A 72,089-nucleotide genomic window follows, 5' to 3' on the forward strand; every position below is an offset into this window, starting at 1 on the left:
AAGAACAACCGGTGACAGAATCATGGACACTCAAGACTCATTAATGTCCATGGGGAGTGAAGGCTAGCTCGTCTGGTCCGATTCCACAGAAGACCTACTGTAGCACCAATTGCTGAAAAAGTGACTGCTGGCTCTGGTAGAAAGGAATCAGAACTCCCCTGCTTGCTGCGTATGGAGTTGTGCAACTGCAGAGCAGTCAGAGTGACCATGCTGACCCCTGAACACCACTGAAAGCACATACAAAGAGCATTAGATCTGGACCATGGAACAGGAAGAAGGAGGCCTGGTCTGATGAATTACATTTTCTTTAGCATCATATGGACGGCCAGGTGCGTGTGCGTCACTTACCAGAGGAAGAGATGGCACCACTATGGGGAAAAAAGGCAAGCTGGGAGAGGCAGTGTGGGGCTTTTATCAAGGTGAAGGCAATCATAGCTACAAATACCAGTCAATTTTAGTGCAAAATCTTCTGCAGTGTCGGCTATTAAAGTAATGATGAATAGGAATTTCACCTTTCAGCATGACAGTGACCCAAATCAACAAAGGAATGGTTTAATCAAAAGATCAAGGTTTTTGAATGACTCAGCCCAAGCCTAGATCGAAAAATCTGTGAGGTGATCTGAAGCAGGTTTTCATTCTAACCCAGCAGAAGCCATACCAGAGGCTGTTAAAAACCAAGATCAACTGATTAAGCAGGTCGAATCAGGTGTATCTCCTGCTTGATTGTAAAGAAACCCTGTCCCCACTCTGGCCTTTTGTGGAAAAGATTGGACACCATGAACTAGAAAATTTTGCAAAAAAGAGTGGGAGAATATCGCCAAGACAGGATGTGCCACATTAATACACTTACCCAGAAAGACTGAGTGATGTAATAAAATCAAAAAGGTTTAATTACAGGTTTATTAGGTTTTAATACAAAGTTTAGGGCTTTGCATACCTATACAATCAGGTTATTCTATTTTTTGTTTTTTTTTCATAAACAATATCAGATTGTTTTTCACTTAGCCTTTTCACAGAAATGATCCACCTTGGTTTTATTTATTTATACAGAACATACTGTATAAGCTGAAATGCTGAGCTATCATTTATTACTCATCTTTTGATCTCAAACCCAAATGTCTTCCAATGGGGACTGTATGCTGTATAGTGAAATGCAGAATCTTTTTTTGCTTAACTACAATTACAATAAAGCTCTGTATCTATAACCATTGTTCTCTTTTTTAGGTACAGTATGAGCAGATCCGAATGCTTGATACTTTTTAGAAGCTTTATGTATTCTCATCTCGCATGTATAAACCAGCAATGAAAAGAGACCTTAAATGTACTGTTTTCACATGGATCAAGACTGTCATCTAGTGGTCCAACAATCCAGACACTTTTACACCAAATGTAAGTAAAATCAGACATATTGAGAGCCATTTTCAGTTGCTTCTAATAAATTTCCAAATGTTACCGTTGTGGGTGATAAACAAAGACCAACCTTCAGCCAGTTTTATATGGTGTAGTCATTTTGACCTGTCTAGAACAGGGTCTGACTGCCATGGTTGTTTTAGTTTAAGAGAACCATGACATCCACTTGAATTGATTACGCTAAGCCGTACTTCAACAATGATATGAAATCTTAAATTGGATTTTTATAAACCAATATACAATCACTGACCGATTTATTACCTTTTGGCTTCGGAATGGCCCATGTTCTTTGGGACACGGATTCAACCAGGTGTTGGAAACCTTCCATTTAGACCATGTTGATCGTATCATATAATTGCTGCAGATTTGTCAGCTATAAAATTCAGATCTGGGGAGGCCATTGAAGCACACTGAACGTTTTGTGATATGGCACATTATCATGTTGGGAAAAGCCATTATATGATGCATACACACATGGCCAGCTACAATCTTCTGACTGGCTGTGGCTTTCAAATGATGCTAGATTAATATCAAGTGACCCAATGTTTGCCTGGAATACATTTCCCATGCTATTACACCAACACCAGAAGCAGCAGCAGTCCGAACTGTTGGCACAAAACAGTTCAGTTCCATGGATTCAGGCTGCCGATGCCAAATTCTGATCCAACCATCTGCAGACTCCTGTGTTTGGCTAACAGGAGAGGAACCAGATAATATCACATCCTTTCTGAAGTCCACAAATTTGTACTGGAATGTTGAGCCCACCCCTTAGACCACATTCAGAATGCTGAACAGGAATAAGTCTCTCAGTTAACCAGTGATGCATACCTTGCCTTCTCTGCATGTGCCAGATGACTCTGGAGTGACCTTGTTGTTGAACCAGGTTGATTTCTGCCCAAAATCTAATGCCTTCATAAAATTGCAGATACAGGAACCAACTGAATATTATGCCCAGTACTCTCCCTATCATAATATTTGGACCACATGGCAGCATTTTGAACATCAGGTCAACTTTTCATCTGACTTGGAGAAAAGACCAGTGGGTGGTGGATGTTATCACCATGGCTGGACTCCTGGCCCCTATTGCAAAATTTCACTCTATGAGGAATATCTCCTCATGGAGACTTGGAGCTCCAGGAAGTATAACATTTCATAAAAATATCAATTTTTTAGGTTATTTATGACTGAATCCACATTAAAACCTGATCTTAATTGGGAACCTTAAAATATCCAGCCACGTGGCATGAAATAAAAACAGAAGTTAAAACAGCAGGCAAGAATGTTTAAAATAATTTATTTCCAGAAACATCTACATTGAATATTGATGAACATGGCCACTATATAAAATATGTACATAAAGCTGTGTCTGAAAAATAATTGCATTGGCAGACCCAGTGTTTTGTGTGCTGGGTTAAAGAATAGTCCATTCAGATTACTGGTGTTTGTGTGTTTGTTTAAAATGAGGCAGATTGCTTTGGGTCAGCATGATCTGATCTTAAGACAGACTACAGTTGGACTGCTTGGAATCCCTTCCCTGTTGATTAGAAAGATAAAAATGAGTAAGTTAGTCAGTGTTCATTAATGCTTACAAGTCATCTATTCCAATAAACATGCTTTTTGTGTGTAGTTTTTTGACCTTGAACATGCTTTGAACCAGAATGACTTTATTTAAATTGTCTGCTCAGATGCTGCAAAGATGCAAGATGTAGTTGGAAAAATAAACCCATTATAATTATCGCTATAAGACAAGACCCACATGTTGCAAACCGCCAGCCCAGATCATCATGCACCCAATTATATAAGATGAGGCCATGTACCTAATTCAGGTCCTGCTTAGCATAGCATGCTACTGACTGCTAAGGGTTCTTGATACCTGTTGTCTCTGCTGCTGTCGTTGGTACTCTTCCTCACTAGCAGCGAGGGCCTGAGCCAGGGCCAGATCCTCCTGCTCTTGAGGACTGATCACACACACACAATCATTCTTTATAACAGCTAAACTTTCACATAAGGAATTGTAAAATTAAGGCATGTCAGCTAAGCTACCTGAGAGTTGCTGGCGTTTGTCGGGATGTTTCTGCCAGTGACATCTCTAATGCACGCTGGAGAGCCTGCTCTTCTGTCTAAATCCCAGGAAAGACAAATGTGCTTCATTATTTATGGCCATTTCCAATTCACTAGCATAGTGGACATTAAATATTTAAAGTCAGAATGAATGAATATACTACCAGCCCAGCCTGATAGGATGCTGATGAAGGTATTACATTCTGCGCCACAGGGGGAACCACAGAAGGGGCTGAATTCCTTTGTGCACTGTAGAGAGAAGAATATTATTCTAACAGCAACTAAAGGCCGGTATTACAATTAAATGAAGTTTAACAAGAGATTTAAGCAATATGTCTGACAAATCTCACAATTATTCACAGAATATTTACTCACCTACTATTCTGAGCACGAGTTGTTCGGCCCGCTCCGGTCGAGCTCCCTTTAACAGACGATCCTGCAGCGTTACTGCTGGAAGCACCCTGAGCTCTCATTAAAGCAGCATGTCTGTAAATAAATAAAACAGATAGATGAATGTATACATACACTATAAAAAAGATTGTATGTGGACAACTAACTATGTGGTTCTTCCTCAAACTTTAAATCACAAATGCCTTTGTATGATGTAGCATTACAATTTCCCATCACTGGAACTAAGAAGCCCTGAACCTGTGCACAAAGAAAGCTCCATAAAGGCATGGTTTGCCAAGGTTGTTGTGGAAGAACACGAGCATCCTGCACATGAGCCCCGCCCTCAACTGCACACGTTTGAAATAAACTGGGACATTAATGTCACCCTTTGCCACGCCATCTGACCTAATGCCGTTGGGGTAAATGCCCAAAGCCATGTTTCAAAATCTAGTAGAAAGTCTTCCCAGAAGAGAAAAGCAAACCAACTCCATGTTAATGCCTGTGGATTTGGACCAAGATGTTCAACAAACATGTAGGGGTGTGCTGGTGAAATGTCCACATACTTTTGGACATGAAGATTTAAAATGAGCCCAAAAGGGTCAGGTCAAGAGAGATAAGCCGAATTACTTGACAAGACTTTCCAGTAGGAATCAAGACAATACTTACCCTGATTTGGAGACTGGCTTGCCGTCAGTCTTACAATCATGGTCCAGTGGATGTCTGTGCTTAAGACAGTAGTTCAAGTGGCATTGGTCACATGTTACACGGATCATCTCTTTCTGCTTGCAGCCTCCCTTAGAGCACTTATTTGTAAAAATCTTCACCAAACGAGAAAAACAAGGTTTAGTTAGAAGTTCAAGTCTGAGATATGAGCATGTACTTTTAAGGTTAAATGGTAATACCTTTCTTTTCCTCTGTGCAGGATCTGACTTGCAGTCACGGTCTATGTGCTCTCCAACTTTAATGTCTGGCATTTCCCCTCTTTTAATTGGAATGGGGGTATTGCACAGTGGACACACAGGGACCTGGACATCCTGAGCAAGGAAATAATCATAAAATTGAGTATAAGGCCCTTGTTAAATTGCGACACATGCAATGGAGCAGTTTTATCATATTTATAATCAGTGATAGGCACAAGTAGAAGATTAATTAACACGTTTGTTATGTAACCATCTAGTCTGGCTATTTTCCATAGCTGTGCAACTGCAGGGGCAAAATAATCATAGCACCCTGGCTCAATTAGCACTCAATTATTCAGTTCTCCCAGCTGGTGGCTAATCAAAGCTAATTAGCTGTGAAATATTTCTTTAAATAAGCAGCTCTTCTGTTTTAAGGCTTGGTCGTACAAAGACAACAGAGTGTAATTACAGTAAAAGACTCGGTCACACAAAGTCAACCTGAGGGAGTCCACCCCTGAAGCACAACCTTCTGTCCATTTACTGTTTTTTTTTTGTAACAACCAGCTATTTCTAGTGTAACTCATGTGCTTCTGGAGGATTCTTGTCCTTATGTTTTGTTACAGGTGGTGCTCTCCATGCTAATGTGACCTCACCCATCTTATCCATCCACCCAGATCTGCAGGCCTCAGGAACTGGCAGCCAACTGTGCACAAAGCTCACTTCATCCCAGCTTATACTGGTAGTCTTTCAAGTCACTGCTTGGAACTCCCAGAGATTTGGTTCAACAATGAGAACACTACACTCTCTACCACTGTCTCTGTTTTTCCTTTGTCTCTCTTCCCCTTCTTACTTCTGGATGTGGCAGAGCTGAAGTTATACAGAATTATTGAAGAGTTTGAGTCTTTTTTCTCTGTATTTCTGGTGGCCTGCACCCTTCTGATATTGATTTGTTAGACTTCAAATCAGCAAACTCTTGGCACCATGTCCGATCACCATCTCTCTAACCTGAACCACTTGCAGTAACCGTAAACCCACACACCTAACACTAACACCGTATCACAAAAACCTCCACTGTGTCAAATCTCTCAGTAACTCCTCTTCTCAGATCAGACATTATTTTGTGTCATTTTCTGTTCTATTTTTTCCCCTCACAGGGAAGTGGCTTGTGGGAAGGCCACAAGCTGCCACCGTCCTTAAGCAAGGCTTTCAAGCTTACGCCTGTATCATGGTCGACCCTGTGCCCTAACCCCGTCACAGTCTAGGATATGCAAAGAAAAGAATTTCACGGCACTGTAAGGAAATCCTTGCACAAAGATCCATACAGATTGTATACTGGTTTTATGTATCTGTCCTGTAGTGCATCGTATTATCTGTCTGCACTGTCCTTTGCCTTGCACTGTTTGCACTATGTTGCACACTATGCACTTTAAGTGGCTAGGCTATCTTTACATTTTTTTAGCCCATAGCTCTGTGTTGTATTATGTAGCTCTGTGTTGTTTTTATGTAGCACCAGCGTACTGAGGAAACCTTCTTTCATTTCACTCTGTAGTGCATCAGCTATATATAGTTAAAATGAAAATAAAATCTTGACTTGAGTCCTTAATATGTGACACTCCACCTCGCTAAAAATGTTAAACCCACATCCTCATCCTCTCTCTCTATGTTCTCTCATCCATACCTCTAATGGCATCTTTTCAGGCAGACCTGCCTGCTGAGGATGCTGCGTCTACCTTCTGCACATGCCTCCTAATGTCTTTGAAATTAGTCTGGCCTGACCGTCTCCCCTCCGACAGAACAGTGCTTCACCATGCCAACAGAAAATGGAGGAAAGCTCACCCACAGATCTTGCAATTACTGCGCAATGTTTGCATCATTCAGCTCTTCCTCGCTTCCACCAAGGCTGCCTTCTTTAACTCTAAAATTAACACATGCATCCCTGATCCAAGTAAATTATTCTCTACCTTCTCAGCTGACCATGAATTGTCTGCCCTGTCTGCTTGATTCAATACCATACACACTTTTCCAGAGAGTTAAATGACCTCTAGTGTGCCATGTAACCAGTCAGGTTATAAGGCCGTGCGCTTTACAGAAAGGTCCCTGCTGCTAGTCACTGACCAGAAAAAGTCAAACCCATAGAAAACTCCATATCTTCCATCTTCAGACCAACAGGATCGATCTTACAATGTAGTTCAAACTCACAGCAGTACTGCTGGGGTCCTTCATGGGTCAGTTTCTGGTCTTCTCTTGCTCTCCATGTACACTCCACTTGGTCTTTTTTGCAGTAAGAAACAAATTTAAATCTTGTCTTTACTGATTAAACTGCTGTAACACAAGAATTTCTCTCATGAGATCATTAACATCTATCTATCTATCTATCCATCCATCCATCCATCCATCCATCCATCCATCCATCCATCCATCCATCTTCCAGGAATTAAAAAGATCTGCACCAAATCTATACCCCTGGGTTCAAAGTTACACACAGCTCAGGTCTTCAGCCTCAGAGCTCTTGGTGTGTACATTTGCAAAGGTCTAGAAATATTTGCAATACAAGGTCTTGCTTCTTCATTGTTCTTGCTTGTCAGTGATCAGGCACATGATTTTATCTACACTTAATATTAAAATTAAAGACATTAAATATTTCCACAAAGCTCTAAAGCCCTCCTTGTAATATTTATGTCTTTGATTACTTGTATTATCACTTATGCACTTAGTCTAGAAGTGAACCCTTTTAGTCTTGTTGTTCAAGGATTCAAGGATTCAAGAAGCTTTTATTGTCATTTCAACCACATACAGCTGGCGCAGTACATAGTGAAATGAAACAACGTTTCTCCAGGACCTGGTGCTACATAAACATACAACTACTAGTACAATACAAAACAACAAACAACACCACAGAGCTAGGACAGAAGTTTGTCTTAGCCACGTAAAGTGCACAGTGTGCAGCTAGGTGCAAACAGAGCATAGACAAGACAGTGCAAAAAAGACAATAAATACAATAAAGACAACACAAAAGAACACAGGACACTTAGCGCTGAAAGGAAATAAAAGAACGTGTACTGGAATGTAAGTGAAATAAAATAGATAAAGTGAAATGATGTAGGAAGAAAAAAAAAAAAAAAAAAAAAAAAAAAAAAAGGGGCTTGCATAGAATGCCAGGAGATTTAAATCGCTATTTGCACAGAAAGTCACTTCAGATAAACGTAAATACTACTAACTACTAGCTCCTAATTAAGTGTTTTTTTATTTTGCGCAAATCATCTGGAAGTGATGCGCCAAAATTATATAAAACACAGTCTAAGCTGTGGCTTCAGCATCAGTGCATTAAGTGGCTGAGAAAACTCAGTTTGTTTGCATCTGGAGGTACTTCCTGTCAGTCACTGTATACACGCTTTACTTTACAGACCAAAGCCAAGTTAAAGGAAGGTGTGACATGAGGATGGTGTGTACTAATCTGCCCTAATGCATCTTTAAGCTTTAAAGGTAAATGTTAAGCAGGCTATTAAATCGTTGTCGTTTCATGCTTGTGTCTCTCTATTTGTTTTATTTAATAAATCAGTCATTTGTGATGTTGTGTTTGTTGGTTTACAGATTTAAAAACGCCAGGCCATGTTACCTTTTTATAAGAGGAAGTACACTTGTGACTTGCATAAGTTATGTGGTCTTTACAGAAAATTGCTTCACAGGCGTCACATCTCATCGGCAGGAAATCTGCGAAATAAAATTGAATAGATGAATTATTTTTCCATCATGGTAAAGTAAGCAGCTATTTTAGAGTTTTATCATTTAGAGGAGAAGCAGGGAGATACATCCAGTGAAAAGCTCTCACTCACCCAGGCGCTTGCAGGATTTCTCTGAACAGTGTTCTCCCAGGTCTGGAAACTCCATGGCACTGTGGTGAAAAGGATCCTCGTTCCCACTGTATTCACATCAACACACGACATTCATCTCATTCACTTTTAGGACAAACAGCACGCTTAACAATGGGCTTATATCTGGAAAACACAGTGAGATGAAGTACAGACACTACATTTACATTTCTGGCATTTAGCAGACACCCTTATCCAGAGGTACTTACACTTCATCTCATTTTATGAGCATTTGATGGTTAAGAGCCTTGCTCAGGGGCCCAGCAATGGCAGCCTGATGGACCTGGGATTCAAATTCACAACCTTCTGATCAGTATTCCAACACCTTATCCACTAACCTACCACATCCACAAATTGTAATTTTAATATGAACTCATATGAGCAGTATGTATTCTGCAGAATAAACAGAGAGGTGTTTACAGAATTAAAAAGACCTTGCTGACTTGATTTCCACTGAACATGTATGGAGCATTCTTAAAAATTCCTTCAGAAAGACTCTGAGGAAATGTAGATGTTTTGCCAGGAGGAATGGAACAAAACTGAACCACAATACAGCAAAACTGAATTACTTTCTACTGTAGATATCTCAAAGTTCCAGCAATAGTTTTTACATTAATGAATGTTGCTTGTTTATTTTTCCAGACTTTCCTGATCGATGCGTGTCACTCTGACATCAACAGCATCACTGGTCAGGAAAACAAAGCCGATTGTTAAGAGTTAAATCACCTGTAGGGGACTATGTACAGACAAACAACTTTACTTGAACCCTGCAACCCTGAACTCAGAGCTGGCTGCTTTGAGAATGTCTATAGTTAAAAGCTCTACACAAATAAATTGATATAAATATTACAGGCATGACGATTTCATGACCTGTCGAACAGACACTTGTATCCACCGACATCCATGATCTCAGCAGCTCAGACCACATCTCTGTTACCCTAATCCCAGCATAAACTTTCTGATGCTTCTGAAACAAGTCAGAACCTGGACTGATGGAGCCATCACAGCCACAACACAGACCTGCAGGGATACACAGCATCAGTGAGTGGCTACATCAGCAAAGTGCATAGATGATGTGACGTCCTTCAAGAACATCATCAACCATGTAAAGCAGAAACTGTGGATGAATGCTGAAGTGTGTTTGCTACTGAAAAAAACATGAGACACAGCCTTCATCTAACAACAAGGAAGCCCTCAACACAGCACAACTAGGAGGCAAAGCACTTCCTAAACATCAAGGATGCGTAACATAAGTGACCAGACCATCATGGACTACAAAGCTCCTCACATTCCTCGCTCTCAGACACACGAGATGATTTCTACACACAGTTTCATTCACAGAACAACAAAACCATCTCAGATACCCAGATCATCCAACTGCCTCTAACCACAACTGGGTAATCTGGGCCTCACTTATCCATCGAGCTGGATACAAACACGTTTATCGTTTCTATAACCATTTAATTCATAAAAATCCTGTAAAGTTTTTATCCTCCTCCTGTTCCTGAGGGTGTGTAAATGTAAACACATCAGACGTCTAACGTCAACAGCTGACAGAAAACACAGCACTCTCTTAGCATTAACATTATATCTTATTGGCAAAATACCTCCCTGTTTTCCAGCCTTTACCCTGAGCTCTCATTTCATTTCATACTCCCAGCTCTGTCTTCTCGATCTTTTTGTGGAGTTTTGTAGGCGTCGCTACATGCAAAAGAGCTGAGTCAGGGCCACGCCTTTCACTTTATAGATGATCAACACACAGCTTTATGACTGAAACATTCATAAAACGAGGCTGATGATGTGTGCAAAGCTGAAGGAGATTTATGCAAGCAGATTTAATTACAGATAAAAGCGTCTGAATACTAATTTCTCCTCCCTGTAGCATGTTATTATTTATTATTCTTATTTACCTAAAGACACCAACATCCCATAAAATACAAGTAGGTGGACAGACTGTGATAAAATTGTGAAATTACCCTGAAGTCTGAAGGAGTGTGTAAATCTGTGTGTGTGTGTGTGTGGATGGTGTCCTGAGACAGACTACATCACATCTAAGGCCATGTCTTTTCGTCTAAAAACTCTCTGTGTCCACATTATCACTTTCAATCGTTTCCCAGAAGTTGGTCATCCACACTGGAACTAATGAATCGGTCACATGACTAAAAATGCGTCATCGTTTTCGAAGTCCTCACTTTGGAGAGTGTTTTCAAAAAGATCCATTTTCGTTGACTAAAAACGCCACCTCAGTGTGGACGGAAGGCCAGAACGTATTAGCGTGGACATCAGGCGCTTTCCTTCCTTGCCCACAGCATTCCCGGGAAAATCTCCAAATCTGTCACTGACCAGGACGAAGCAGGTTCACAGGCAACTAAATAATCTGTTATTAATCTGATCGAAACGCCTTCATGTGAACACCTCCATCGATCCGAATGGAATTTTAAATCAGATTTAAAAGGACGGTGTGAATCTGAAATAAACTGGTTAACTAGGAAAAATTCAGACATGTAAACGCTCGAATCTGAATCATTCTGATTTGGATTAGTGTGGTGTGAACGTGACCACTGTGACAAGTTTCGTTCACAAACATTTCTGATCCGAGTGTTTTAAAATAAGTATTTAAATAAGATTGCAGATTTTAGGGGACAATATAAACAATCCGGATTAATGAAAATCGGCGCGTGCAAACAAACCTGCCGTTAAACTGCCTCTTAGACCGGATTTCAGGTAAGTAACTAACTAACTAACTAACTAACTAACCTGTTAACTAATGCTGAATCATGCTAGATGCAAACACACAACCTCAGACGTGAATCTGAATCCATTAAAAGATCATAACATTAAATTAAGGGCCAAACAAATCCCGAGAACCTTCTCAGCTACTGATTGTTTACATTTTCTCAGAAATGAGGAGTTCACACACAAACACAAGCGTTTCTGAGAGACAGGATCTGTTTATTGTGTCAATTCTGAACTTCTGAGAACCCGAGGCCTGTCAGTAAAACCTGATAAGATCAATAACACTCTTAAACATAAATATAACTTAAAATAGCTGAGAGTTTATACGAGACCTTGTCGTTTATCCCAACAACAATTTTAATCACCTCGAATAAATGGAGGCCGCTAATAAACAGCTAGCAGCTAACTAGCCGGATAACATAGGCTGGTTTAATAGAAGCAGTTTTTATATAAACACTTATAAATCCCTGTAGAAACGCGATAAGGAGTTTCTTACCGATGTCGTCCACCAAATCTCAGTCGTTGGTCCCCGGAGTCTGTGTGTAAACACCGATATCGTCGTCAAGCCGCCGCTGGAACTCTAACACCGTCTTATGTACGATACCTCTGTTATTTCCTCCCAGCCTCATACCGCTGAACGCAGTGAAGCAACCAACGATGGACCGCACTAAAGCTTTTCAGTATAAAAGTACCATACTTGCGCACATATTTAGTCAAAAGTTATACACCACATATACAGTGAGAGGTGAAGTGAATAACACTGATGATCTCCTCATCATGGCACCTGTTAGTGGGTGGGATATATTAGGCAGCAAGTGAATATTATGTTGATGTGTTAGAAGCAGGAAAAATGGCAAGCGTAAATTTATTTGAGTAAATTTGACGAAGGGCCAAATTGTGATGGCTGGACCACTGGATCAGAGCATCTCCAAAACTGCAGCTCTTGTGGGGTGTTCCCGGTCTGCAGTGGTCAGTATCTATCAAAAGTGGTCCAAGGAATTGGAACAGTGGTGAACCGGCGACAGGGTCATGGGCAGCCAAGGGTCATTGATGCACGTGGGGAGAGAAGGCTGGCCCGTGTGATCCGATCCAACAGACGAGCTACTGTTGATGAAATGGCTGAAGAAGTTAATGCTGGTTCTGATAGAAAGGGATCAGAATACACAGTGCATCACAGTTTGTTGTGTTTTGGCAGCAAAAGAGGGACCAACACAATATTAGGTAGGTGATTATAATGTTATGCCTAGTTGGTGTAATAATATGTGTGTTTTTTTCCATACTGATTCCACAAAGATAAAAGCAAATGAGCAAATGATAAAATTCCCCTTCACTTGAGCTAAGAGATCCAAATACTGTTCCAACATGACAATGCCCCTGTGCACAAAGTACAACGCTTCATGAAGCTGATTCACATTCTAAATAGAGTATTGCGCACTTGCACTGGAATTTTAGTACATTAGTATCCGGTCAAATGGAACTCTAACTTGATTTCAAACATGTAATGCGATGCTGTTGGCTTTATCAGTTTGTTAAATTGTTTTAAAAAATGATTCACCCAATATGGCTTAATTTAAAAGTCATTTGTAGGATATCTTGAGTGTTATTATCCATCTTGAATATTTTTTAAAAATATTTAGAAACATTGCAGTAACAGTAATAAATTTGTTACTTGTTGTAAATAAAGACATAAATATCGTTGATTGGTTGCTGAGCCACTACTTAATTACGACCGCGCTGTACGACTTTTATTTTGGAAAATAGTCATCAACTTCATAGTAGCTGGCTTCCTAAATGTTGACTCCGTTGATGAGACACTGAGTCACTCTGAGTCACATTGAGTACATGCTGGAGCTTTCCAGAAACTACCGTGGGAGGCAATGATACAGCGTTTTCTTACTTTGTTTTGTTTACTACTACTACTATTATTACTATTACTGCTACTAATAATAATACTGAAAATAATAAAACCACAACTAATAATATATAATATTTTATACTACTTTATTTTATACTACTACTACTACTGCTACTACTACTAATAATAATATTAATAATAATAAAACTTTATTTTTTAAACTTTTAAACTTTAAAATTATATTATTTATAATACTTCTATCATGCTGCTACTATTACTACTACTACCACTACAACTACTAGTAATACTATTACTACTACTATTACTTCTACTACTACTACTACTTCTACTATTACTACTTCTACTACTACTACTCTTACTACTACTACTACTATTACTAGTTCTACTACTACTATTACTACTTCTACTATTACTACTACTACTATTACTAGTTCTACTACTACTATTACTATTACTAGTTCTACTACTATTACTAGTTCTACTACTACTATTACTATTACTACTACTACTATTACTAGTTCTACTACTACTATACTACTATACTATTACTACTACTACTACTACTACTTCAACTACTAGTACTAGTTCTACTACTACTATTACTACTACTACTATTACTAGTTCTACTACTACTATTACTATTACTACTACTACTATTACTACTACTACTATTACTACTACAACTACAACTACTATTACTACTACTATTACTTCTACTACTATTACTACTACTACTACTACTATTACTTCTACTACTACTACTACTATTACTACTACAACTACTATTACTACTACTATTACTAGTTGTACTACTACTACTACTACTACTACTACTATTACTAGTTCTACTACTACTATTACTACTACTTCTACTACTACTATTACTAGTTCTACTACTACTATTACTACTACTACTACTAGTACTACTACTATTACTAGTTCTACTACTACTATTACTACTACTACTATTACTAGTTCTACTACTACTATTACTACTACTTCTACTACTACTACTATTACTAGTTCTACTACTACTATTACTACTACTATTACTAGTTCTACTACTACTATTACTACTACTACTATTACTAGTTCTACTACTACTATTACTACTACTACTACTACTATTACTAGTTCTACTACTACTATTACTACTACTACTACTACTACTACTACTATTACGTCTACTACTATTACTAGTTCTACTACTACTATTACTAGTTCTACTACTACTATTACTACTACTATTACTACTACTACTACTACTAGTTCTACTACTACTATTACTACTACTTCTACTACTACTACTACTATTACTAGTTCTACTACTACTATTACTACTACTACTACTACTAGTACTACTACTATTACTTCTACTACTATTACTAGTTCTACTACTACTATTACTAGTTCTACTACTACTATTACTACTACTACTACTAGTTCTACTACTACTATTACTATTACTACTACTATTACTACTTCTACTACTACTATACTATTACTACTACTACTACTTCAACTACTAGTACTACTATTACTACTACTACTACTACTACTACTACTATTACTAGTTCTACTACTACTATTACTACTACTACTACTATTACTAGTTCTACTACTACTATTACTATTACTACTACTACTATTACTACTTCTACTACTACTATACTACTATACTATTACTACTACTACTACTTCAACTACTGGTACTACTATTACTACTACTACTACTACTATTACTAGTTCTACTACTACTATTACTACTACTACTACTATTACTAGTTCTACTACTACTATTACTATTACTACTACTACTATTACTACTTCTACTACTACTATACTACTATACTATTACTACTACTACTACTTCAACTACTGGTACTACTATTACTACTACTACTATTATTACCAAGGGTGTAACTTTGGTTAGAGAAGTGGGAGGTACACCAAATGGGGGAAAATATTTACGTGAATCCCATTTCCTGCATTTACATACATTTAGGGACTATGGTGATACAAAATCCAGGAAATAATTAAGTTGATTATAATGATAAATTCTGTCAAAAAGAAAAGTAGGCTACTAAACTGTTTATATAGAAAAGATATCTTACATTCTTTATTGTTTAATAGGGGCCAATCGCCAAGAGAATAATTTTATAAAGTCAGAAATGTTCACCATGAATGTTTTGTGTGTGAATACAATATAAATAACGTAAGACTCAATTTCCACTGTTAAAGAAACTTTTATTTTAAACTGACCGCTGTACCTGAAAATGTAAAATAAATCCCCTGTTGTACAGGACGTGTGTCAGAGACACATCCACCAAACCGCAGGGGTTTAGAATAGAAAAAGCAAAAAGCTTTTTATGAACTGTGTTTGTTACATCGCTATATTCGCAAAATTAATATTTAATATAATTTTATAATTTTTATAACAATTATATGAAAATGTTGATCATTACTTTAATAATTGTCTCTCATGCATAAACAACCAGTTTTAGTTAATGAACAAATTAAAATATTTACATTCCTGGTGCTAATTTTCTGTGCATCACAAATAACTAAAGTAGATCATTTTTATGCCTCCAACACTGTATTATAGCAGGGTAGGAATAACCATCTGTAATCCTTACTTCTGTAATCCAAAAGGATGGGAAATTGATAACACAGTAGATACACTACACAGGGTGCAAGATTCTCACACAATCTCACAAACCGTGAGTATAAAGTGATGACTAGCTAGCACAATTAGTCTCAGTGAAACAGTGTTTTGATACTATAGTTAACAAACAAGCTTGATATTAACTAGCTGCGCTACACTTGTAACCCATTATCTTCCTGACTTCTCTCTGAGGCAGATAGCATGGTCATATCACACTTATAACACTTGTGTGGATGATGGATGCTTTTGACTTTTTATTAGTGCCGGTGCTGGTACTTTCTGAAATTGGAGCACCAACACTATGTGAAGAAATCTAATGTCAAACCCTATGATCAAGTGTCTTCCTATCAAAAAGGGTTCAAAGTAGAGGCTTTTAGGAAGCTAAGAACCCTTAGTTTTTTAATCAAACCTTAAAATAATTCTTCTTTCTTCCCCAAAACTGTTGTATTAGAGAATGTTACTAAATAAATGATTTACATTTTCATGTACCACTTAAAATAGCATGAAATTGTCCAAAATGTCGTAGAATGCTGAAGCATTAAGAGTTCCTATCACTGGAACTAAGGGGCTGAGCCCAACCCCTGAAAAACAACACCTGAATTCAATAATTTGGACGGGAGTCCCAAAACTTGGCAATATAGTGTAGCTCTGGTATAAATAATTCCCCAAAATACCCTATTCGAATACCCCCTCAGTGATAAGATGCTGTATTCAGAGTTGAGTAAATCTTACACAAACAAATAAATGTCACTTTTGAGCACTGTGCTGGTTTAGAATCCATTTTTATGGATGGTTATTGGATTCGGTATTAATTTTGGGCTTGGTAAGCGGATTTACCTCAATGTCCAAAGTACCTCAAGGATGTCTACTAACGCAATTTTGAGAGGAAAAAATTGACAAAGTTTATTATCTGTACCTAGTGTATATGATACGATATTCACCACAAGATGGCAGCAGATATGTTTAGAATATCTGAAGAACATATTTAGTGGTTTTATTTAAATAGAAATCCAGAAAGAAAGCAGTCATTACATTTAAACACATTTACATCATATAGAACTGATGCGAGGCAAATATGTGTACAGCAAACTACACACAGTGCCGTATTTTATGATGTATTACCACTGGCATTAGACAAATTATTTATACAGAATGTTTACTGAGGACAAAATAGTTTATAGATATCGAATAACGACTGGTTAGCAATAGCACACGCAAGCTATGAAGTAAATTCTTCCTAGCTAGCATGTAGTAAAAAAGTAAAGAAAGAAAAAAGTAAAGCACAAAGCTCAGACACTTGTAAATGTGTGCTGATCAATATAAAATAAAATAAAATAAAACAATGTGTTAAATAAATATGGATTATGATATTGTTGTTTCTGGGTTCACAGAGTTGAACTGCCACATGGTGATAAAGGATGGACTAGATTTGAACAATTATGCTAGCCAACCAAGTAAACACAATTATCAAAATTATATATAAAAAAAGAAAAGTTAATTGGATAAATAACTTGCTGCTGGGATTTCAGTAGCTTGCTAGCTCACATTAATTTATATTTGTTTGCAGCTCCCTAAGCGCTAATATCTCCACACGTTTTGTCTTGTATAATTTACAGATCATCGTCATCACCACCACCACATTGTTTCTTTTGTAGCAGTTAACAGTAAAGCCATATTATAAATTGGGCCAGAGATGTTTAGCTATCTCCTTTGTTTAACAGATCGACTAATCATTTGGTGTCTGAAGTGTATTAGTGTATTTTTGGTAAGAAACTGCTTCATTTTAATTGGCTTTGGGGGCAATTAATTAATTAATTAGTGGTTAGCATGTTCGCCTCACACCTCCAGGGTTGATTTGTGATTTGGGGCTTTCCTCTCCCAGTCCAAAGATGTGTTGTAGACTGATTGGCATCTCAAAATTTTCTAAAGAGTGTGTGTGCCCTGCAATGAGCTGGTACCCTGTCCAGGGTGCCCTCTGCCTTGTACCCCGAGTCCCGTGGGATAGACTTCTTATGAGCCTGTGTAGGATAAACGCAGGAATGAATGACTGTCTGCTGAAACAGTCTTCTGGGATTAAATCCATTTATCTTACTCATCTATGATTATCGAAAATAAATGTATTGAAAAAAAAAACCTCAGAAAAGTACTATTACAATGAACTTAAGTACAGCAGTGATAGAATATGTAGTTTGCCAGTAAGTTTAAAGTTAAAACTTATGGTAAAACATGATTCCATGTAACTCGAGGTTGTTGCATATCATTTGGCCACAACATTCAGAATGAACAATGTGCACTTGTATGTCAAAATGATATATATTAAAAATTTATATATAAAGTTTTCCTAATTTTTTTTTTTTACTCTGAAATCATTGTTGCAATATCTCTGTTGCAGATCAAATCACACACACACACACACATTATTTAGAACAAAGCACATTCTTTAGCCTGTATCAGCGCAAAGTCATGTTCCTGGAGGCCATGAGGGGAAAAGATCACATTAGAGTTCATTTCTGATTCCTCTCTGCTGCACGAGCACCTGGCTCATAAGCTCCTAATTCTGCTGCCAGATGGCACCTCTCACCGAACACCTGCTTCATCATTGGAATTCCTTTACATTGCTCACACTGCTTGAATGGTAAAATTATTGTAATAATTTCATATCTCCCATTACACACTGCCAATTCACCCTCCCCCTGACACACACACACACACACCATCACCACTGACAAAGCACACATTTATGCCTACAAATTTGCCGTGGCTTGGTGCCAAAGTCTATACCTAAGCCACTCTTCATTTCTGCTCTTTGAAAGCGTTTTTTGTTGTTGTTGTTGTTGTTGTTTAGAGACCACTCATCGCCGATTCTCACTTTGCCACTGTGGCTTGGCTTCCCCAGGGTGACCAGCATCAACATATTTTCTCACCATTTTTATATTGTAACCTGTGTGGATCTTGTGAAAAACAAATGTACATTCATTTCACACCATCTAAACTACTGGGGTTTGCCACTAAATCCTAAGCACTATTTGACTCAGCTGAACGCGCACACCACTGTGAATTCACATACAGGCGTGAGTGTAGAATATTTGGTGCTTCAGGGAACTGTATAAGACTAAACTGATAACAGCACATACAACTGGTTGCACCTAGCCTTTGCTGTATTCCTGTGGACTTTTCATGAACATTCCAACTTCTTAGTTTTCTAGTTGCCTCGCGCCTCGGAGTTTCCACCTCTATCCTGTGTGCACAGAGTTTGCATATGCTCCGTGTACTTCAGGAAATTCTTCCAATTTCTACCCCCACAGTCAAAAGACATGCACTGTAGACTTATTGGCATCTCTAAATTGCCTGAGTGTGTGTCTGATTGTGCCCTGAAATATCACCCCCGGCCTCACCCCCCTTGTACCCCTGTGATCAGCTCCAGGTTCTCTATGACCCTGCGTACTCTAGGGGGGTACGGGTACTCAGTTTCACTCTTCCACCCGCTGTGATACTTCTGCCTATAGGGATGTAACGATTTAGCGAAAGCCCAAGTGTGTTTTTGCAATAAAAATGCTGTGAAATATTTCATCAGGTTTTTTTAATGCCTACTGTTAATGTCAGAGTTAATTAAGAAATTGATGTTTGAGTATTCCATCATTAATTGTTAAATATGCAATATTAAATTAATTATCTTTGTAATTAACCCTCCAGATATAGAGTAGACTCCTGAGAGTTGGATTTTTTTTTTTTTTCACATTATCCAGAATATTTTTGTACCCTACATAGGATACAAGCCAAAATAACTAAAAATGACTGAAACATTTAAACCTCTCGTATCCATCCAAACCTTAACAAACAAATATTAACGCCATCACATGGCTAGTGTGAACACTTCTTTGATGATGGAGGTCATGTCTGTATCATGTGGCTCTGAATGTTTTTAGCTGAAAAGTCATTTCGAAATCTAGGATACACTCCAACTTTTGTTGTTTAACAATGTTATTGAAATATATTTTTTTCTGTGGTCTTCATAACCTCCTGACCAATAGCTTAGGGTCTTAACAGACCAAAATGTGCCCCTTTTCAACCTAAAGATTTACCACCATAAAATTTTATACTGGAAACACTAGCTAGCATGAATCCTAAGATAGATATCTTGATTATGATGTAATTTAGATTTACAAACACCTGCAAGTATAAATCCATACAGCAGCCAGCTCACCAAGACCAGGCAGAATTCCACAGGAATTTCTTTCCTTTGTTTGCTCTGCTTTTCCATTTAGCAAGGCGGATACAGGAATGTTACACATGGTGCGTCTGAACTGGATGGTAATTACAGCCTCGACAAATTGGAGGGAGGAAATCCAACTATTTCTATTATGAGATAGTATTATTCTTGGTTAATAATTCCTTTATGCATGACTGAATTTTGATAGGCTGTGTGCATGATAATTGTACCTAATAAACCACTGCATCTGAAGGCGTTTTTTGATTTTGTGCATATCGGTCATTTTGATTCAGAGTGTGACAGAAACGTTGGTCACTGATTTGGCATATTTGGCAAACGTACAGGGGAGATGCTACATCTGTGTGTTGGACAGGGCGATCAGGCACGTGAGATACCGCAAGATGGCGCACGTGCATTCGGTTTTAAATTGTGTCCTGTAAGGTTACAAATGCATGCACACGATAGTTGTTGTTGCTTTTTTTTAAATTATTATTATTGTTAAGAATGTAAAGTCAATTAGCCGACAGTGACATATAGTGATTTTGAAACAGGTAAACCTGTAGTAAATAGTTAGGCTGAAAATAGCCTGAATACACGAGAGTGAAAGACACTGCAATTTACTTGACAAAGACAAACCAGCGCGTATAATTCATTAAGGAAAATAGCTTGTTAATTAGCGCTAAGTTAACCTGATTTCTCTTAATTAAAACATCTTTCTCCGTTTACGAGGTGGATCTAAGCAGATCTCCAGGGTGTTGAAATGTCTGCAGCAGCAGATGGTCAGGCTGTAATGGTTAACGCTCTCCTTCTTGCAGATCCTTCCGACCCACGAAGAGATTAACGGACAGCCATTACTTCTTATCAAAAGCAACATTTAACCGTTTTTGATCCACGTCGGATGTGCGTGAACGTGAAACCTGACTCTCCTGCTGTGGATACCTTAAATACATTCAGGGCCGTGTCTGTGTCAGGCGCACAAGCAGTGGGACCAGGCCTGTTCGTCAGGCCATGCGCAACCTATCATCACCTGTAAGGAATACTGTTAAACAAGCGGGCCCAACTTTACACACACACACACACACACAGGAGTTTATATCAACGCTCAGATACAAAAGTGATGAACGTGACCCTTGCTTTCTCACATGCACGATGACATGCACGCACCGATTCTTTAGGGAGAATGCTCTCTCTCTCTCTCTCTCTCTTTCTCTGCATTCCCTAACATCCGAAATAACTGGGCTACTTTCAGACATAAACGGCAGTTTGGGAAGATTTGGCTATTTTCTTGCCTGTTGTGTTCCATTACCAGATTGAAGTTGAATAATAAGCGATGAGTCAAACTGCGCACCCTTCATCTGCAGAGCTGTAATTAACAGGGGAAAAACGCAGGCGGCGGGGAAAAAATGCAAATGATTCCGCACAAAGGCTTCTCGCAAATTGGCGTCACCATTCCTCAAATTATATCATTACTATATTTTGAAAATGTTAATCTGTTGAGCGGATTTCCCGCGGGAGTTGAGTAAATTAGTTCTATTTCCGAACGGGCTCTGTGCGTAAAAGCGCGCCGGCGACAAGCACCTCTGATTTGCTGATTACAATTAGACTCCCCAGTTTGCGCTCCTTCAAGCATTGATAATTTTCGGCATATTAAGCACGTTTTAGCAAAGGTGATAAGTCAGTTTTAATTGAAATGAAATTATTATTCTAATGGAAGTTTGGTTATTATTATTAGAAGGCAGCGCTCATTTTGGATCCACTTTTTTTAATATATAAATGCGGCGCGTAAAAAGGTTTTGAAGGGCATTAGGGTGTCAGGATTGAATGAGGTAATTTGAAGGGAATTACTTTCCCTTCTATCAGAAGTGAAGAAGTGAATTAAAAGTCCAAATCAATCGCCTTCACTCCCCCATTCTACTTTGACAGCAGCACAATTACAGATAATTAGATGGAGGAAACTTTTAATTGTGCGGATTAAGGAGGAGGGGAGAGAATTTTTCAGGATCAGAGGAAAAATTTAGGAGCCGAGTGTCTCGCCTGCGCAAATCGAATCAAAGGATTTGGTCGCTTATAAAAAAAAAAAAAAAAAAAAAAAAAACAGCATCGCGAAGAAGCCTTCTTCTCTTTTAATTGGAACTGCATCTCGTACATCGTATCAAATCGTTCACAACAATTAATGTAGATTTAATTCTATAATTATCATCAAATCGAATAAATGTGCGACTTAATTTAGATAGTTAAAAATTAACGTGCGTGAAGTTAATTGAGTAATTAAACTCCTCAACTGCCGCCTATTAATTTGCCAGCCTAATTAAAAATGAATTTGATTTTGTGTAATGTTGGTAATGTGGGCATCGGTGTTGGATGGGCGCTCTGATTAGTTTGTTTGCTTGGGTGTTACGTTTGAACACCTGCTGCTAATGGGGTCAATGATGTCTTCTTGCCTGCACATGCTCATTTTCTGCCAAGGGGGAGCTTTGGTGTATATGAGGGGTGCATTAGCATGGCAGGTCCAAACCCAGGTAACACACTGATATTCTATCAGGCAGTACTGAGAGCAGGCTTGATGTAATTTTGATGTTCTATCCATCCCTGGTCCAGCCCTGTCTTCTACCCCCTGGGAGCAGATTTAATGACGTATATGATACTGTGTGTACTGTAGAAAAGCTAAAGTGATAAAGCATTTTGGATCATTGTACAGGAAGGGCAGAGTCTTCTAAAAAATAGCAACTGTAATTTTGCATTAGTGGTCAGTGATTTATTGATTTAATTTTTACTATTTTATTCATATAGACACTATATGGAATGACATATATCTAATTTTTTTTTGTTCAGTGATGATTATAAACATAGGACCGCCATCTAAAGGCCTGCATGATGCAGGATGTAAACTCACAAGTATTAAATATATGTTTATATAAAATACATGTATGAATACGAGCAGCAGTTGGATTGGAGTGAGTGCAGGTCTTTAAAACGTGAAGCATTAAATCCGCTGCTTCTATTGTACAGGCAAAATGTAGATAAAAATTCAAATAAGAAGAAAATAAGACGGCCAGCAATGTGCCTGAATGCGAGTCTTGTTTGTCTTATTATCGGGTTAATTAAAGCTCAGATCTGACAATGTCGGTTGGGTGCAGAAAAGCGGATTTAAATGCAGAGTCTCCCGGGAGCGCGTGTCAAGGGCTGCCGCTTTTCACTGAGCCTGGACGGGCAATTATTGAATATTTGATGTTCAAAAAAGGGCGATACGAATAAATGGACTTATTCATCGCTGTGTAGGTTATGTCAAGATAACAAAAACAACAGCAAAAAAGTTTCAAAGCGCCAAAAAGGAGGACGTTGAAAGATCTCTGACTACTGAAGAGGAAAAAAAAGGCCGGATTGTATAAGGCATTTTTAAAAGGGTTCATTAAAATGTACACATTGAAATGCAGAGGGCTGCATTTGGGCTGGAGGTCAAGAGACGAACGGATTATATACTTCCTCATAATAATATTAATTAAACAATTTGCATGCTAATAAGGTAACAATTACCAGGGCCCCTGTTGAAAGATCCGGGTTATTACAACACGCCAATCTAGGGTGCCAAGGGTCAGGGAGGGAGTGGGGAGCGAAAATTTCAGCTCAGATTAACATTATGACAGCTTCAGACATTGGCTAAATAAAGTCGAATTAATTCCCTGTAATGAGAGGGGCGACGGAGTCTACTTAAAGTGGCGGGATTGATTAGCATTCTGTATTCATAAGCACGGTTCACTTGCATGAATAGGCTGTGGCACTGCATTCACAAACTGCACTGTGATGAGTTTCGTGTAGGTGTAGCATGAAAAATATACTCAACTACTGTTAGAAAGAGAGAGAAAAACCGTCTATCTCTCTATCTATCTGTCTATCTATCTATCTATCTATCTATCTATCTATCTATCTATCTATCTATCTATCTATGTTATATATATATATGTACTATGCATCATGTACTATATATGTTATATAGGCTAGTCAATACATATTGACCTTTAACAATAAATTTTCAGAGGATTTTTGGGTGCGTGGGCGAAACTAGGGTCTAATTTTGCAATTATGAATTAGACTCCATTAATCACACATACAGCCCAAGTCTGGGGAAATACCTCTCATTAGATATTAGGCAATGCTAAATTTCCTTTTTTTTTAATTAATGGCTCGTGTAATTAATAGGTTCATTTATGTTTCGTGCAGAAACGTAGGATCACCCCCACCTCTTCCAGACATTTAAACAATGTGTTCATGTTCATGTGTCTGCGCCTCTGTATATTGGACCAGTTGTAGTTTTGAATTACATCTGACAGCTCTGTGATAAATGTCTGCTCTTGACCGCAAGCTCGAGCGAAGTATCAACAGCCAACACTGAATCCAGTCACATTTGTCAACAGTGCATTGAAGTGGGCTGCTCTTATCTTTATAGACCACTGTAACGACCTTATCGCGTTTGGCGTGCACGTGCGCGCCGCGCGCGTTTACGTGCGCACGTAATTGTCAGAGAGAAAAGGAGATTTGTTATAAAGACACATCGACTCAAACGACGGTGAATCCAGCTCACTGGGTTTTTCCTCCGAGGTGAGATTTCAGTGTCTGTTTAGCGTTTAACTGGGTATCAAATGCGATCGCTCTCGTTCGAAGGCCCCCCGCGTGGTCGTCATGTAGCCTAGTCCTTATCAAAGCTCCCCCTCCCTCTGCCTTGTTGTGACAGCTCTGATATTGTTTATCGAGGTGGATGTCAGGTTTAATTAGCAATCGATAGGGAAAGCGCTCTCTGCCCGCGTCTCTGACGTCACCGCCGATTAGCGCTTCTCATTGGTCTCAAATTCCCCGAGCCGAGGCTAATTATTGGAAGGTGGCCGCGTTGATAAAGTACAGCTCGTCCCCCCTCCTTTTCTCCCGCACCATGTCCCCTCCTCGGCGGCCGCGCACGCTGCGTGTCTTTTAAACTCTGCGCCGCCGGGTCTCTACACGTCGCTTCCTCTTTTTTTTGCCCGGGAGATGATGGACAGCAGGATACTGGATCCACCTCACGCCCAGTTCGGAGGCTCGCTCGGCGGAATGGTGAGCTTTCCGTACCACCTCAGCCACCACCATGTGTACGAACTGGCCGGGCATCAGTTGCAGTCGGCGGCCGCCGTCCCTTTCTCCATAGACGGATTACTGAACGGCTCGTGCGCCGCCTCGGTGGTGAACTCGAACCCGCTGCTGTCGTCTGGCTGCGCTATGAATGGAGATAACCAGCAGTACAAACTGACAGGTAGGCTACGCTAACGAAGCACAAAATACTAGTTTAATATCAGCGACGTAACAACAACAACAAAAAATATATATATATATTCGTGCCATTAAATGCTTTAAAAAGCTATTGAAAAGCTCATTGTTGAAGGAACGCTTTGGTTTCCTCTTCAAGTGGCGTCCAAAACAAGAATGTTAGAGCCAGATGAAACAAAGAAGCTGTGTAGTTTGTTTACAGCACTGAAAGCTGATGCAAAGTAAGATGCTTCTCAGCATACACAGTATATACATGTTTAATTTTTGTCATTATTTGCGCTTGGTATCTTGCTAAATCACACCAAGATGTATTATTATTATTATTATTATTATTATTATTATATGTTGTTGTTAATTGCTTGTAATAATACTGATAATAATAACAAAAACAACAACAGCAACAACAATATTTGTAATAATAACAATTACAAAAAATAATAATAATAATTCTAATAATGATAATAATAATAATTTGATATAAAGCGAACATAGGAAACACGCACAATAGGCAGAAAATGAGGCCAAAATGGAAACTCTGACTTTAATGTCTGACAAAGCGTGGTGTTAATATTCTAACATATTCTATTCTCGTAGATTCGGGAGATCCAGAGAAGGATAGCCCTGGCTGTAAGAGAAGGCGAACTCGCACCAATTTCACTGGCTGGCAGCTGGAAGAATTAGAGAAGGCATTTAATGAGAGCCATTATCCAGATGTGTTCATGAGGGAGGCTCTGGCTCTCAGACTCGACTTGATAGAATCGAGGGTGCAGGTAAAAATACCAAATATTTCTATTTAACCTCCCTGTTGTTGGTTTGGGTCATAAAATAATAATTAGAGGTTAAATCCTTTAGAGGGAAAAAACATTGTGCAAGAGAAATATGCAAATACGTTCCTGTGTTGTTTATGGAACCACAAATGGTGAGAGAGAAAAAAATCGGAATTTTTATGCAAATAATACTTCATAGGCTTGGGAATTTAAATTGCAGTACGATGCTTTCCTACTGATCTACTGCTTTTCACTGTAGGCCCACCTTACACATAACCAACCTTACACTTCACCTTAGGGACTGTAAATAACATCAAGCTGAAAGTTAAAATCTAATAAAAGAAATTTCATGTGCTGGCCAAAAAGCTAAACTCAGAATGAACAACAGTCATTAACGAATAGTTTTATTAGATTATTAGTCTTTATATACAAACTCTATCTTAAAAAAATAACAAAAAATAAATAAATAAAAACAAAAACCAAACAACAACAAAAAACAGTGTAGAGATTTGATAATGGTGGAAGATATTTAGCAGTGTTCTCAGTGTGGGGTGCTTGCATCATAACCAACAAATATATAATTTCTCTAATTTTGGTTGTATAAAATATATGCATTTTAATTTATATGTAACAATAGATAAACCAACATCCGTAACGTATTTGGGATAAAAGCTTGAATGTTGCTAAATGAATGTTTTAAAATAAAAAATAAAAATAAATCAATGCACGAGAGTGTATTGCTCCCAAGGCCTAGTCATAATAATTGTATTTACGAACGCATAAAAGCTTATATTACAGTAACTATTAATCTAAAATAAACTAGCTAATTTAAATGTTTGCTTAAGCAATAATGACACGCTTTAAAAAAGCGACACATGGCATATGCTGCATAGAAATGCTTTATCAAAACAAAGCAGCCAAACATCTAGAGAATTTCCATGTAGCTCATATTAATGTAGTTTGTAATGAGAATTTTATTAATTTTTTTGTAAAGGAATATATTTACTCTGCATAATTATATTGATTTTGGTTTTATTTGGAATGGGGCCTAATTTCTATGGTTGTTAAACCCTTTTCATATGGTTTATTTTTTATATTTTTATTTTAACTTCCTCTTTATTAAGCCTAGAATATGGTCTACTCATACAATATATTTCAAATCAATATGTTATCAGTATCTATTTTGAAGACCAACTCCTGGCAATGGCGTTGAACAATGGAGTGCAAAAACATGGGTATAATTTAAAAGATATATATATATATATATATTTCCCCCCGTCCAATAATCTGCAGGTGTGGTTCCAGAACCGTAGAGCCAAGTGGAGGAAAAAAGAGAACACGAAGAAAGGTCCAGGCCGACCAGCGCACAATTCGCATCCGACCACGTGCAGCGGCGAACCCATGGACGCTGAAGAGATCGCGCGGCGCGAGCGCGAGCGCATGGAGAAGAAGAAACGCAAGCAGGAAAAGCGGTTGCTCCGGTCGCAGAATAACAAGCTGGTTTCCTCGGACTTGTTCCACACGCCGGGCTCGGACAGTGACAGCTGCGTGTCGCACGTGACGGACAGCGAACACCAGCAATTGCACTGCGAAACTGTCAGCCGTCACCAAACGCACGCGAGCTGCGAGCAAACGCCAAACCAAAGAAGTGCGCACGCAGACGCGAGCGGCGCCGAGCTGGACTTATCCGAGGGCGCGCGCCAGGCAAACCTCGCCAGATCTCCTGGCCTCCAAAAAGCCAATCCTTTCAGCGTGGAGAGTCTGCTGTCGGACTCCAGGCCACGACGTAAACCTGCTGTCGACTTCCCAGTAGCCTCTGCGCGGCCTTTGATAGGGAAGGGCCACTTTTTGCTTTACCCCATCACACAGCCGCTCGGTTTCATTGTACCACAGACTGCTCTAAAGGGCACGGCGGCAGGTAACGAGGAAGAGCACGAGCACGGGCCAAAGGTTCCCGTAAGCGACAGTGACGCTACCGGAAGCCCAATACAGAGGAGTGACGCGGAGCTGAGCAGTGTAAACCCAAATGCGACAGCAATCAAAGGCCAGGTCAGTCCGTCGGGTCCACTCGCGTGTTCACTGCAGGCCAGTCCGGGCCAATCCTGTAACGGGCCCTCACCGGGTGAAGTGTGTCCGCCAGATAGAGCGTCAGATCTCGCCTGTCCAAAGTCTCCCCCGTCCGAAAAAAAGGAGCAGTCGTTAGGCGTGTTCGATTATCCACAGAGCTCCGAATCGCCTTCAACCCACACGGACACCGACAAAGACTCGGCTGATGTCGATATGGGATAAATTGGGCACTGCATAAATCGAGGAGTGTCAGTTTATTTCCTGACACTCTTTCGAAGCTTAACCGAAGAGGAAAAACACACTGATATATCAACGCGGCCCCTTTTTATTTTATTTATTTTTTTTTTCATTGACATATTTATATTATGATTAGGGGAAATATCTGTGTGAACACTTGTGTATGTGTGTGGTGGGCTAAATGTTTATTGGAAAAAAAAAATAGATCAACAGCAGCAGCTCCCTGTAACAAACTGTAAAGAGAACAAGACAAAACCTCAAACGTTGTAAAAAGTATTCAAATATTTATATATGTAAGTTTTTCATAAATAAATCGATTGTATACAATGACATCTGCCCGTGTACGATACTAAATAGCCTTTATATTGTTGGTAAAGGTAGCCTCCATCTTTTAAAAGCCCAATATTGTATTTTTATGTGTGTATTGCTTTAACAAATTTATTCATCTATAAGCCCCGCTGAAATGAGGTTATAAGCCAGAGGCGAAAAGACCCGTTCGACTCCTGCAGAGTTTTGATATGAAAGTAATTATTTTCCCGGTGGCTACTGCAGGGATTCAGTTTATTTTAGCCCAAAGGGTTATAACACATTACCGATTTCCAGTGATATGAAATCACATAAACTTCCTAGAATAATAGAATTAGCATGAAAGGCTGGGGTGTCAAATTGAAATAGGAAAATAATAGCCCCGGCAGCTGGGAGTGTGTGTGCGCATATTGGAGTGGAGATGGGAATTCGTGGGGCGGAATTTTCATGAGCTTCCCCACTTTGTCCAGGCCCTTGTAGCCAGCTATATTAAGATAGATGTTCGATGATATCCCTCATTGTTCTGTCGCTTATATTGATGTCCCCGTGTTATCAGCCTATTGATCATGCGTCGGCTGTAATAGGACGGGCGCAGCAAACGTGCCTATTTACAATAGCAGAACACATTTGTTCTAATAGGGCTGGCGCTCCCTGGGGACGCTGCGGGGGCTCGCAGACATCTGCGCCTGGACAACATTAGCAATGTTGACCAGATCTAAAGGCGAGCTCAGAAAGACAAAAAAAGGGAGGTATAAAATAATACATCACAATCCGATCGCTTTAAATTACACCTGGACTATAACTGGTAAATATAGCATCAATAATACATGGCCAATGCGCCGGTATGGAAGGTGCGCGCTCCCTCTCTTTCTCTGGTCAATCCGCGCGCATTTTATTGTTTTCTTAAATTTCCTCGAGCCCTTCCAGCTCTCGTCGCATCTTGATTTGCAAATAAATTGAAAATAATCCGAGGGGCAGTGCTGCGTTTGAGGCGGCACAAATGAATTTCTGAGCCCGTGTCCCTATCAAAATATTTACATACATTTCACCAGGCCACTCATGTTAGCTCGGGAGCAGGAGAAGACTTAGCATATGGAGTTCAGAGCCAGGCATAGCCTACAGACAAACACTGAGCTAGATAAAAACACACGCACACACACACAAAACGAGTTTTTTTATGCACACAAAAGATCCCCACCTCATGGGCCCAAGTGCCAAGACAGAGAATCAATAACAATAATCATTTAATGTTCACATGACTATAAGGCTAAAACAATGACGTGAATAATTCATTCCTCCCGCGTGTTTCTGATTAAGCAATTACTGAGCAGCTGTCATCTCATCACCATCTCAAAGTCGACCGAGGAATGTATTAATTTCAGTCAATGAATTGCCTTTTAGATGGGGGAAAAAAGCAAGTGTTTGGAAAACGTGAGCAGTCTGGGGGTGTCCTTCAATTTATTACTCTCTCTCTCTCTCTCTCTCTCTCTCTCTGTAGAGCTCAGTGTTGGTGGGGGGCGTTCATGTTTAATTCATTTTCAGTCTGAATAGTAGGTATCGCTGGCTGCACACTGGTGGCCTTAAGGTGAAATTAGCGATTTGCTTAAGTAGTTAAGCTTTTGCCTGAAAGCAGGCTGCCGCACGACCCAAGACAAACTATCAATCGATATGGAGCCACGCAGCCTCCAGGAGATGTGTCCTCCATGAATCACACTTTATGAATTCAATTTCTACCCGGAGAAGTTTTCAATTTGAACGGCGGATCATTATGGGAGAGTGTAAATTGTTTTTGCTCTATTATGCATCGGACGCCATCATTTTTCTTTCTAATTACGGAGGTGTCAGGTCGGGCTGTCATGCGGGCGCTGATTTTCAATTTAACTGATCATCATGCATTCATTTTCCCATTTGATAAATTTGCTATCTCGACGCCGCGCCATGCCTGGAATGTTAAGAGAGGCAGAACAGCAGTGTGTGTGTGTGTGTGTGTGTGCAGCAATAAGTGCGGATCAGGCAGCTAATTTAGCACCTCCTGATATTCCATCTCCATTTTTCATTTTCAACTCTCAAAGGAGAGCAAAGCAGCCCAAAGGCAGCTAGCTGATATTCAACAACACCAGAGTAAAAAAAAAAAAAACCCACACTCTTAAAAACGCTTGTTTTCCTCAACACGTTTTCCAAATTAGGATATCAAGCTTAATTAATGCTAATTGAGCTCCTCAATAAGTGTTATTTTTATTTAATAGAATCAAATTCGAGCAATTAATTATGAAGGTGATTTTAAGAGCCTCATTTGCAACACCCAGGCCAATCCCCTCCCTCTCAGCGTTGTAGATTAATTTCTTTTGTCATTTCATATTTCTAACCCCCCAACCCCCCTCCCCCCACCTTCCCAAACTCAGGGGGTGATCCCATTCCTCGTGGAGAGCTGCTATTAGGGATACTCCAATTATGAAAATGCACTTCATTAGACTACAGTCCAGTATGATAGGGAGAAAGGAGGATGCAAGTAGAAGGAGACAAGACAACAACCAGTAAGGTGCTGTTGAACTGTACACACATATGTGGAGCTACCATGTCTATGAGAAATGTGGCGTTTCAAAAAAAAAAAAAAAATAAGAAGAAGACTCCCTTTACTGTTTGTGTTAATGGCGCAGTAAATTAATTATGCCCTTTCCCCATAGCATCGCAGATGAAGGCAGGTAAATAGACAGGCTGGTTGTGATTAACACAGTAAAATTGGTTTTAGTGACCTTACATAATTAATTGGTTTTAAGTGAAAGTGTGCAAACAGCTCTCCAATAACACAGATACTTCCAGTTATCTATGTGCTTAAAATAGCATTTATTTCAGCAATCTGAGAGGTGTGTCGATGAAAATAGATTCCATCCCACCACCAGGTGAGAGAGGAAAATTTAATTCGGATCCATCAGCGATTAAGGCTGGAAGAGTACATGCTAATAAAACAATGCATTTTTTTCCCCCTCACGCACTTAAATAAAAAGCAAGGAAAATCTGAAAATTATAGCCTACATAATGCTTAACCACAATATACGTTTCAGCGGATTTCCAAGTGATGTTCGACGTGAGGGCAAAATCAATTTAAGGATCGCACATAAAGAGAAAAAGAGAGAGAGAGAGAGAGAGAGAGAAAAACAGGGCAACATCAGCTCTTATCCAGACCCGCGTTTTGCGTGATGCAGATAAGAGCTCAGGGGTCGGCCGGTGCATTAATGCTGAATTAAAATAATCCTAAAATGCATAGCAGAGGAGCCGCAGGATAGAAGCCAAATGTCAAGTAGCGTTTTAAGTGATTGGGAGGGAGATCCAAGTGGTGCTGCTTGCTGGCTAGCAGCCCCTCAGCCTTGCATCACACACCCTCTAATCACTTTGTACTCTCCACCTCTTATTGCACTCTTTATAAGATGACGGATTATTGATTGTAGGCCTAATCTTCAATATTTCTCCATTTTTTTCCCCTTTTACAAATCACAGTTGTTTGATTTAACAAATAAAAAAACAGCAACCGGATTCTAAAAATATTTTTTTTAAAAAACCTTTAAAATAAGTAAACATTTATTTGTAGAGAAACTAGAAAACTAGAAAAGGATTACAAATGATTGTTCTTTTGTGATAAGTCTTTTTCTAATTAATGTGTAGCCCTTATTTATTTAAATCTTTTTGGTAGCCTAGACAATTATCATTAATCATGAATTAATTTATAATCCAGAGATCTGGTTGTTTTGTTTTTTATTCGCAAGTTAAACCCTTAAAAGATTGAAACCATAAAGACTGTATAAAGGTGATGGACTTACAGAACGCATATACACACGATTAAATATTTCAGGCATATCTACAAAACAGAAAGACACTACACCTTAAATACAACCAAAGACAAAAGAAAGTGCTGTTGTATATTTTAGCAATTTAAGCAAACTGCACTCATGACAATGCATTCATGACAATAATTTTATGCTGGTCATAATTTTCCTCAGAAGACTGTACACATACACTTTCTTATTACTTAGTTGCAGATGAAAAGTTGCATGTGTGACCTGGTAAGTCGGTTTCAGAAGCATGAACCAAACATGGACACTATATGTCTCAGTAGTCACTGAGGTTATTAAATGCAGAACAAGCAGTTACTGCTTTGGTGGGGGGGTTTCTTGCTAATTATCACCTTGTGCAATGTGTTTCATTAGCCAGTTTCATCTAATAAACCACAGAATTCTGGCCAAATGAATATTGTTGGGACCATGTCCATTATCCCTGTGAATCTTATATAGATAAAGCGAGCAGACCCGCATACGGTACAAGGTAGAATCATACACCATCGGTTATTTAATAAAGATCAGCGTTACATATCACTCCACCATTTTTAATGCTTTTACATTCTGATATTTTTCAATGAGTAATGTTTAGAATAGACTTATAGCATATTTAAACATTCCAAGTCTGCAAACGCTGCAGGAAGTTAATACAATACAGATAAAGCAGGTGACAGTCAGATAAGACAGAAGTATTATCATTAATATTAGACAGTATTGAATAATTCCAGGTCTGTAGTTGTACAGGATAAAGCAAAATGTCCACTAGAATAGTTTTAATAAAAGCTTGCAATCTGAATATTTCAGCATCTGGTCATAACTTTGTCTGGTTATAGGATAACATAGGTGTCTGAGTATGTGATAACACTTTACTGAGATTCACAGTGTAAAGACTTATATATATGTATAAAATATATATATATATATATATATATATATATATATATATATATATATATATATATATATATATATATATATGTATGTATAAAAAAGCCTACTAAAAACACATCATGAAATCATAAAAGACTTAAACTGATGTTCATCGTTATTTTATTGTCTTCATATGCCTGTGAACACTTTTGTGCATCATCTATCTGCTAGTGTTCCCATTACCTTTATATTCCTAGCTACATATTGTATGTAATAGACACAGTCACAGATGTTTTAATGCCAACTTTCATTGTTGTTTTCCCCCCAAAAAATGATATACTACTACTTTCTTAATCCTAGATGGCTCTGAAAATATGAAAAAATGAAAGTTATTTTATTATGCTGAAGTATTATGCTGTAGATTTATAATGTTCTGTACAATACGTGCTTTCAGTGATCCATTTTAAAGTAGTGATTATTTTAATTAATTCATTATATTGCTTTAAACAGATATCTTGTTCAGAATGAGTATCATATTTTCTTTTATATAATACCCAGTTACACAATACAATTCTGAGCCATTTATTAATTTATATGGCTCAACTCGAACATCAGTGTTTAAGAGGAGCTAGTTACATCAAACTTGTCAGTTTACATCAAAGTATGACCAATATACTAATATATTAATAAAGAAAGAAAAAATAAATATCAGTTGCTAGACGAACAGATCGAAATGGAAATTCCCAAATCTTAAACTATATCCTACTGACAGTACTTTAATTGAATTCAGACCAGCGAGATCCAAGCAGACCGATACAGAGACTTCGACTCAAATAAATCTCTGTTTCAATAAATATCACAGTTAATAACCTTTCAGTGAGAGTTAACCATATTATATGCTATGAACCTTTATTAGTGAAGTTTTGCTTCATTTACTGCTTTTAACTATTAACACTGAACCAAGTTCTTTAATGCGTGTCTGATCTATCCATTTCTTGGACAAAATCCACACCAAGCTACCTAGTGACACCTCCTTGTACTGTAGACACACAACTGTGAGATGACACTTTAAATTCATTCTCACTTTGGAGCCGATTCATTATCAATTAGAAGTGAAAATGGAGCTGGGTGGGAAAACGCCTTGGAGGGCCAGCACCTGTATGTTCTTCGCCTGGCATGGTGATGGCTAAACCACTCACCGGTGATTTAGAAAGTGCTGTGTAAACAGGCATTTTGCTCCCCCTGCCTTCCCAGGGACTCCAGGCTCTAGAGGTTAATGAAGTGTGAAGTGTGAAAACTTCCAGAGATGGGATGAGTTAAACAGTGTTTCCAGATGTTAAGGCAACACTGTCCAAATCTATTTGGGCCTGTCAGCCCTTTATATGTCACAAATTACTCTAGTTATGGGAGAGATAAATAAACTCCACTCTGTTCATTTGCCGGTATCTTCCACCCTCGGCTTCCTGCTGCACCTAAAATATCACTTTCTAAAGAAAAGGAAGCCAAAACAGAATTCAATGAATAACATTACCATCAAGATAACCATACACACCAAGGCCATATTAACCTAATGACCTAAAAATGCCATCAACAAAATGTCGATGCTGAAGGTTTAAAAAAATGTTTTATTTTTTTATACGATTGTTGATTTTTTTTTTTTGCTATAACATAATTTACTTTATTGATGGTTATATCCAGAGCATGCCTCTGAATTTATTAGGCTATATACTTAATACATTTTATAAAGAAATGATGTTTGTGTAGGGTTAAAGCATGGTATTAGTCACTAGTGTAATTGTCTTCTAGTAAAGACAACACAGCAAACATCACTAAGTGTTAACAAAATGCCTGAACATAAAAGTCAAAAAGAACTAGCTGCAATTCTATTACCTGTGTGTTTACATTAACATATTAAAGTGAACATCCTTTTTAGTAACAGAAAAATAAGAAAAACAATTCATGTGTTTAATTTCGGATCAGGAATTTGTGTTTATTTGATCAAAGTGCACGTGCCTGACTAAATGTAATGATAATGATATAAAGATGGAGCTTTCTCTAAAGAAGAAAAGCTGTACTAGGATGAAGAAGGCATTCCTAAAAACTAAATGAAGTGACAAGGTGGTCAGGTGATTACTAAAGGTGACCAGGGGTATAGATAATCATAGTGCTATGAATTTCTGCTTCGTTTTCTATAATGTGTCTACTTTGCTTCTTCTATCATGTACCATACAGCAAATACTGTCTGTAAACACTGTACAGGTCAAAAGAATGGAGAGACATGACTTCTTAGACAGTTGGTCAACACTGAGAAGCTGGCAGATCTATTATTATTATTATTATTATTAGTGAAATAACCCTGCACATATACAGCAGCAACAAGCATTACAGACAGAAACAGATTCTCTGAGCAGCAACATGGCGTCTCCCTGATATTTCAAGCTTTACAAAAATGCTGCAAGGGTATCTTTGTGTGCAGTAAGTGAAACTGATGCATTGAGGTGTATTTTGGGTTACTACCAACAAATAAGTTTGATACTAGACTGTTTTTTTTTCTTATAATGAATTTTAAAAATAGAGGTGTTTCATGACGCCTAGTTATATTTTTAGTTGTAAATGGTGGATTTGTACAAAGTGTATAATGAGGAAATGGATAAATATCACATTACACTTCAATGCAAGCTGTTCACCTGCCAAGGAGAGATTGTCATAGATTAGAACTGATTGTTGTTATTATTTTTAAATGGCTGTAAATACACAATACTGCCAAAAGTTTGTGCACCCCTGACCATCACACCCACTTGCGCCTGGTGAAACATCCCGTTCCAGATTTATTCCTCTTCGCTGTTGTCATAATCTACACTCTTCTCTTCTGGGAAGGCTTTCCACTAGATTTTAGAGTGTGTCTGTGGGGATCTATGGTGTCTCAAAACTTTTGGTATTTTGGTATATTGGTATTACTATGCTATACACAACCGCCTGTATTATATAATCTCTTTTAATAGCATGCTAGACATTGGCTTTACGTTTTACTTATGGATTCCAATGAAGTCCCATAGGACGTCTGGTAAATATTTACTTAGAGTTATCATACTGTAAAAGTATTCCCTAATTAACATAATGTAGAATAAATAATGAGCTAAAAAGATACAAAAGGTTTTTTTCCCCCACACTTTGTGATAAGTTTTGAAATGTCATGTATAACCCTTGTTACACTACACCTCAGTAAGATCTGTGTTGTTAGGAGACTAATAAGATATCTGTTGTCATTCATTTGGGTCAAGCCTCATAAGAATATAAAAAGGATATAAAAAGAATTGGGTAAAGCTAATCTAGACTTAGTTATTCATTATCATTGTACTTTAGCAATATCATTGTCTCTTTGCAGTCATGTATGCTCTCTGTTTAAATAATATAGAAGACAGAAAAACACATGCAATATTTTGACAAAAGTGACTGATACACAAGGCCAATTTATAAGGCACTTCTAAATAAATTGATTTTTTTTTTGTAAGTTCCGATATCACAGTAATAGGAACAGTGACCATTTTGTTATAGGCAAGAGTGCCATGATATTAAATCCAAATTGCACATCAGGATCAGGATTTTTACATCCACATTACTGAGAGTTTAATCCTTGGACTTCCCGGTGACACATACTGTATGTCCATCTGTTCCTAGTCAACAGGGCTCATAATGGCTTAAGGACAGGCCCCCAAAAAACTGAGATTGACCACTATTTTTATATTTAATGGCCCCAGGGAAATAGTGTCTAACTGTGCCTGAAATGTCACTATCAAAGCATCCTGTAGCGGAGCATGTTTCAGTCCTGTTGTTGGCCCAATCGATCACATTAGAGCAAAGGAAGTGGGAAGATGTGACAGCCCAGAAACACTTCAATACTGACATGCTCTGTTTGAGAGCTGCTAACACACTGCTTACACACTACCAATATATACACACACACGCACGCACACACACACACACACACACACACACCTACCTTGTTCTAACCCATCAAGTGGGTGTGATTAGTCATAAAGGTTCCCAATGTGCAGTGGTTCAAAGAAAATTAGAGATGAGTGTGAGATAGAAGCAACAGTATTTACCTCTGTGACCATACCCATCAATGGCCCCGGACCTACTGAAGATTCTGAACATTTTAACCTTATCAATAAGTGCGTTTCGCAGTTCGCAGATCGAAATAATTGAGAGATGAGATTTATTAATCCCCAGCAGGGGAAATTCAAGTTGACAGAGCAGCTCAAAGTAAGAGGCATAAACATAAACATACACATAAATAAAATAGTTTAACATACAAAATAGTATAAAATGAACAGAAAACAATTTTAATAATAGAAACAATAAAATAAAATAAACCGATTTTTGTTATTTTATTGTGTGTATATGTGCATATGTTAGATGGTTTAAAAATATGTAAAGCATCATCTACAGCATTGTAAGCTGAAGTTACACCTAAAGGACCTTAATGCTTTACAAATTACTATACATGGCTTTGCATCAACAAAATGGCAGAAAACTCAATAAAAGCTTATTGTAAATGAAGTTTAAATTCAAATTAAAATCCCAATTTTATTTGTCAAATTCACAATTCTACGCAGAACGATGCTGCGAGATGCTTTTTTATGACTGTCCTTGATTAACACTTAGAAATGAGGTAAAAAAGAATTAAAATAAAGTAAAACGATAAAAAAAGAGACAAATAAGATACATACAATAAAGTACAAATACAATGACCAGGGCATGTAGAGAAAATATGGTGGAAAAATGCAATAGAAAAATAAATATATCTAAAATAGTCAAGGTTCTTCTATCTGAATACAGTGATTTGGATCAGAATATGGTAGTGTGATGTATATGAATTAGAACATAGAATGTTGTATATATTGGTTTAACCCTTTAATCTATGTAAATTATTAATTACTAATATAAATATAAATTAAATATAAATATAATATAAATATAAACTAATATAAAATGAGTCAGGACTCTGTTGGCTTTCAGTGTGTTTTAGATGTGTGTTTTTCCCTCTGAGGGATAACCTTACACAGAATTTTAGTGGTTGGAGATAAACGCCTCAAAATTTTAGACGCTTCTGAACAAACACTTGGGGCATCTCAAAGCAGAAATGGGTTTGATATCAACATTTACTTTGAATATTGAACATTTAGGTAAAGTGTTTTTGTTTTTATTTTATTTTTTTATAGAAGTTTTCTATGAATATATTGCCCCTAGTAGGCTAGAAAAAAACAGATATACTTATGAAAAACTACAAATTCTTAAAGCCCTGAGTGTCTACTTTCATATGTGCCATTAATCACCAACAGAAATTCCCCAAACCCAAAACAGGTGGAAATTCCTTTTTTTGGCTTCTGGGAAAATGTTAGTTGACCTGAATTGATATGTTCTCACTGGTGTTTCCATGTGTTTCCTCCTGGTTCTCTGGTTTCCTCGCGCTGTAGGGGAGGAAACATACAAATAGGCAGATTGCACTAAATTGCATGTGTGTGTGTGTGTGTGTGTGTGTGTGCATGGTGCTCTGCAATGAACTGGCATTCAACCCAGGCTGAATTCTCCCATCTTGTGCCCAGGGATCCTGGGACTGGCTCTGGATCCATCCTGATAGAAGATGAATGAATGTATAACACGGGACACCACAGTTGCAGCCGTGCTCTAAGTGTTGAGTTTTATAGAGCCTAGTCATGCTCTATGAACTACTCATTGCCAAGCTTTATATTTCACACCTGCCTCACTCAATCTACAAAATATCGGTCATATTGTATCCACATAAACTTCCCAAAAAAAAGAGAGAGAAAGATTCAGCCGTACAGTGGGCACTGCCTTGCAGTTATTTTGAGTCAGACTGTAATTCCTTTCAATAATCCAACTGGTTTGCCAGATTAAAGCTGCCTCCGGTGTAGGAAGAGCATGAGGTGTGTTAATCCTTACTAGTGATCAAGAACCAGGCAAATAGTGAGCTCTCTAAGCAGGAAACATTTTTATTTTTTAATATATCTTGACACATTTTCTGATCTTGTGAACGCTGTCACTCAAAAGATCAGCTGTCGATTAAACGCTTACAGCTGTTGGGTTCTGTAAATGAACAATTTGTTTCATGGTGTGGGGTTGTGTAGTTATAAAAACAAAGCCTTCGCTTGAGCTCTCTGAACCATCTGGAACCCCAGGCAATTTCAATTCGTTTGATTTAGTAGTATAATGATGTTTTTATGAAAGTAGCCATTCAGATAATTGGTGGTTGTTTTTTGTCTTTTGTGCAATAGGCCTACAAAACTCACATTCAAGGGTTTAACTAACTGTCAAAGCTTTTTTTTTTCTTTTTTTGTTCAACATTCAGCAGAGGCACTTGTGCCGAAATGGTGAGAAAACGATGCCCTTACCAGCGCAGCTTAAAGATTATTATCTTTATCGGCAGTTAATCTTCTAAGGTCAAGATAAAAGCTGAGTGTGAAAGTGAACTCCTTGTGTCCCCAATTAAACACAAAGTCCGAGGGAAGGGAAAGGAGGGTGACAGAGCAATACTCAGATTAGCCTGCAACCCAGGTCCCTGCAGTGAAGGGTAGAATAGAAAACAACACAATTAAATTATGACACCTGACACTTAGACCTTACCTCAGTGTAAAAAAAAAAAAAATCCTAATAGACTAAGTGAGGAAAGTGAGATGCTGTCAGACGATTACTGTGTGATCACACACATTAGCACATTCCTATTCTCTCCTGAATCTTCTTACCTCTTTGTTTTGCCCCGCTTAAAACGAGAACATTAATGTTAACTTTCTTCTTTTTTTTTTACAAGTTTTAAATGAGTGTAGTCGTGCTGCAAAGAGTCACCATGGTGTGCGCTGAGAAGCGAGGGGATTATTAAACTACATATCAACAGAACAATTATATGACCAATACTTTGTTTAAAAGCTGTGATCTATGTTCGTTCTATTTTCCTCTACTTGAAACAATACTCTCGCGTAAAATGATCCAGTAGCAAAAACAACCCGGTGTGGTGTCTCGGTTGCTTTTAATCAACATTTGGGTGCAAAACAAAGACTAATGAACATTACAAATCTATTACCTCAGAGACAAGAGGACAAAATGTCCACCTACGCATTTATAAGCACAAATAACACCTACACATCCCCACAACTCTGGGGATAACCGTGGGCTTGTGATGGGGAATTCATGTGATAAACCACAAAAAAACATGTTTAATTGTTGCTAATGCGAACGGAGAATACGATGAGAATTTGCTTGGCTGTCTTGAGTCCTCCTTAAACCCACCGCTGAAACCGTATGGATTTTCCTACAAGAAAAGATGAGAGGAAAGTATAAACAACACAACAATGTGATCCAGGTCCTTATGGATCACTATACAACTAATGTATATTCGGAGCCAAGTTCCTGAACTGTTCACAAATGCCAAAATACCAAGGCTGTGTTTTCTTTGCAGCTTTTCAGCCAAGACATTTGTAATTTGAACTGAAACAGTAATGGAAACTAGCGGATGGAAAACAAGCTATATTAACTAGCTTTAAAAAAAAAAAAAAAAGCTATATTAACAGCTGAGGACAAAAGATATGAAATAAGGCATGGTAATTGTGGGAATACCACTGAACACTGTGGTTAATAGAAGATAAGGCTGGAATGAAATTTGACACCACCATCACAGAAGATCGACAGAGGTAGTTAGAAGCTGGAGGATGGGTTTGGGACCGAAAGTCTGTTCTGTTAATTACAGTTCCGTCTCCACTCCAAATCTCTAAATTAGCTTTGCTGAAATGATCTGCGTTCGTGGAACAGTGAAAGGAATCAATTTGCATGCTAAATATAACCCTGCAAATTCAATGAAGGGGCAGTTTTAATATTTTCCCCACTTAAGATAATGGTGGGCACCACTGCTAAATTTTGCCCTAATGGATCCTTTAAAGACAAATTATGATTTTCAACAGGAAAAAAATTACAATGCACAGTTCTATATCTCTTTCTCTTTCCTATTAAATTGTACGAAAAGCAAAATTGCACTTTACTGCATTTCCTCTGACATTTTTCAAAAATCATGTGGTTTTCATTTAGATGATTTTTTCTTTCTCTTTAATGCGAATAGTAGGGGAAATTTATGGCTCCAATTATAAAGGCAAGTTTTGTCAAAATGGTAAAGTTTCCAACACAATTATTGAGGCACAACCTGAACAAATCTACAGCAGAGAGAGAGAGAGAGAGAGAGAGAGAGAGAATGAGAGAGAGAGAGAGAGAATGAGAGAGAGAGAGAGAGCTCTATTTCCAGTTTCAGCAGCCGGTTGATTTTCCCATACTCAAAAGATACTCGAAAGATCTACAGAAACACACTGTCTGAGCTTATGGTGTGTTGGATAGCAGAGTGTATTTCGTCTTCTGCTCCATTGGGCCATACCAGATGGATGATTCCTCAAGGTGATTTTTTTTTTTTTTTGCACTGGAGCTACATTGATTTGGTAGCAGCAGGCAGATGTCACACATGTGCTGAACAGTGCTCAATGACTTTGCTATCCCATTCCCATTTAAATTGCTTCTACTTTTCCTTTCTGACACCTGTTTAAATCAATGTCTTCCTCTGCAGGTCATGGGCTGAATGTACTGAGGCGCTCACCGAACCGCCTCTCAAATCCACTAAAATCAACACAATAATTGAAATATTTTCAAGCTGATTACACCAAGGCCCGAGGCTCGGCTGGTTGCTAAGAGCGCACTCCCCGGTTGCTAGGGGGAGTAAATCATCTTGCATTATTTGATTTTTGTTACTGATATGAAACCCCTAGTCCCTCGATTAAATGTCTCACAGTCAGACACCTAGGGGACGGAGAAAAGAGACAAAATAAAACAGTCACAGTGAACCTGTCAAATAGCATCTCAAACTTTTTCCTGTCCTCCGGGCTCGGACACAAATCGTCTGCTTATTTGTGTTTGTTCCAGCCGGAATGACAAAGCAGAGATGAGGGAGCGAGCTGATTGAAGTGGAAGAGGGCAGGCGTGGTGAAATGTCAGAGAATCACACATCAATCTGTGCTTTGCTCCTATTATCAAGCTCACTTAGCACTCCCAGACTAAGCCTGACTGGGTCATTCAGGACAATGAGAGTGGCGGCAAAGCAGGACGAGAACAATTTAGGCAGTTCTTCCTCTTTTTCCAAGCTGCGGTAGATCTGTTCAAGCCATTGTGTTCGCTGTCTCTGTCCTTGTATAGTCCTATAGGCTTCTGTCTGTGGTATGTGTTGTCATATTGTGTAAGCCTGGACCTTGGAACTGCATCTTTTTTTAAAACTTCCATGTTCATCTTTTACAGTAACATGCTAGCCAGGAAAAATTTAGATTGATGAATGATGTATATATGTATGACCTCCTCAAATCAACAAACTTTAGAGTCCGTGTTATAGATTTAAACAAGATAACATCTCTGCATGTTCATTGATCTAAAGGAAATACTTGTATATACAATATAACTCATGTAAAGGCACAAAGTGTTAATGCTGTGAGCAGCCATGTTGCTTTGAGGCCACTTGCTGCACTCAGGGTTGAAAAGACTGCCCAGGGTTCTGAAGAGACAATTTACTTGTTTTTTTGTCCAACATGGAGGTCAGAAACAATGACTTATGACCTTTAATTGAACTCAGGACTAATTCTGAGTCAGATCACAAAATATTCACAATGTAGAAATTTCTGAAACTTAATAAACTCGACTCCTGAGAAAGCCGAGAATGCAAGTGTACGAAATGCATTCTTATGTTTGAGATCGGTAAGAGCACATTGTGAATAAGAGAAGTTAGAAAAATACAGTATTATTATTTAGTCAGTTTGCAATGTGAAATCTGCCTGTCAGCGTACAGGTTTGTTCATTAGTGCTTGGCATGCTAGCTAACCTTTTGAGGTGCAGTGGTCACATGCTAGTTTTACACAAAGTTCATCAAAAATTCATGTTTTGGGGGGGGAAAGGGATAACTAACATCCTCTCAGTTTAACTTAAAATGCTGTTTTACAGGACTTCATTTATTTTAGAGGTTTGTACTTTTACACTTTAATGTTTGAATTTAGTAAAAGTTAATCTCATGACTGCATTTAGACAGAATTCAATGCCTAGTTAGTAATAACAGCAATGGTGTATTAACATGCTATAAATACACTATTGCATGGTTTTAAACGCAACTCAAGTAAGTGTTGTGTGAATAATATAATTTTATAGTGTTACATTCACAGAGATGTCAGATGGATAGCGCTCACTATCACTTACAAAACAGACAATAACCTATAGAGTGAGCTAGCCATATATAATGTTAGCTAGCTGGATAAAACATAACACTTTCTGGCTGAAGAGTAGTGGTACTGCTGGGCTGAATTCCTGAGGCTCTGTGTATCTTCAGGGACGCTAAAACTATACCTATAAGGCAAAACCTTTTACCTGTTCTGTCTTCCCAGTGTATTCTATTATCTAGTCTGTGTATTGTGTTGATATAGCCTGTCAAAAATGAGCAGGATCTGTATAGTGTTAGCCAGATAAAACAGAGCAATAAATATCCTCTCGCCAATTTTGAAATACAAAAATACAGAGATACACACAGATACCTCCTGTTAGTCACTAGCTGGCTATCATGAGCCGGCTTGATCTCTGTTCTCAATGTATTTTATTATCTAATCTTTGTATTTTGTTCTCCAGCTTGTCAGACAGGTTGGCCATGAGCCAGATTTGCATTTGTATTTGCACGGTAGCTGAAACACAAAGCAATAAATATTACACACTGAGGGAGATCACACTCCCAAGATGATTCACTCTTGCCCAAGTTTGAAATATAAAAATACAGAGAAAACCTCCAGTTAGTTTTTATCAGGAGTTCTGCAGTTCAACTTCACAACTGAGCAATGATACAAACTCTACAATGAGGACAAATTGAAGAATGAGATATCGTCATGAATTCAGAAACTAAAACCATCACAGCTGAATCGTTTTTCTTCTTATAGTATTATAATATATAGTTTGTTAACACTGTCACACATTTACTCTCTCTCTCTCTCTCTCTCTCTCTCTCTCTCTCTCTCTCTCTCTCCCATGGTTAGTTGTCAGCTCTAGTCTGCTACACTGTAGTCTGACCTCTTTCATGCCTGAAGTTAGGGAATGATAACATTTGACATATCTGAGTTGGCTGGTTGCTAATTTCCGACCTGACACCCCTGACACAGTACTGACTGTGAGTTACTATTGCAGGATTGTCAAAGCGACCCACAGCAGCTCAGGAACATCTGATTATTAAGTATTTGTCTCCCCTGAATCAATCTTTTTTCATGTTTAACAGCCATGAACTGTAGCTTTACCTTCAGTAAGGAAACTTTTTTTAGATTTGCATTGCACTGTGTATTGTTACAAGCTCTAAAAAATATATATATTGACAGTTCGTCCTGGTCATAGTTATGGTAGATCAGGTGTGTATCTGATATCTAAGGTACAAATACAACCTGGATGGGAAGATAGGACAGGAGATCCTGGAGCAGTTAGGCACCATTGGTACTGGATGCTCAAACATGTCATCTAGTGACATATCAAATATATCAATACTTATCTCCTGACATAAACATTTATGGTCACACAATATAACCAGCACACCCATATGTACACCTTCACTAAACCATTTGAAGCCACACACTTGGAAGCACACAGCTGTATAAAATTTCTCTGTATGATGTAGCATTACACTTTCCCTTTATTGGATCTAAGAAGCTCATAGATGTTCAAGCAGGACAAAGCGAGCTCCATGAAGACATGGTGTGTTAAGGTTGGAGTAGAAAAACAGGAGTGTCCTGTATGGAGCCCTGACTCTGACTCAACCCCACTGAACACCTTTGGAACACCGACCGAACCCCAGACCTCCTCACTCTTACAACATCAGTGTCTGATCTCGCTAATGCTCTTGTAGCTGAATGATCACTAATCACAACAGTCAAGCTCCAACATCTAGTGGAAAACCTTCACAGAAGAGAAGAGTGGAGATTATTAGAACAGGAAAGACAAGACCAACCAATGGGATGATCAACAAGCATAAGTGTCCACATACTTTTGCTCATATGGTGTATCTTTACACTAAATACATACAGATGATTTACTACCATTCTGTTCATCGGTGTGTAAAAAACATTAAATGTCCATATGAATACAATCTACTGAACCCAGAAGTACAGGATCAATTAATAAAAAAATCTAATTTTCAGATATAAATTATTGCAAAACTGGTGAGGTGCTTTTTTATCAGCAACACATTTCATATCCAGTACAAGTATGACCAAATCTTCTCTACAGCCAGTAAAAGCTGCGTTCTACCGCAATTTCCCTGAAAATGATAAAATCATAAACACTATAAAAGAGAGCAAGTATCTTTTTATTCACATCATAAGTACCATCCAATTTATCATGAATATCCAGCGAAGTATTTAAAGAACTGAATCCACGTTTTGTCCTGTAATAGTTATCATTAAATTAACTATAGTGCCCATTATTGTCATAAAATTGAAAAAAAAAAAAAAGGTCTTTGGTTTTCTCCAAGCAGATCGACCTGAACATGTTTTAACCCCATTACAGTTTTAGCACAAAATTAGAAACAATGACATTTTTAGTAGAAAATAAGAGAAGATGTCGTTTCCCATTTGGCATCAATTCTACAGGATTTGCTACAAGGGCATCAGAGGCAGGTGGAAACTGCTGGTGCTTGTGTTACCAAATGAGATCAGTGCTGGAAATAATGGGGGAGGTCAAGTGGAGGGGATCACATTATTTTAATTGTCAGTCAGTCAGAGCACAGTCAAGCATGCTTTTAGTCAGATAAATACAGCTTTAAAGTGATAAAACACAGCTAGCAATGTATTGGCAGTGGCCAGTAGAGGATTCAATCCTAGTTCAGGCACAGCGACTGGTTAATCAACTACATGTGAACATGTACTGTGTCTGACCTTTGACCTGTGAGGATACTAGAGGCATGTAGGGACTCTTTAATGCCTAGCATTTCACATCCAGTAGTAGGAGGACTTAGGAGGCTGAAGACTGGTTTATTCTTCAGGAAGAACCTACTCCTTTTAGTTTTTAACCATAAGGCAATAAACAGAAAAACACCATTTAAGAGAAATACACTGGTTATAACCAATATGATTTGTGTTATCTGAAGTACAGAGGTTATTTAAAGACTACCTATACACACTTTTTTATATCATGTGCTGTATTTTGAAGTCAATAACAAACACCCTACAAATATCATTTAATGACCTCCATGACATTTCATTCAGCATGGAAATACCACAATAGCCACTAGCCCAAAGACATGTTCCTCACCAGGGAAATGTTTCAGGGGCAGTCAGGTGAACATGCACTTAATCCCTTAAGGGGTTAACACATTATCGCCAGTAAATTCACAGTAAATCCACTGAACAAGTGCCAATAAATTTGTATTTACACACTACAAATCATAAAAAAAAAACCTAAGATCAGTTAAAAAGGCTCCCATAAGACAATTTATAAGAATCATTGTCAAATAAATGCCCACTGATTCCTCAGCCATGTCGAGAGAGCAAAATGCATGGTTGAGAGGGATGATATGTTCTATATCACTCTCTATTACAGTGACATGAGCCAATCATGCTTATCGTGATCTCATGTATACGTAAGAGGGCAGATAGCACTTTACTCCAAGTTTGTTGCGCTGCTCTTTGATTCAGTTGGTCCAATTACCTGTTAGCCTTCACCACCCTCAGGTTGGTGGCAGTTGAGGGCTGACCTGTAGATGGGAATTGGCAGGTGACCAGGGATGCGTCTTAATCAACTGCCTAGTTCAATAGTAATCAGGTAGTCGGCCATTTTCTGCTCTCTCTCTCTCTCTCTCTCTCATACACTGGAATGTTTGCTCTTTAAAAGAAATCCCACAATGCACTGGAGGAAGCTCACTATCAGTGGTCACTATATTCCCTCTCTGACATCATTTTCTGTCAACTTGGGAATAAAAATGGATGAGGAATCAAACTCTCAGCCAACTTTGTCTACAAATGTAAGTAGCTTGTTATTGTTGTTGTAGCTCTCAATTGATTGCTTACAATAGTGTGTTTAAGTTTATTCAACGTTCTGGTTCAGGTATACGGTGTGTTTGAGTCTACATTTAAATGTTTTACGATTTGAAAAAATCCATTCAGTGGAAATGTTGTGAAGATATTTAATAGAACAATCAAAGTATTTTTCATAATGTGCTTGAAAATATCAGAAAGATACCTGGCATGATGTTTCACAAATCAGGTACGTCATCATGTTGCCAGAAATCGAGTCGTGGTTGTTCCAGTATGGCATCCTAACCAGTACCTGAACTCATGTGCATGATATACTGCTTCTGATTCACTACCTAGAGGAAAAAATACCAAACAATAGCTAAAGCTACAGTATCTATGATCGCTATTTTCAGGCAAGATGAGTGAACTAGGGAATAAAAATACTTTCTATTAAATGTATTTATACGTCATATACCAAACTCTCAAATAATCAAACATCATCATGCACCTGTTTGAAGTCGAGAGACTAGCAGGAGCAGCAGCCAATAAGAAGAGAGAAAGAGACTCAAAGCATATGAGGTTGTAAACAAAGAGAGTGATTTTATACTATGAGAAAAAAAATGGATTCAGGTGTGTTGGAGTTTTAGTTTTTTTCTTGTTGAACAGGTAATGCATTTTATTGTGTCCTGTAGGAAGCTAATGCAGTGACCATCATCCAATTTATTCTCTTTGGGACATTTGTGTCACTAGCCAGTGGTTACCTATTTTATATAGTTAGCATGTGTCTAATGAATTATTTGTATTATGCTCCATTAAATTGAAGAGCAAATTAGTTGATACATATATTTCATTGATATATATATATATATATATATATATATATATATATCAATGAAATATATGTATATTTTTTTCTACAGATCTGTATATTTTTATTTGATTCCCTGTAGCTTGAATGCTAGAATGCTAATGCTAGCTGGCTAATGTGGTGCATGTCTTCTGTTACTTCTTTTACCTGATACTTTATACATTTCAGTCTCAGTTATACCAGGCTGCTAATTGATCAGTAAAAACTGTGAAGCTTTCCTCTTAACACCACTGTAAACCTAAAGGGACGATGATAACAGCAGATAATTATATCCGGAGAGTCACGAATACTTGGGGCACGACCCAAAACACGTGCTATTTTACTGAAAAGAATCGGAAATCTGAATGAAAATTGTACTTTATTGGCCAAGGACACTTGAGAGGAACACACAAGGAATTTGTCTCAGTTGTTTCAGTATGATTATACTAATGCGTCTGTTAAGAGCACTCTGAATCCACACCTCTCTCTCCTTTGCTCAGGAAGTTTCTATGTGGGGAAACAAAAAAGGGGGGTGTGTGTTAAGGCAGGGCCGATCATAGGCCTTCCCTTAAATAAACATGAAGCCTGCTGGCCAGAGGTCTTTCATTAGCCCACAGTCAGGCCTGGCGCGTGGCAACCAGATCGATAAGGCAGCTCTGCTCCCTTTATTTACCAACCTCCACATTTCTTGTGGCCGAGTTGTCTTTTTTTAATAACCAGGCAGCCCTGTTTAACTGCTTTATTCAGGGCACTCAGTGTGGGACCATCTGGTCCCCTGCCCTGTAAGACTCTCCTAAAGCCCGGGCCTGACAAGCAAGAGATATGTCAATGCAGACCTGAGCACAAAGCAACATCTGCCGTGCCTGACACCCTCTATTGTATGGCCATTTAATCTGTCCCCCCTCCTCCCCTTCAGCGGCGCACAACAGCCCCTCCGTATTATGTTTTGCCACTCAATTAGCATTATCATCGCACTGAAATAGAGGCCAATTTACTTTTAATGACATCATTGTTAGATGAGTGACAGTGGGCCGGATAGAGCTAGATAAACGCAGTCCAGCCCACTGGCCGGGGAAGAGGCGGCCAGCCAATCGCAGCAGCCCCCTTCCTCAACCCCATCGCCACCAACATTGTTTCCTCCAGTTCACAGAGGCAGTGTGCTGGAAAATTGAGTCCAGATTCATTAGGTTTCCAGTGCGCCGCTCAAGTCAGTTAAATTGATACATTTCCTAACAAAATTGAAGTGCTTTTGTGCCGCCTGCGGATGGCTGGTGACCTCGCCCGGCCTGCTGAGCAGCTGAAGCAAGCTGATGGATCCATTAGACCGCTTAGACCGCTTATTCCGTTCCCTCCATCTCTGACTGACACTGTAAATCTGAACCAATTTCAGCCTCTAATCACCATTACAAACCCCCTTTCCACTGTCCATTTGTTACTCCGCAATTCGAATACACAGTGCAGATTGGTCCAGAAATCCCAGTTTAAAGGTGCAGCCCTCCCGCTTCCTTCAGGCTAAATGGTTCATGACTGGCAAGACCCTTTTCTTCCTGCAGAGAGAGAGAGAGAGAGAGAGAGAGGGAGAGGGAGAGAGAAGGAGAGAGAGGGAGAGAGATACAGAGGGAGTGGGATTGAGAGCAGGAGAAAATAGGAGACAGAGAGACCGAGGGTGAAAACATACTACTAAGAGATAAAGGCTAAAGATAAGGGTTCAAAAAACCACAAGGCCTTCACCCAAATCCCTAGAGATATGCAGGAAATTAAAATGGAATAACAGAAACTAAAGGAAGGAGGAAAGGTTGGGACTGAACTAAAAGATAGAAAATGGATGCGTGTGAAATTTAGGGTGCTTGATTCGGGCAGGCCTTAAGGCCACCATGCCAGAGGCAGTACGAAGCATCCTTTGAATAACAATCACTTTTCCACCTATGAAAACATTTTTTCATCCACTCCAACATTTTTACACCTGCTTTTATCAGAGCAACGGAGCGTGCCGCTCGGCCCGAGCTGGAGGATATTATTTTCATGTTAGCCTCGACCATATAACTCCATTTAATATGCGCTCTATAATTTCAGACACTTTGATAATAAAGTGCGCATGCGCTCTGTCATATCACCATAACCTTCAACTTATGTTCAACTTTTCAGGAGAGAACTTGCCCTGTTTATACCGAAGAGGTAAAGAAAATGGTTTCACACATGTCGTTGTTAAAGGTTAGGGATGAAGGAAAAATAATTTAGGATGTACGCAGCAAAAAAAAGGAACTCTAGTATTTCCTATTAGAAGATTACAATAAACCAAATGTAAGATTATTAAATCTATTTCTAGACATTTTTAACTCTTTTCAAGCTTGACATATGTAGTCCTGTCCTTGTCCTAGTGTAAGATTTCATTTCTAGAAAGAATTTTCTAGCAAAAGACAATTTAAATAAAACAATGTCTACAAATAAGTTTAACAGCCTTATATTTGGTTTTGATGTTATTTTATAATAGGAAACACTAGATGAATTAGAATAAATTCAAGATATTTTCACTTGCTTAAAATGTCTTTCTTTTTTCTTTTTTTTCCACTGGATTTCTGAGGACTTTAAACACAAAGCAGTTTGTTCCTCTTGTCAATCGAAATAGTCTAATTACAGATGCTCCTCATATCATCCAAGAGCAGTGGAAACACTTTTTAATTGATATTGAGATGTTTATGCCCTCAGAAAGTAATTAAGAGTTTCAATTAATCCTGTCTAATTTCTGGACATCTTGCCTGAGCGTCCTTGAGTGCCCAGCGTATTAATTCAGCACGAAAATAGGGCTGGTTTATGTTACACTGAATCATGGCCCTGTAAATGAGGCTACATCAACATTTAAATTAAAACCAAACCGATGCAAAGTCAATTAAAAATAAGGCAAGGCGGCAGAGTCGAGAGACGGCGAGATCTCCTTCTCTTCTTTGTCTTTCTGCCTTTGTATCTGATCTTCAGGTTTGATGTATCAAGAGCGGATCTGATAAAGGCCTTAAGGCCAAAGGCTCCTCAATAATCAATACCACAGTGCCGTAAGAATCAATTAAACAACTCGTCTCCTACAAGTTCAGCTTCCTTTGGGCGTGGGGGGAAAAATCAGAGCATTGACCTCTTCCTTCTTCTTAATAATGATCTAATTTATTGCTCCTTATTCACACTGGTGGGTCAGGGGTTTGTTCATGTAGAACAGAAAATTTTCCTAACAAGACTGTTCCTTCTATAAGTGTATCACAACATAAAGAACCTGGAAAAAGGAGAAAACACACACACACACACACACACAAAAAAAAATGAGGTTGCGTTTCACCTGACAACTACACGCTGCCTTCCTGGCCTCAAAATCCTCAGTGTATTCCACACTGCATACGTCTTGCATTTTATGTATTACTGTGTAGGAAAGCAGAGAAGCTCCTCTTAGACTATTTATTCTCGCAACTCCTGAGCCTCTCCAACGTACGACGGAAAAGTGACAACACCTCTGCTGCTTTCACCTCTGTTTGTAAAGGAAGGAAATAAAAAAGAACAATTCCCACTTTGCTGGCCTTGCACTCCTTTTTTCCTTCACACATGGAGTCAGTTGCCCGGCTCGCCCACCCAGTCCCGCATGAGGGATTAAGGTGACATAATCCTAGTGGTGGCCTGAGTGTAGGGGTGTTGAATAGGTTTGAACCCTCTATGCCATGTGGAGATAACATTTGTCAATGGGGCGTCCCTGCTCCCTCATTCATAGATTAGTGGACCGGCTCTTTTCAGCGTGTGAAATGGCTTTGGCACTGCAGCATGTTTATGCTAAAAAAAGCCAACCTCCCTGGACAGGCAGCATGTTGTGTGTTCCTTAAAGACAGCTACTGCTAGTAGTCTTTGGCCAGTGTGGAGTTCAGCAGCTCTTTTTTATCAGGGGATGCTGGCAAGATGACTGTGATAGACACTGCTGCACAATTTGTTAGCAAGACACTGTTAACAAAGGGTGTGCTGAGATACACTTAATACCCTGACATGGGGTTACATCACTGCTTAATAGAACACACACACACACAGAAAAGGGTCCACTATAATGTGGCCCATGTTTATTATTATAACAACATCCTTAGCAGAAATACAGATAAAAAAACGTAGTGCCTCACTAACTGCGTGTGTGTGTGTGTGTGTGTGAGTGTGTCCATTTGAACTGTTCATGTCTGTTAAATCAGAATATGTATCATCAGAGACCTTCTGAAGGAACTCTAATCAGCCAGAGCCAAGTCCACACTTCAAATTTCGAGAGATTTTTTTGCGTCTCAAAGAGCGCGAGAGTGGAAATGAGATGTGACATTTTGTTTGTGCCGTGCACATGCTCTGCCGTAAATAAATAAATATCAGTGCGTGACAGACAGAGGCTGCCTAGCATCGTCTCCTCGCACCACACTCTCTGGTTAACTGTCACACCATTAAATTGTCTCTCTCTCAGACATGTCGCCCTTCTGATTGGTTAGCAGATGTAAAGTGAGGGAGCACTTGCCAAACAGTTTCCGAAAGCATGAAATTGACATTGTGAATCACATGTGACACCCTGACTTCTGTGGCTTGTAATTGATCTGCATTTAGACCATGGGCGGTGGGGGGAACAGAGGCAGACAGACAGGTGACACCGAGACGAGGCGAAGGATGATTTCGCCGTTACAGCTGGAAAAATGTTTCTTAAAACCTCTTTTCTTTCTGACGCCGTCATCACCATCTCGCCTCGTTCCTTAGGACCGAATCCTCGGGCCTTCCGTTTGTTTCCGTACCTGTGCTATAACAACGTGAGCGAGGCTTGAGATATCTCTCAACTACTGAGAGTCTACTTATTGCTCTTTCAATTGGAGGATCTCTTCAGTCATCCTAATTAAATTGAACTTTTTAATCTGGCTCTTTTAATCCTGGGTCTCATGTGACCGGGCCTCGGTGATGTGATTCTGAAAGGAAGTACTCCAGATTCCCATATTTGCTCTTATCTCCACCCTACTTTGCCTACAGCGATACGGTTCCAGTCAAACGCTCGATTAACAGCAACTTTACTTCACCTGAACGTGATTCCGAAGGGTTAAGGTGTCTGTAAACATTAAGCTTATCTTTTTCAATGTTATCCAAAAACAAATAAAGTAAAATATTCAAGAAAAAAGCTAGGGTACTGCATATATATTCGTATATTTGACTTTTTTTTTATACTGATTTGTAGTCAACTACTAATAATTTATGTATATATAATTGCAAAACATTTCAGTCTTCTTTATATTCATAGGTTTGAGCATGTAGACTGCTCGCTGTTCATTTATTCAGATCACAGGTTTACATTAGAGTTCAAATTCGGACACCGAGGTTTGCCAATTTGTTTTTGTTTTCCAGCAAACAGTGTGAATGAGTGTGTGTGTGTGTGTGTGTGTGTGTGTGTCTGTGTGTGTGTGTGTTAACTGGACTGCCAACAAGCTGGCATCCCATCCATGGTGTATTCCCACCTTGCAGACTGGAAGCTCCTGATGCTCTGTGAACCTCTACATTTGGGCGTCTTGACAAATTTTTAATTATTAAAAATGTTTAATTTTAGATTTACATTTAAATTCATGTATTATATTTGAGCCTTATTCTTTTTTGTATCTGCTCCCTGACTTCTCAGTCATTTGCATTGTCGCACATAATGATGGATGATGACCTTAAATTCTGTCAAAGGCAAGCTGTACAAAGTTTGAAGATTTTCGTCTACTGTGACGATTTGTTTGCAAAATAAATAAAACACTATCGATTTCATTTTAAAAATATTATAATTTCATTAGCAAGTTGACTTTAAATAAATAAATAAATAAATAATTTCAAATGTACTTGGATAGTCATGGCTATATATTCATGAATAGGCTATAGACTAGGGTTGCCAAATTCCTTTAAATAAACTTTTTAATTGCTAATATATTTTACAATTCAAATGAATTTCAGTAATAATTTTATCTGCAAAGTTTCTAAAAATCCTCTTTATCTCATCTCATCAACATATCTGTATATATATTTATCTGTATTTAAACAAAAAAAATGAGCAAATAATTTGAACAGAGAGAAGCAGGTTTTCTTTTAATTAATTAATTAATTTATTATTATTTTTTAGAAACAGTTATAACTCTTGAGTGTGTTTCAGTTGTTCCTGTGGAGGATTCTTAAATGCTCCATGAACCATAAATCATTTTTCCTGTCACACCTATTTTAATTAGCTAATAACCCCTAATTATTCGATGATCACTAACTGCAAAAAATAAATAAATAAATAAAATATAATAAAAAAATGTGTGTTATATTTACTATTATACGATTACAATAAATCTATGACTATTAAAAATTGTAAAAATAAATAAACTGATTTCCAGTTTTAAATACTTTTTGTTCTATTGACAGATTTACATTTATGGCATTTGGCTCTTATCCAAAGCAACTTATATTTTATGCTTTTTTTATACAATTGAGGGTTAAGGGCCTTGCTTAGGGGCCCAACAGTGGCAGCTTGGTGGTCCTGGGATTTGAACTCACAACCTTCTAGTCAGTAGTCCACATTAACTATTAAGCTACCACATCCCACAGAGTTGTTGTTGTTATTATTATTATTATTATTATTATTATTATTATTATTATTATTATTATTATGCTTCTTTCTTGAAAGAAAAAAAGAAATGCTTAAAATTATCAAAATGAACTGCCAATAAAATAAGAATGTGTTAACCTTGAAATTACAGTCGCTAGAAATTTTAGATTTGGTATAAGTTTTATATTTTATTATATATATTTTTTATTTTATATTTGGTTTAAATGTCAAGATAGGAAATCATAGAGCAATTCAACTATATTTAAGATATTTTTACCTGTTAACATGTCTTAGGATTTTGGGTTTTGGCCGTCCTTCTTGGTAATGGTTGGGAAATGTTCCATGTAGAACCTTAAAAAAGGAGGGATTTTAGGAGGCACAGAACCCTTAAATATCCAATTAACACTTAAAGAACTCTAGAGGAACCTTATTTTTAAAGACAAATAAGGCGAAAGCAAACAGTTAACTACACAATACACATAGCCACCTGGATCCAAAGGTAGGCTTAATGATATTTGATGTCTTTTCCGTCTATTGGTGCTGGACATCGTCATCATCCTCTTCATCCATTGTCTTACAGCTGTAGAGAAGAAGCTCGTGTGGTTTGCTCTTTAAGATTCAGATCAGGAACAGCTTGTTCTAGCTGGGGATCCAGAGATAGAGGTCTTACCTGAGAGTCATTTTCAGCATGATCGCTCTTATCTGGGCTAAGCTGACTTCCTCTGTCCTCTTTCAGCCCTTGCTAACCTCTCACCTGGACAACACCATGCCACCAAACATAGGATTGCCTCCTGCCAAAGATGCTTGTTTGCAAGGGATTAGCCTTTTTTTCCCCCCAGTTACACTGACCATGCTTGGGTGCCATAGTTGGTGAAACACATCCCAGGACAATCGCCATAATCAACATGGGCTAAGGTCCAAAGCATATAAACACAGAAAAGCTCTGGACACTCCATTCTGTGTAACCAGGAGAGGAGCCGTAAATCTAGCAGAGTGAACAAACACATGTTTACAGTCAAATAGTACGCTTTTTTTTTTTTTTTCAAACAAATATACCACGGGAGAGCAGGGGGGAAAATTTAATTGCTATGAAAATGATGATGCCCTGAGAGTTGTGTCACTAGGATGGCGCGGCAAATGAATGGAACAATGAGTCTTTCAGGCAATTACCTCATTAGATTGAGAGTAGAGTTTCATAATTTATCAGGCTGTCGAGATTAAAGTAATCCACAACACTGAAACTCAAGAGCTGATCTCATAATGGATATTTTAATCATGCCCCTCAAAAAGAACGAGGAGCCTATTAACTTTCCATTTCAATTTTTTAAATAAAAAAATGGCTTTGTGCACCTCTGAAATTACCAAGGCATCCCACAAGATGTTACAGTTGATTATTTTGAGACTTTAAAGAATTCGAACTGGATTCTAGGCTATTGCATGCAATGCAATTTTTTTTCTTAATGTATCAAAAAAAACGCATTGGCGGTTTAAAAAACAGGAGCGAATTATGTTTATGCTGCATATTGAATTCATATGTGTCAAAATAAGACATAGAAACACAAGGCTGTAGGTGATAAAGGTATTTTTAAACAGCAATCATGTTTGGAAGTGTCTGGTATTAACCCACTCTGAGTGGAGTGGTGAGGTACGCTTGGGACTGAAATAAGGTTAAAAGTCTGGTAAGAAGCGTTTCTATGGCAATGATGCAAGTTTATCCAGCATATTTACATCCAAATCTCCTGAGAGGGACATTAATGTAGGACTGGAGCCCTTAACACTGGCCTCAGATAAACTCCCATAGAAATAGAGCTCACATCTCACCTCAATTTCTTCCTATTTCTTTTCTCTCTCTTTGAATTTCTCGTCTTCTCCTCTCTTTCATTACAGCGAGCATGCGATTAAACATGTTCTCCAAATCAACACAATGCTGAAGGAGGAACAAATTCTGATGCTGGATTAAAGCGTGGACACAATTGTCCCATTACCGCTAAAGACTGATACTTTCCGGTCCGATGCAGCTGTCGAGAACAGCCGATAAGATGGCTGTGATCCATTTGTTTGAATTGAGGCACATTAGAAACTCAAATAGCCCGAATTAGCAGCTAAATGTTCGCCTCAAACTGTCAAAGCAGTGGTAAACAAACAGCAGCAGGGTGGGAATAGAGCGATCCAGGCCCTGTGGAGGCACACTCTAGGGGCTTCCTGTGGAGACTTCCCCATAGTTACCACACTCGATACTGGCCCTATGAACTGCACCGAGGATATTTTCAACTAAGCAGGAAAATGTGCTCCGACAAGATTTAGCGTTCAGCGACACAACGCTTGCCCTCTGCACATGGGAGATGTGTATTTACATAAGATTCACTTCTTTAATCCATTTGTAACAGTACACATACATCCCCGATATTTGTGTCATTTTGGCACATAGTCCAAATAGGTTAAAGAATCAAAAAACTAAATAGAAACGGACGAGCGAGATGGCTTGAACAAGCTCTGGGATCCAGTATTTGTAGCATAACAATTCTATTTTCCTTAAACACATTGTGCCTAACACATACGACATTTCGTTTTTACGTTGCCTCGTACTTCTTACAACATTATGAGAGACTAATCTTTCTACAAGAAGCAAAAAAAAAAAAAAAAACCCTCAGTTTCTAGCTCAGCTTTACAATTCCTCAGTCCAATTATGATATCAGTCATTTGATAGCACTCATGAGTATCCTCTTTTTAGAAAAGAGCAGAATAAACTCAAAAGCTTCTTATCTTTCACCTAAGGATGGATCGTGCCTTAGCGAGTAATTCATCTTCAACCCTCCATGGAAAAGAGACAGGCTGTGAGCTGACAAAAACACTAAGAGGATGTGCGTATGTTTGTGTGTGTGTAGCTCAGAGGGAAATGAATAGAGTGAGGTCAGTCCTATATTGAGCAGTGAATGGAATGATCAGGTCTTTAAAAGGCTATTGTGGGTTTATATTTGGTGAGAATAGCCATATTATCACATACTAGCTCTATTGTTCCGAAGTCAAAGTCATATCCGATGATGATTGGCTTGGTGAAGTGTGTTGATGGAAAAAAGCAGAGCCCATTGCCTCCCCATCTCCAGCGCACATTGCATTGGCATATGCGGCTCACTGAACCCCAGTTTTGGCCAAAATTGAAGAGCTTACACAGAGGAAAATAAATAGGTGGTTGAATAGCAATAGCCCGTGCCCCTGCACCTCTTATCAGTGGGAATCTAACAGCCGTGCTGTTTCAGAATTTCAGTTTAGCTTCCGATTAAGGTATGTCCCGGCATTTTATTCCCTACATCTCTATGCTTCATAGCTCTCAAAGACTTCTGGGTAACTGCCTATTATCCGACAGTTCCACTCCACTGACCCTGCCAATAAAACTTTTCATATCCCAATAAATGAACTCAATTGCTGCATTCTAAACATTTACACTGCGCTAACAGATCATCTCGAGACCTTGGAATTGGCTAAATTCATTTTTCCTGATGAATATATAGAAGGAGATTAGAGATATGATAGCTTTTCAGATTGCTGCACCCAGAGAAATTAGTTTAGCGGGCGTTTACAGAGGCTAAATTGGAACCATTAAATAGCGGATTGAATTGATAGCACATTCATTGTCTCTCCATCGGTATCACTGTAAAATCAATTAGCCGTCACTTTTTCCAATCCCAATAAAGTGTGATTGTCAGCCACGCATGGCTACAGAGAGCCTGACAGGCACTTGGAGTGGAACACCATGTGAAAACAAATTTGTGTGCTGGGCGAATGGTGGTAAATGTGAGCTGTAATTGGGTGCGGAAGTACAATTGTCTTTATCAAAAGGCAAATGGGCATGGTATGGACTATTAGCTGGAGCTCTGGCCATTCAGAAAGAAACTCATGAATTCTTTAGAAGTGCTAGAATGGCAGAGCCAAGACAAAAGGGATATTTATTATGTCTTTATTAGCACTGTGATGCCAGCACGATGCAGTTAGAAGTAATGAGATGCACGCTTAAAAATCACTGCTGATCTCAAACGTAGCGTCACAATTTTAAAGAAATCTGACCTTTGACAAAGTGGTAATGATGTAATGATGCAAGCAACTGAAATAACGAGTGCAAAGGCATGTTGATGAGCTGACACAATAACGCTCAGTAGTCATGTGATTGCGGTCAAAAGGAGAACATAAAATGTACTCACTTTATGTGTCATAAGAACTAGTTACAGGGAATTTTGTTCTGAATTAAATTTACTTGCCTCTAATTAAAATCTCGGAGATAATTAACATACATGAGAAAAGTTAAGGATAAACTTTTCTTTTTAAAGGATTCTCTACCAGGATCTTTGAGAACTGCTTCTGACAAAAATATTTAATTTTTTTATTTTTTTTTAAATGTCAGTATGTGTAAAATAAATGTTAGCCCTAATAGTACTAGATCATAAAAAATAGGTTTACTTTATATATATATTTTTTTATAAATATGTTATTTATATAAGAATAAGGAAGCATGTTAACTTCCCATCCTTCACACAAATCAATACCTACATTAAATTAAACCTATTATATTATTCTAAATGGCAGTTTTGTATTCAGAAAGCAAACATTTCTTTGACTCTAAGGATGTTTTATTTACTGATTCTCGATGAAACTAAACATCAGGTTCATTCTGTACTATTTATGGTTTAATCTGTTCACGTGGAATTTGCGTTAAGTTTAATCTGTTTTAGTCATTTGCAGTCATTTTGTTCCAATTTACTATGACAAATTGCACATCACTTTCCCACCATTATGGAAATAAGTGTTTATCTGAAAGATCTGACTACACATACCATGGGAAAATGGGACAAACGATTCAATTTTAAAGTCTTCAGAAACTCTATATACTATGCATACTTATAGATGTACAGAATATATGCTGTACATAGGCAGTATTTTTTTTATTTTTCTGTTGGGGGGCGTACAAAATTATCTCTCTCTGAGAGCTGTGTTCATTCTGGTCAGCTACTCCCCTTCAGAAGCAAATCAAACCACATTATGCCTGTCAATTTGCCACAGGCGTTCCCGGATGTCCTCCGAGATCAAGACTTTCATCTCATTTTGCCTTCTAATGAAATCAAAATGGGAATCCTTCTATCCCTTGCCTTTGTGCCAGGAATCCTATTATCCTTACATCGAGCAAGCCTTAGTACCATATTGGTGAAACTAATGCCACGGTTTTCGCACGCGACACATATGGACGTGCCAGCATCGCGAGTGGCTACACTATCACATATGCTGTGAAATTATGAAGCATGTGACATGTGGATATCACCAAACAGGCCCACAACAGATGAAGACCCGGGAAAGACCCAGGCGCCCAGCAGGAGCAGTTTGGAGAAGGACGAGAGGTTATTAATTGGAGGCTGATTAAACCGTTTGTGCGTGGAGTTGCCAGGATACTCTGCAGAATATGTGCTCAAATGCAGCAAAGCACTCAAATGTTACATCTTTACACTTTAAACTCCTCAACACTCAACAGATTTCATACCCTATACATGTACGACAGTGTGGTCCAAAACTCCAAGAACTTTATATAAAAGAAAAAAAAAACATTCATAATATATCAATATTAAATATAAAAATACAATGAAAGTAAAATCAGATTGGAATATTTACTCAGCATTTGCCAAAAGATCGGCGCAATATTCTGCATCCTAATTATTTAGTACATTATATATTTGTTTGTTCTTCACTTAATCTCTGAAAAATGCATTATTTACTGAAAGCTGTAGCAAATATACGACTGAGCTAACAAAGTATTAGTCAATGAAACATCACAATAATTAACTCTACCTGCTAGGAGCATATGTATGTCACTTGAATAAATAAAATAAAATATAAATAATAATTAAACAATATGCTGGGTCTTAAATAAAGGAAATAAGAGGGTAGTCATGTGTATTTCATTTGGATATTTTAAAATATTTTAATAATAATAATAATAATAATAATAATTATTATTATTATTATTATTATATTGACTTTTTTAGACACTGTATATTTCACACATACTACTAATTGAGGTATAATGTAAGAAATGTGGCACAAACACAGCTTCAGATCTGAGGTTGTTTTCTCTGTTCTTTCCCGCTTGCACTTCTTCCCCGGTTCATGTTTCGTACGAGATTGACAAGAGGTCAGGGCCGTCCCCAGGTCACAAGCCATCCCAGCTCGTCTGTCCAGCAGACAAGGCCTTTAATGTCATCCAGGCTATCGAGGTAAAGGAGGTGAGAAGTTCTGCAGCAGGTTTTTCTCACGAACCTGGATGACCTGCGGGAGATCTTTCCTGGACGGTAGCCCCAGCTCGAGTGGGTGGCCGATCTGTAGAGAGGCCTACAGGTGTGGCGCAGATGCCAGTGGAACATGGCAGGTTTGAGCTGGGATAGCTGGGAGTTGGGGCAGCAGCTCCCTCCTCTCAGCTAGATGCTCACATCTGCTTCCCCATTCTCTTGCAGTAATTACCCATCACACACACAGAGCAGATGATGCACTCCACACCATTCGCCACCCAGCCAGGACTATTTAAGCAAACAGCTGAGAAGATTTCAATTAGGAAGCCACTCAGTAAATGTATTCACTGTAATGATTTTTAGAAATGACTTGAAGGTATCTATAGTGATTTTTTTTGTGTGTGTGAATAAATTATGATAAAACAGCTTATAGTGCTTCAAAGAAGAAAAAAAAAAAACTGTTTAATGATTCCTGAATAAAGCGCATAGCAAAAAGTCATTTAAGTGTTGCTCCACTCACTGTTCAGGACTTTACAATTACTGCGACCTGTGCTATCAGATGGAAAGAGGAAGATAAAAAGCCAAGAACCTAGTAATGGAAATGTGTTTGGAGAGGTGCGGGCTCTAATAACTAATTTTGCCTAATAAACTATAACCGATTTAATCTCCACCTTATCAGGCCAAGATTTCACCACTTTCCTTTTTAATTGGCTATTTTGTAATCCTGATTCCCAGCGGAGCTGATGGTCTGGCTCTGCCTCCGGAGGGCTCGCATGAAAATCAGTTTGAAACGGTGTGTCAGTCTCATTCTGAAGTGGCCATCTGGCCAGCGTACAGGAGCACTGAACCCCGGGGTCTCACCCAGGCAATCAGCAGCAGCTTTACAAAATGTGTTAATGCAAATTTATTAGAGATTTCCTATCGGTCGCTCTAATCTGCTTTATTATTCTCCTCAGAGCCAGCCTGTTTTAAGGACCGAATAGAAAGCAGTCTGTCTGAGTCCAACAAACTTTCATACGATGCAAACACACACACATATGGGTCCGTGCAAACACACTCACATGGATACATGCTTGCGTATCCATATAAAAACACTCAGGGATCCTATCAGGGCTGCATGAATGTCACTAGCTTTACTTCTAATGAATAAAATGAATGAATAAAACATTAAAAGTAACAATAAGCTTGATCTGAATATGGGGCTCGGTGCATTTCCATATGCTTGTGCAATAAACTTGATTTACATCCCTGACCTTGGCTTTTCTCTCCCATTAAAAATGATGATCCTTTTATATACATAAGGTAGACACACACACATACTCAGAATGGTCAAATAATACACAAACGAAACAGCAATAACTAATTCATGAAAGAGCACTGCATATTTTGCTTTCCTGCAGCACCAGGCATCTGAGACAATCCAAACAGAAATAATGGCTGGTTTGAATTCAAGCTGAACATATTATACACTTTAATGCTTATTGGAATACTGAATGCATCAACAACATTTATGATAATAATAACTGCCCTCTGAACAGGCAAAAAAAAAAAAAGAAAAACGTTTGCGTTGTCTGTTGTCATTATGATAAGTGCAAGCACAAAATTGTATAATTCGTTCAATTTCAGCTTCTATTTGGACTGGACTGTAATACTATCAGTCTCACTTAATTCTGAGTGTAATTAAACATATGCACCGGGCAGCAGTATTCTCAAAGTTACATTATCATATCTACATAAGACAGGAAAAGGGATTTGTGAAAGTATGGGTGCACGGACAGAAGTTCTACGCCAGCCATTGATTTCATTTAAACTTGAAATGTTCCTTAACAAAAGCAGTGGAATAGTGGATAACGAAATGGAGAAAATACATTCCCATTATTTTTAATTGGACAAGCACTTTTACTTGACACTGTGGAGAGAGCTTTCAAGAGATAAGTTAAGTGAGCTGTTCCACAGAGACAAAGAGAAAAAAAAAATAAAATAACTGTTTCTTATTCTGTTCAAAAAGCTAGGACTTTATTGCTTTTCTGGATGATAGGGCAGAATCATTGTAAACAATTGCCCCTTATCCAGAGCGGGCAGAGAACTTGTTCATTTGCACTTTAGCATGCCTGTGTGTATCTGCACATAAAGGAGTCTATTAGGCAGTGAAGTTATTACAGGCAGCAGTCAGTCTCCCCATTGCTACGATAAGGGTTGAATAAGATTAAATTATCCTTATCACTCAGCTGACCCTAGAAACAATAAGAGGCTTGAGGCCAATAGATTGTGTGTTGAGACCGCCAGAATGACATTTATCAATGTGAGAGACATTTTTAAACACCATACAGTAACAATCTGGCAATCATCGCCAGGGTGACATCAGAGCAAACGTGTTCATTCAGTGTAGGTAGAGAATAATGGGAAAAGCCCCTGCATTATTGCCGGCTCTTCCTGGAAGCTATAGAGCCCGTCATTAATCCCAACTGTCTGTAAAATTGAAGCAATAAAAACCCCACTCGCCATACATCAAATATCTCAGCCAGTGATGCTCCAGAACATATAAATCTGGAGACAAATAAAGAGATTTATCAGGAGATTGTTTCAGTTAAGATTTCTGGGCACCCCACATTCTTTTTGTTGTACAAGAGAGAGACATTACACCCATGGCAGCGCGTGACCTCATTTGCTGAGGAGAAGAAATTTAATTAACAAGGCAAACATTGTCTGTCCCAGTGCCTCTGCTGAGACTCCAGCAGACAGCAACTACCTTTTAATACCCGTCCAAAACGGCGTCATTACAGCCCGACAGGCAACCTTCAAAAACTTCACTTAGTAAATATTAAATCACTGGAATCCAAGGACTTAAAATCCTCAAGAAGATTCTGATTAGTGTGTGTGTGTGTGTGTGTGTGTGTTGGTTTTTAAGAAAATAACCACACTTCAATAATTACTCCAGACCTTCACAGCAGTGTTTCTTTTTTTTTTCTTTTTTTTTTATTTGTGTGTGTGTGTGTGTGTGTGTTTATCAGGGGGTGGGATGCACAGATGCCAGCTGAGTTGACAATATGCTCCTGGTCCAATGCCATATAAAGATGGGGCGGAGCCCCTCGGTCTCTGTGCATCATAAAGCCTTTCAAATCCCAACGCATGCCAGTCCGGGTGCTCTGATGGAAAGGGAGGGCTCTGATGTGCCAATACACAGCATGATGGGAAGGGAAAAAAGAAAGAGAGAGAGAAGGCTGATAAAATTTCAAAAGAGTGGCTGTCATTCATAAAGAGGAACCCTGGTTACAGGACAGAGTCTGGGGATGGGAGGTGGCTACTGAGGGTAAGAGGCTGATTAGAGTGCCACTTATTGGCTGAGCTCACATGGACAGAATGAGGACAAAACCGAACTCAGTGGGCAGCAGAAGTTTGGGCCAGGCTCACTAACCACTGCTGTGACCCAATAAACACGACCATCACTCTTCCCAAGCTCCTCAGAGGCTGCAGCCTTCAGGCCCAGCTCCACCAATCGACCCTTGTACAGTACACAGCAGTAAGTACTGCTGAACACAAATCATTTCAGAAAACACAGACTGCAATGCAACATGGGGGAGTATAAGTAGAGTGAGTTTAGAGTAGAGGAAGAGTATAGAGCATACACCAAGTTTCTCAACTCAACTGAACCAGACTGACCGAGAGTTGTTTTGTCTGGCTTTTATTCCTGTCGGTCGACGTGTTCTAAGGTCAGCAGTAAGACAGGGATTCCCATCATGTGAAGCATGAACAGACCATTTAACCTCTGCTACGTTGTCATAGGCTTGGAAATGCCTTATGTGTTTGGTAAATGTTTTCCATGATGCAGTTTTTTTTCTCAGCCATTATTGCAAGAGCAATGCCTGAACAAGCCAGGCAATAATAGAGCCAGTGCTCCATTACCCCAGCTTCCATTCATGCTAATGATGTGCACCATTACTCTTCTCCTGCTTTAACTCCTTTGCCATTTTACTGACTTATGGCACTATACATAACAGGCAAAATCACCCCGGATGCAGGGGGGAGTTCATGAAAAACACAACATGAGCGGTGAAGCCCGTACCAGAGACCACGGCAGAACAACACTCGAATGCTGCCATGTTTCTCCCCTTCCTTCTTCTGGTTTATCCAGTGTGAACGCATGTAATTGGGTCTGCGACAATATCAAACTCACAGCTGAAGTGAGGTGGCATCAAAAGCAGGAAGCACAGCAAAACAATTTTAAGCCTAATTTGGTATGAGACATGACTGTCCCAGTGGCGGCGCACAACACAGTCAATTACGTTATGGATTAAGTGCGCACAATCAAAAAGATAGAACAAGATAATGTGCTGAGATACATTCGCAACACAAGCAATTAATTGAAGAAGCGTGACACTGAGCTGTTCGAGATGAAGGAGGAGCGAAGGTTTTGGCACTTCATCATTATTAACGACAAAGACACCCGCGAATCTCCAGGAGGCCGAGCTGTGGCAGCATGGAGAAGAGGGGAAAAAAGGGGGCGGGGGTAGGCAGCCGTATGGTTCAGGAAAGGCAGACGGAGCTGTCAGACAGGCCGTCCGGATTCCGTGGCTGCTGTCTATTACTCATGTGACCATTGAACCCGCCAGGCGGAAAACGACTGGGGTTCACGAGGTGATTAATGAGCTCTCGACTGCCACCCGTCAAAATATGATGCCGATTATTAAGCCTGGACCTCTCACAGGACAGGGCCCTGGACCACACTTTCATCGAAAATCAATTTGATATTTCCCTCAAAACGGGAATCGCTGCGTCTTTATTCATTAACGGTCTGACACAGTGTTTAAACTATGTGCCTGGCTCCGGTCCCACAGGTTTAAGAATTAGAGATAAAGGAAGCTTCTGGATGTACGCGTTGAGCATGTCATGAGTGAATATGGTCCAACTGGAAGCGATAGAGGAGATTTAGATCGGTCCACGGAGAGAATGTCCAGCATAGGGGACATATTACATACTGCAACACATGGGCTGGACATTCACAGAAGGTTCTACCTGAAAGAAAAAGTAACGATACATTAAACGAATTAGTTTTCCAATAGGCTCGCAATAAAACCCAACGATCCGGCAGTCACCTTGTGCTAATATTAGAAATAGGAAGAGAAAGAGAATGGCAGCTGCGAAGCCATCATTCACAGGCTGGAGGAATAACGAGTTCTCCTCGTCCTCTTTCCGCACCTCCACATCCTCTGCATCCGCCACGTTAGAAGCAAAGGAAGGCTATGCAGCGGCCATCAGGTTAGCCCACAGGAGACTCTGAAGGAGATGAAGCCACACATTTGATCTGTGTATCACGGTTAGAGGAACAGATGTGACAGAACGCTGGGTTCTTGATAAACAGGCTATCTAGGGCACACACCATCTAAGACGCCTCTCTAGGGGCAGTTGGGAAAACCCAAGGCATTACAAAGAAACCCAAAGCAAATTATCCTGACAGGGATGAAACAATAGCAAATTGGACAAATGATATAATGTGAGGCCTATGGTCCCCAGCAGAGTGCGGCAGCATGGCTGTGCTTGTGGGGAATTGGAAATAAGAACAGGCTTTGATGCTAAAGGTCAGCCAAGACAGTAGCTCTCAGCATGGCCGCCTCATTGAAAGATCCCAAATAAACTACCCCCAACCCCCCCCCGCCCCGAGAAACAATCTCTCACTCAGCACGCCCATTGTAATGACGTTGTTAATAATGCATTGTATATAAAAGGAGCCCAGTTTTTATTTCTCAAGAGAGTGCCTCATGGGCTGCCAGCTCGTAATGGGGAGATTTGAGGAACAATTTTTAGAGATGTCACTGACAACCTCACAGACATATTTTCTTGGGACTCAATAAATCAAAGTGGTGGTATTTCACTGTCATAAAGCTTGCGTCTCTCTATGATAAATAGCCCCAGTATTGTACAACTGCAGCAAATGAGGCCCACATCAGGGAGGAAGTGCGGGATTACTATTACGAGTGCTGGGAGGCCAAGCGTCAGCTTTTATGACCCGCCCGCGCCACTAAATACATTCTGACAAATTCCCATTAAGAGCGTATTCATTATTTTGTCTGCTTGTGAGAGGAGTGCACAGGGTGTCAGAGCAATTTCGAAATGACGCTAATTTGAATTCAGCACACCAACGAGACAAAATGGAAGTCGCAATGTTCTCTTCGCCCGGGAGGACAAATCTACCTCTTCTTTTTCGGGAACGTTTGATTTGCCGCTTTGATTTCACTTTGACAAATCAATTATGAGTCAGTTCAAAGAGCCTGAAAAATGCTTGCTAGATTTCACAGGCCAGAGGCCACTGCTGAGGGAGTTCAGCTGAAAACTTTCCCATGGCAGAAAGGAGAGGAGGCCTGTGTTAGTAATCTAACGCAGTCCAGGCCTGTGTCCTCCAGTACAGCAGGCTGTGACCAGTCCCACTCATTAATCACCGACTGCTGACACTGGAAACATCCTGGCCCTCTCAGATGAGCTAAATAACTCTAACCATCACAGGCTAGGGTGACTCAGGCAGCTGGAAAACTCTCCAAGCCTCTCCAAGAGAAGTGCGAGAGCGATGGTATTGTGTTGTCTTTGTTTACATAGGCCCTCATCAGCACAGTGAGTGGCCTGCATGAGAAGGACAGCTGGCCATTTGGACTGGGCTCCCCACATCCCCCTAAGCAGCAGGGAGCCAGCATCACAGGCCAAAACAGGGCGATCGAAGGATGGGGGGGTTTGGCGGTGTCTGCTGATCACATCTCCCTGCCTTGGCCCTGTCTCATTGCTCTCTCATTCGGACATGCCAGCACTTCAAGCTCTCTGCAGGGTAACACAACAGCAGCACAATACAGATATTTAACTTTTTATACTCGCAGACAAGCTCCACGCTCAATTCTTGCTAATGTGGTGATGCACTGGAGCCTCAGAGGCAGGCAGCAGGCAAGGCACAGGGAGGAGAGAGGAGGGAGGAGGGAGCATTACCATGCATTTGCATCCCAACTCTTCAGACACGAAGGCGGATTGATTAATGGGGACAGGGCTGGCTGAGCCATAACAGGGATCCTGCTCAGGTTAAGTGGTGCTTAGATTGTTTTATATAGCCTGTGATTAGGGGGATGAAGCTGAAGAGTTTTGATCGCTCTGAGTTCGCACCCTCTCTAATCAGCAGGGGCCTTTCGATCCAACCTGACCTGGCAACTTCAATCAGACATGCCTGCACTGTTTTCCACAAAGCCTGACAGCCTGTCCAGCAGTAATAATAAAAAAGAAAACACACAAGAGAGAGAGAGAGCAATACTAAGCTAAATGGACATTTAGTGTTGCCTATCATTTTGAACTGTACAAAGAGTATTAATATATTTATTGCACTTGAAATGTCTATCTGAAGCTGTAGAGGGAAGACAGTAAAGGTCACGACAGTGGACTCATTAACGGAAGCATATTCCTTTTTTTGGAGCTGCTTACAAACATCATGGCTTTGCAACAGTTACAGTAGATACTGTATAGTGGATAAAAATATGCTGTTGTACCTGTCAGGTTGGAAAAGGCATAGCTATATTAAAAAGAATTGCTATTCTAGATAAATAGAAGAAAGCAGTCACTTGACATGCTAATCATCATACCATTATATTTAGCAATGCTAATAATTCGCTTACAATATGTTGAACTGTTTCACAGATAAAAAAAAAACATTTCTAAACGTTCCACATGACCAAGTGACATTACAGAATGGTAGCTGTGCCACACTTCCTCCAGGATGAGACAGAAGGAGAGCACATTAGCCACTGGTCTCTGATGATCACCTCCACTTAACCTTTTCACCCTGAAAGCCATCTCCGCAACACTGCTCTGAGCAGAACACAGCATGCCCACGGTACAATTTCCACCATTTTTGACAAAACTGTGAAGGTACCATGAATAAAAAAATCTGAGTGCATCCACGCTAACACTGTTCACTACATCCATAGCAAGCGAGTGAGCGAGAGAGAGAGAGAGAGAGAGAGAGAGAGAGAGAGAAAGGAAACGAGATGAATACACAGGCAGATCATCTGTCAGGGGAGCATCTCATAGAGCGCCTCGACTTTTCCTTTCAAACACACTGGGTAAGTATTTTAATTAGTTGGCTAATTGTCTAAGTAATTGGTAGACAACTTAGCTCAAAGAGTAATCAATCTCAACAGGGCTGTGTTCTATCACATCAAAGCATCTGTAATTAAGACAGTTAACTGAGGTACGCGCTCAAGGCCGGTGCTGTGGCGTGGGGGGTGGATGAACCCAGATAATGCAAGACTGACAAGATGAAGCCTCCAGTGATAACGTAGAGATGGAAGAAGGACTTATCGTAATGTGTAATTGGGGGGTGGGGGCAGATGGTGGAGGTGGCGGTGGTGGTGGAAACACTTTCCAAGACTTTAGTAATGAAAACTCTCGCCTAGCATTGCATGCTTTAATATGCTGAAAATGAGTAGACAGAAAATCTTTATTAGTGTGTGAGAAAGCTATACTCAAGCCTGACTTTTATTTCATTTTTTTCTCCAACAAAAATCTCTATTAAAATGCAATTATAACAGCGAATAACAATTCATCATGCTACCTTGTATTTACCGTAAAAAGCTCTGTGTTGGTCAATAATAGGAAACATTGCCTCATTAGACGTGTGGTGGAGCAATTCACTCTCTCAGGCACATTTTTGGTTTGTTCAAACCACAGCTATCATTATCTACAGTTCATTCTCATTTCACAATGCCTTTGCTCTGGTTATAGGCAATTATGAATTATGTTTGGGAGGAGGCCGGCTTCATTTCTTGAATTCCTCAATCTGGGGAAATTTTAATCTAACCATTGTGGAAAACAAGAACCATAATGAACAATTATACAAACAGTCAATTTCTGTGTTGTGCAGTCGACTTAATTAAAATTACTATAATGAAAAATGAACTAGTTACAGCATGAAAGCTTACTTATCAATTTTCAAAAAAAAAAAAAAAAAAGAAGGAGAATTGAAATGTTTCGGCTTCCTGCATTAGTAAGTTAATGAAAAGGACCTGACTTGCAATAAAGATTGGAATTATTTTACAAATAAATGGAAAATATCAATGGTATTATTAATTACAGGGCCCAACAGCTCAATTCCTGCATCTCAGGGAAGATGTATAATGGATGGGAATAAATCATTTAATTATAATTAGTGTATGAATCTGTTCCCTTACGGTGTAGCTAGCAGGAGGAGCTCTGTACTGCATCCTAACTATATATACATATCCCGTAGGACTGTAATGAAAAGTTTCCAAATGTTAAATGCAACATCTCATTGATTCAATCGCTAGTTCATTCACAGTGTCAGATTCATGCAGAACAACATCGTGGAAAGTGACATAATCAAATTCTGGGCTGCAGAATGAAGTGGCTCATACTGTATAGTCCAAGTATGAGCAAAAGTGCAAGAATGCGGGTGGAGAACCTCCAGCAGCATGGAGAGGGTGTGAGATGGTTCAGAAAACGTGTGTGGGTTGTGAATGTACTCATCAGCACGGATCAATGCGCTACTTTGATCCAATGCAGACCAAACAGTGTGTGTTCGCCACACCACGACTGGGAGAGCTATTAGTGACCAATTTGCTGAAACGCGAAAACTAAAGTCCATTTGACAAATCCTGCTTCTCTTATACGTACTAAAGTCGACTGGTCAAGACGGAGCATATTTGCTGTTAAAGCATAATCCTCTGTGAAGAGCTAGCACGACTCTCACCGTGCTAGTTAATATTAATGTGTACACAATCTCATGCAGCAAAGGAGGCAGGCTGTGTTAAATGATCAGATTACGCTGGAAAACTGATAGCAGATGTACGCATGTTCCAACCCAAGTGGCTAATTACAGAGGGGCTACCCCGAGAGACAGACAGGAGAGGAAATTAAAACAGTCCTCCTCCTCCTCCTCCTCCTCCTCCTCCTCTCTCTCTCTCTCTCTCTCTCTCTCTTATTTTCTCTCTCTCTCTCTCTCTCTCTCTTTCTCTCTCACTTTCTCTCCTTCCCACCCTCTCCCTCCAGCAACGGCCAATAAGGAAAGTGGCACTGACAGATTGACAAATAAGGTTAATAAGTACTTTCCACTTCTCCTAAAGGCTAATCAAATATTAATCCTTGCAGTGTGGTCAGCAGAAAAATAACAAACAATCAGTGGAGAGGCATTGATTCAATTGATTTGACAGTGAAGCTTTTGAAAACAAATTCCCTGAACATTTACGCAGCCAGAAAGGAAACTTCTCCATTCAGCCTCCACGGTTCCATATAATATCTCATAATTGGAACTGAGAAACACTGCAGGAGGAGAAAAAAAAAAAAGGTCTGGAATAAGCCTATAAACTGAGTTCAGTCCAAAACATGTATAATTACAAGAGAAAATTAAACACTGGATATAAAACAGTGTCTCACACGTACAATATATGCATTTTGTATTTCAATAAATATACATGATAAACAGATTCAACCGAATAAAGCACACAGAGAGAGAGAGAGAGAGAGAGAGAGAGAGAGAGAGAGCATACATTTGTAGTTCTCTCGGAACGGATTTGCTAATGTTTTCACTTTAAAGATTTAAATGATATCTCGGACAAATCCATTCTCTAGCAGCACAAATGATTTCATCAGGTTAAAAACTAAATTCCCAATTATGCACCAAGAATCATTTGTGCGCCTTAGTCAATTCAAAGAAATGCTGGCAGATCTATGAAATAATCCCTCATGGGTAGAAAAGGAAAACACAAGAGACTGCAGTCAGCACGCTAAAATACGAAAACACCCAGCAATATTTGTAGGAAATTGGAAATCAAGCACTCAGTAGCAAGG

The 72,089-nt window shown here is 39.0% G+C and overlaps 2 protein-coding genes across 7 annotated transcripts; one reads left to right on the forward strand and one right to left on the reverse strand.

Annotated features, from left to right (window-relative positions):
* Positions 1 to 2,688: 2,688 nt before the first annotated feature.
* Positions 2,689 to 12,016, reverse strand: zfand2a (zinc finger, AN1-type domain 2A). Of its 6 annotated transcripts, none has more exons than XM_058378033.1 (10): positions 11,862 to 12,016; positions 8,594 to 8,679; positions 8,377 to 8,471; positions 4,764 to 4,895; positions 4,528 to 4,679; positions 3,847 to 3,957; positions 3,636 to 3,720; positions 3,454 to 3,530; positions 3,284 to 3,368; positions 2,689 to 2,944 (listed from the first exon to the last, which is right to left on the reverse strand). In XM_058378033.1, exons 2-10 carry the CDS (start codon positions 8,646 to 8,648, stop codon positions 2,906 to 2,908), a joined length of 831 nt encoding a protein of 276 aa, XP_058234016.1. In that variant the 5' UTR covers positions 8,649 to 8,679; positions 11,862 to 12,016; the 3' UTR covers positions 2,689 to 2,905. The 6 variants fall into 6 exon arrangements, 5 of the variants coding, with proteins under 5 accessions (XP_058234016.1, XP_058234018.1, XP_058234017.1 ...); XM_058378035.1 differs by having other exon boundaries at positions 3,228 to 3,368; XM_058378034.1 differs by having other exon boundaries at positions 8,594 to 8,755; positions 11,862 to 12,014.
* Positions 12,017 to 24,742: 12,726 nt separating this feature from the next.
* On the forward strand, positions 24,743 to 28,736 carry uncx (UNC homeobox). Its single transcript, XM_058378092.1, has 3 exons — positions 24,743 to 25,394; positions 26,003 to 26,178; positions 27,469 to 28,736. Exons 1-3 carry the CDS (start codon positions 25,136 to 25,138, stop codon positions 28,462 to 28,464), a joined length of 1,431 nt encoding a protein of 476 aa, XP_058234075.1. The 5' UTR covers positions 24,743 to 25,135; the 3' UTR covers positions 28,465 to 28,736.
* Positions 28,737 to 72,089: the final 43,353 nt, after the last annotated feature.

This window comes from Hemibagrus wyckioides, linkage group LG24 (assembly GCF_019097595.1).
Source record: "Hemibagrus wyckioides isolate EC202008001 linkage group LG24, SWU_Hwy_1.0, whole genome shotgun sequence".
In the NCBI taxonomy this organism is placed as follows: domain Eukaryota; kingdom Metazoa; phylum Chordata; class Actinopteri; order Siluriformes; family Bagridae; genus Hemibagrus; species Hemibagrus wyckioides.

What these genes read in the sequence shown, in the direction of transcription:
- zfand2a (XM_058378033.1), bottom strand. Translation starts at nt 8,648, where the DNA reads ATGGAGTTTCCAGACCTGGGAGAACACTGTTCAGAGAAATCCTGCAAG. An exon ending in ACTCGTGCTCAGAATAGTAG is followed by an intron (nt 3,721 to 3,846) that starts GTGAGTAAATAT and finishes TTCTCTCTACAG; the next exon opens with TGCACAAAGGAATTCAGCCC. An exon ending in CAAACGCCAGCAACTCTCAG is followed by an intron (nt 3,369 to 3,453) that starts GTAGCTTAGCTG and finishes GTGTGTGATCAG; the next exon opens with TCCTCAAGAGCAGGAGGATC.
- uncx (XM_058378092.1), top strand. Translation starts at nt 25,136, where the DNA reads ATGATGGACAGCAGGATACTGGATCCACCTCACGCCCAGTTCGGAGGC. An exon ending in CCAGCAGTACAAACTGACAG is followed by an intron (nt 25,395 to 26,002) that starts GTAGGCTACGCT and finishes CTATTCTCGTAG; the next exon opens with ATTCGGGAGATCCAGAGAAG. An exon ending in TGATAGAATCGAGGGTGCAG is followed by an intron (nt 26,179 to 27,468) that starts GTAAAAATACCA and finishes AATAATCTGCAG; the next exon opens with GTGTGGTTCCAGAACCGTAG.